A 72,089-nucleotide genomic window follows, 5' to 3' on the forward strand; every position below is an offset into this window, starting at 1 on the left:
AGGCAAGGCTCTAACATAGTTCAACTTATGGAATAAATTCAATCCAACTGCAACTAGAACAGTTTTTTATATGACATTTTTGCATCAGTTGTGCCAAATTCTCGTCCTATGCTCCCATATGAAATTTTTTGGAAGACTGTTTCAGATTTGGATATCATTTTAGCAGAAATTAGAGTATATTTGGAAAATTTTCTACTACAACCACAGCAACTCAAATTTTCTTTCCAAAATTCAACAATCTTATATGCAAATTTGGAGATTGCAGCAACAAAACGTTCAAAATTAACAGTTCAAGATGAAGAAAAATTGGAAAATGCAGGGACAAAAATTCCAGAAGGAGATGTTTGTGCAACATCCGAATACTCACAGCCAGAATCATCAATCGGCAATCCCAATCCGATGATTCAGGAAAAATCAAATAGAATTTTCACAACTCAGCAACAATTCAACAGAGCTAGCAGCAGAAAATTCAATAATCGCAAATCTCCAATTCCAGAATTCAGATTCAGAATATAAAATTGCAGAATTGGAGTATACAATAACAAAAGCTACAGAATCAACAATGAATCTAAAACTTACGGAAGAACATATCAAAGGAGAAGAAAGAGAATCATCAGATTTTAATTTTGAATTTCAATATCAACAAAAACAAGGAGAATTAACAATATTTACATATCCTTCACAATTTCACATTCCAGATTCAGTTTTAACAAAATCTTCTCCTCAAGCAGAATTTCAACGCTCATAACCAACATTTCCATAGGCACATGATTATAGTGCAGTTCCAACACTTACGAACAAGAACGATGACGGTGACGAAATTAGTGCCAAACCTGGTAGTAGAGATATGGTGTAGACCGCAGGAGGTCGACAGTGGTTCGATTCGGTGATGGCACACTCAGGAGATTTGCGTCCAGATTGCGATGCGGGAGGGGAAGACAATTGGCAGTTTCCACCACCGAAATCGTCGGATCAGTCGAAGACCGTCACAAATGACGCTACACAGCCGCTAGGGGGCGTTGCATTCGGCGCCGAGGATGGCGCCTCCGTAGCAGGGAGGGATGAGGGCGTCCGATCTTGGACGCGATTCTGTGACATTGGCACGGTAGAGGAGGAAGGGGTGCTTCGCAACGGCGTTGTTGCGCCGCGTGAAGGAGAATAGCGAGCTTTTCGCAAAGGTTGGCTCCACCGTTCTTCTTCGATAGTGGCTAAACCACCAGCTGTAAGGTCCCACATCGGTTGGGGAGGGGAACGAAGCATGCCTTATAAGGGTATGGATACCTCTTCCTAGCATGACGCGTTTTGACGAGTGAGTGTGGGGGGCTTCGGCTATCATCCCGATCGTCAAAGACAAAACCGTGAGGCCTTGTGTGCCAAAGCGGACAATATCGTGCTAGCGGGTGGTCTGGGCTGTTACACCAGCACTCATGGTGGCTGTCTTTCCTTGGGATCATAGCAGAGGACGAAACGGAGACGGCTTGCAGTGGCGAGCGGCGACTTCGGCAGGAGGTATAGCGGACGCCACAGAAAATAATGAAGAAGGGAGACGGAGAAGGGTACACAGGATCTGGACGGTGGTTCCGGGTGCAGTGGATGGGGATCAAAAGCGGCGCAAATCTCTGGTTCCTCCATGCAAGGCCGTGACGGCAGGCAGCGTGCGGGTGGGAGCTGCGGTGGCTGCTCCTTCCCTATTTTGCAACAGCTGTTGGGGAGGGTATTGCCCCCTCCTCACCTGTTAGGCCTCCAAGACGGACATGAGTATTCAGCCCAAATTCAAAGTAGTGGATCACTTATTACTTATTAGGCCAGTTTTTACATATTATCATTTTTATCAGTTAATAGATGGATTTTTTTTATTTAAATTAAAAATATATAATATTTACCGATTTAAATAAACATACAACTATTTACTAAAAACTTACTGTGAGTGGGAACATAAGATGGAAGGAGGCATTGGTGCACGATCTCATCTCGAACAAGATGATAGTCTACTTCAATATGTTTCGTGCGTTCATGAAAAATTGAATTTTTAGCAATGTGAAGAGCTGCTTGACTGTCGTAGTAGAGACAAATGGGGACATGATGAGGCACGTATAGAGATGAGAGTATATCTTTAATCCATTTTAATTCTTTTGTTGTCTGAGTCAATGAACGATATTCAACCTCAGCAGAGGAGGTAAATACTGTCTATTGTTTCTGAGTCTTCCAAGATATTGGTGAGTTACCAAGCTGGATGAACCAATGATTAACTTGCGAGTGAGTGGACAACTAGCCCAATCGGAGTCACACCATCCATAGAGCTACAAATCATTCTCTCGGAAGAAGAATTCCTTGCCCAGGGTGTCCTTTAAATAGCCTACAACACGTAAAGCGGTTTGCCAATGTTCGATGTGTGAATTTTTGCATGAACTGAGATAACATGTGAACACTGTAGGCTAGATAAGTGTAAAACACAAATAAATCAGTCTTCCAACAAACCGACGATATATGCTAGGATCGGATAAAAGAGAACCTGCAGCTGACCCCAATCGATGATTCTCTTCGCATGGTGTTGCTATAGGCTTAGCACCTAGAAGTCCTGTTTCGGTGATTATGTCTAAAGAATATTTTCTTTGGCAGATTCCAGTTGGAGATCTAGCAACTTCAACTCCCAAGAAATATTTCAGTTGGCCTAAATCTTTCATGTGAAAACATATGTGTAAATACTCTTTGAAACGTTGAATTACAGCACCATTATTTCCTGCAATTATAAGGTCATCAACATATACCAAAACTACTGATTGCACGCTATTATGGAGAAGGTTAAACAAGGAATCATCCTTTGGGAATTGCTTAAAACCATATCGAAGGAGGACAGATGAAAATTTTGCAAACCAGCAACGTGGGGCCTGCCGCAGTCGTAGAGAAATTTCTGAAGTTTACAGACCAGTCCTTGTTGAGGCACTTGAAAACCAAGGGGAAGCTTCATGTAAACATCCTCATCAAGTTCTCCATGAAGAAATGCATTATGGACATACATCTGGTGGAGTTCCTAATCCTGGGCTGCTGCCAATTGTTACCACTTTACCATCGGAGTGTTGTGCCAATTGTTACCACTTTACCATCGGAGAAAACGTTTCATTGTTACCATCTTTGCCAGTCCGTAACCTTTGCCACCATCTCTTCCTTCATTCCTTGGTCGATCGTCCCACCATTCTGGATATCCTACAATCTGAAAATATCCTTTAACATCATGCCCACTTTTGCCACAGTTAGAGCATATTGTGAATTTTTGGTTAGGATCTTTGGTTAGGATCTCCTCATCCCTTCGTCTGGTTTCCTGCCTGCATCGTGAGTCCCACAACCAACCCTTCTGATGCCTTAGCCATCGTCTTCACTCTCTCCTCTTGGACTAGCATTGCATACACACGATTCAACAATGACAAAGGATCTGTTGCCAGAATATTTGACCGCACTATTCCGTAACTCGCAGCATCTAGGCCCATCTGAAATTGGTATACCCTCTCTTCTTCCCTTCATTTCTCAAGTTGAGATCTAATTCCGCATTTACATCCACCACACGTGCATTTGGAAATTTGCTCGCACGGTGCTAATTCATCCCACAATACTTTCAATTTCCCATAATACGCCGTCATGGCTATTCCTTCTTGTTTGCATTTCGTCAAATCTGACTTCAGTTGTTGTATTCGTGGTCCATTCACATTGAAAAATCACTCTTTGATATCTTCCCACAGTGTCCGCGTGTTCTCAACATACGCAACGGTCAACCGTAGGCTTTGTTCGATCATGTTCAAGATCGTCCACCAATGCTCAAGATCAGATGCATCTTGTTCTGGTTCCGTGAGAGTTCCATCAATGAATTCCCATTTTCTCCGAGCCTGAAGTGATATTTTCATAGCTCTGACTCATTCCTCATAATTTTCTTCACGCAGCTGCACTTGCGTAATTATATTTTCTGGGTTGTCACTCACATTTAGGTCATATGGCGAGTAAGTTTTCTTAGTTCCTTTTTCTGAAGCATCTGGTTCTTTCCTGATTTTACTGCCATAGTTATGCAGTCTAGGTTCTTTTTGTGTTTGTTAAAGTAGGCTCTGATACCATGTAGAAAATAAGTTGTTTCAACCTGCTTTTCTATTAGTCATGAACACATATATATACATCTTTTGATATGAAACTATATCAAATTTTTTCTATCTTAAAAGACATAATTTTCTATCTTAATAATAAATATACACGAGAGTACTCTTTGAGTATTGTATCTATACATAATTATAGAAATATTAATAATATTTCTATGTATATCTAATATTAATGTATATATACATCTTTTAATATTAGGATTTAGGAGATAATTTAAAATTGAGTATTTTTTTACTTTATTAGGTCAATTCCAGAGTTTATTGTTTACATTATTCACAACAATTATTATCTACTTAATAAAATTCTAATTAAAAATAACTATTTATTTTAACTAATATGCGCTGAGTTTCATCATTCAATTTTTCTTTTATGTGAGCATAAGACTTTCGTAAACAAAATTATTGTAATTCAATTGGAGTATTTATTTTGAATTACGTAGGCAACCATCTCAAAATCCATGTTTACATTTTTTATATACAATGAAAATGACCTATCTTTCTGATGAATGGACATAATTTTTTCTTTCACACACTCTAACAGTCCAATTCAACTTTGTTCTTTCGTTAAATTATTGATTACATACATATTAATATTATATTTATTCATTTGTACAACTCACCAAAATTAATCTGACCATGTTAGGCATTATATTAGCCAACATAAAAATATCAGCTAATATAAGAGTGCCAATATCAGCCAGCATGAAAATAAGCTACAAATAATAAATCTACTCACATCATTTTTATTTGTTACATGATTCAATTTTTTCTTGCTCAACAAAGTTACAAAAAGTGCTACTTCGTTGATGTCTAAATATTTTACACGTCATGGAGACAAAATTTAATAATATTTATTTGATTTATGTTTTTGTAAGTTGTGTATTAATAAAAATAAAAAATAAAAATATTTTTTTATGTTTAAATTTATTTAAATACAACTATTCTATGTCGACATTTTTTATTTTATTATTGATTTATATTATATTCTTAAAATAAATTTAACAATAATATATTATTAATTATTAATTATTGCTAAAAAACTATTTAAAATACTATATATAATTAAAAAGAAAACATTAAAAATGATGCGTCTGTATGAAATATAAAATTTGATTTACGGGATAGATGCAACTCTAATTTACTATCTTACTTTAAAGATTGGCCAAGAATATATATAAAGCATATTTAATAATAATAATAATAATAATAATAATAATATATATTATTATTATTATTATTATTATTATTATTATTATTATTATTATTATTATTATTATTAATGCTTTAATTTAATAGTGATGACCGAATAAATATTAAATATATGTGTTACTTCATTTAAGAATAGTTATTAATAGGTTTATCTAACATATATCTTTAAGATATATGTTAGGTTATTCTTAGTAAAAAGTCTAAACATTTTACTTTAAAAAATTACATAACAAATATATTAAAAATTAATTTTTATAAGTTTTTAATAAAAAAATTAAATTAATAATATTAATTTATACTCTTAAATACATATTAGTTAAATTTTAATTTTATTAATTTTGACATGGATTTTATAATAGTTTTTGAATAGTCATAATTTTAATTACATGGATTAAGTAATTGAGTCAATTTAACTTAATTTACAAAATTTAATTATGTTATATGTCATCGTATCAAAAAATACATTTTAACAATTCATAATTCTTTTTATTATGCTATTATAAAACAATTTTATTATTTATTTATTACATCTTTGATTATTTTATTATGATAAATTTGATTATTTTAATAATTAATTATTTAATTAAAAATATAAAATAATATACATAGATATATACAAATATATAATAATAATTTAGTACGTAACTGATTTTTATTATATATGTAATATTTTTGAATTACCTTGGGAGATAAGTTAAGATTTATGCAATATTTATAAAAGGCTAAATTGATCTTATTTTTAATAGTCTCGTTAAATATTTAAGTGTTTTTACCAATTAAGTTGTTTTTTTTGTATTTTTTATTTTTTTTTGCAATTTTTTTCCTCATCTCATTTTTTTATTGTTGTTGTTGTGTTTTATTTTATTTCTCCCCTACTTTTTTCAGTGGTTATTGCAATATTTTTTATTTTTTTTATGTTTGATTTTTTTGCTCTTTATTCTTGTTTTTATTCATGTTAAGAGGATGAAACAAGAAGAATCATGAAAATGTGAAACAAGAAGAAGCAGGCGAAGAAGAATTTTAAATTGTACATAATTTATTAGAAAAATAGTATTGAAATTTTTTAACCGTGACACATTCTTATTTGAGGATAGAAAAAGATGAATTATAAGAATGTGAAACAAAAAGGAGAAAATAAAGAAAAAGATGATGATGATGAAAAAAAAGGAGGAGGAGGAGGGAGAGTTTTGAATTGTGCAGAATTTATCAAAAAAATATTATCAAAATTTTTTCACTGTAACACAGAAAATTTCTTAGTTGACACAAAAAAAATTTAATTTTGAAGAAAATTTTTTAATCGTGATATCATTTTCAACTAAATGAAGTGGTATTGATGTCTTTTTTTGTTCTAAACCACACTTAAATGTATTTTATTGGTTGAATGAGTTAAAATTTTGGATTTATAGTTCTTTATTTAAAGATTTATTGTGTCTTTTATAAAAAATTTCTGTTATTTTTAACTAAATGATGTATTTTTGTTATTACTGAATTAATTATATGGTATTAAACTAATATATATGAGATTTGACTATTTTTGTGTTCTTTGCAATAATTTGATATATCTTTTAAATTTAAAATATATTTAAATATATTTTGTTAGTTGAGTGAGTTAAGGTTATAATCTTATGGTCTTTTGAAGATTTTTTGTGTTATTCACCACTAAATAATGTGTTTTGTTATTGTTAAACTAATTTTGTGATATTTAACTAAAAGAAAAAGAAAATAATGATAATAAAAATGACGACAATGGTATCAAAGAAGAGGATGAGAAAAATAAAAGAGAAAAAAATCAAACAAAAAAAGGAGGAGGAGAAGATAGTGACAAAAACCATAAAAATGACGAAAATGATAATTAAAAAGAAAGAGAAAAAAAAACCGACAACAGTCTACTAATGGTGTAATTTTTTTTTTAAATTATGATTCTAATCACCAAATGTTGTTACAAATTGTGCATGCAAACAGAACCGCCTCATCTTCTTTATTATCTCACTCAAACAACCTTTAATTTTTTCAGGTTAATTGCATATTTACCAGCCTTTTCAAGAAGTATAAATACCTTTAATTGCGTACTTTATCCCCATCACTCGTATGAATTATTTATTTGAATACAATTTCCGTAAACTAAGCTTATTTTGCTGATGTTAGATCCTTCTAACACCGCCATTCCACAATCTTCATGAATATCTATATATACACAACTTTCACAAGTTGTAACAACATAATATCAATTACTCTTATCTATTTTCCACACTTCACTTGACTTCTTTTATAAAAAAAAATCATCATGGTACTTATCCAAGAAGAAATAGATCTGCCTTATGTTCAATTATCTGATACAGAAGAAGACGAGAAAACTGATGCTACCGCGACAACAGCAGAAGATGAAATTATAGACTATGAAGATCTGAAGAAGCGCATATGGAAAGACCGTGTCCTTCTCCAGAAGATGAAGGAAAAACTTAACATGGACGAATCTGACAACAAAAAAGCTAAGCAAGAAGCGTCCAGGAAAAAAAAGATGTCTAGAGCACAAGACTCCGTCCTCAAATACATGGTGAAAATCATGGAGGTTTGCAAAGCTCGTGGATTCGTTTATGGCATCGTCCCTGAAAATGGTATAGAATTACACCCTTCTTTCTTTTAAAATAAGGGTTTCTTTTTCATTTTATTTTTTTAATTAAAAATTAACTATGCATAGTAAAAAGGTTTAATTTAAAAGGAGGAATAATAAGATACGTAAAATTATTTTTATGTAAAATTAATAATAATTTAATTAAATATATTAAATTATCTAAAAAATTTTAATTATAAAATAAATTATATTTGAGCTTTTATCTAACAAATAATACAAAAACAATTTTAATATGTTTCTATGTTTTTACTAAAAAATGTTTTATTTCTGTCATACTTCAGCCTTTACTTTGATATTAAAATATTTTAATTATAATTCATAGGTAAACCAATTACTGGTAGTTCGGATAGTTTGCGAGAATGGTGGAAAGAAAATATCAGATTTGACCAAACTGCCCCTAAAGCAATTGCAAAGTATTTACCGTTACTTGAAAAGGGAGAATTAGATGAGTCGTCAAGCATACACCTTCTCCAAGATCTTCAAGATGCAACACTAGGATCTCTTCTTTCAGCACTGATGCAACACTGTGTGCCGCCACAGAGGAAGTATCCTTTGGAGAAAGGCGTGGCTCCGCCGTGGTGGCCTAATGGGTCAGAGGCATGGTGGGGCAAACAGGGCTCTTTGGCTCAAGAACACGGGCCACCACCGTATAAGAAACCCCATGATTTGAAGAAGGCATGGAAGGTTTCGGTATTGGCTTCGGTTATAAAGCACATGTCCCCTGACTTAGAGAAATTGAGAAGGCTCGTGACTCAATCAAGGACCTTGCAAGATAAGATGACTGCCAAAGATAACGTTACTTGGTCTAAAGTTGTGAGCCAAGAAGAAGCTTTGTTGAGACTTACCAACAAGTGTCTTAAGATTTCCCCTTCTTCGTCCAGCGACGAGGAGAATAATAAGGAAGACAGGGAGGGGGAAATTAAAGTCTTTGAGTCATCCCCAATAAGCTCTATTAATAATCCTCTTGATCATGTTTTGTTTGGTGGTGGCAGCAGTGGCAACAACGGAGGCAGTGAAAAAAGAAAGTGTGATTTTGATAGTAGTAATGATGGGAACAACAACAATAATAGTAATAGCTTTGTGGATAAACCAATATATACATGTCAGAACGTAGATTGTCCACAAAGCGATTTGTCTATGGGATTTAGAGACAAGAATTCAAGGATGGACCACGAGTCGATGTGTGCTTTTCGCAGTGCCACTCTCGATCATCAGGGGATTAATAGCAGCAATGAGAATTCCAAGGCTTTCCATGATTACCTGTCGAGTGAGGAGAGGATGACAAGTGTTGGAGATTGGATGAATATGGAGGTAGCTAAGGCCAATAACAACAATAATAATTTGGGTGACACTGATTTTGGTGATATTGATATTATGAATGGAACGGAAGAGATTGCAGGTGAAGCTTTTGGTGAGGACAATTTAGGGTTGTGGCTGAATGACATTGAAGATTGTGAGTTGTTTGCGGCATTGGAGATGGTTAAAGCAAATAGCGTGATGGATTCAACTCATCAGAATAATAATCCACCATTAATAAAGCATGATCATTTTTTCCCACATGACGGCCATCTTGACGATGAAGCAACTACTTCATCACTTTGGGACTATGCTAGTACTTCGTTTAAGAGCAACAACATTTGATAATTAATTTTATATGTTTAAGAATATTGCAGTTTTTATGTATTATTAATTAATTATTAGTCTTCTCTACTATCACATTATCATACACAATTTGCTCACATATGATCCTGATTAGATTGATTAATTACCAGATGTGAGCTATCTAGTCATAGCATCTAAAAAATGTTTCTCTCCTATGTAATATTGATTTTCTTAAATAAAATGATATTTTATTATGAATATGATTTGTGTGCTTGTGTTGATCATTCAAGTTATTCTCCTCATTAATTATATTTCTTGAAGATGATTAAAGTAAACAATTTTCTAAGAGAAATATTAGGAGTAAAACTTTTATAACACATTTAACCATATCTTATTTTTTATTATTAAGAATTAGAATTTAGTATTTAGAGTTTTTTAAACAATACATGCATATGGAAAAATTAAAGAAAAAAGAGTTAAAAAAAAAAAAAAGTTAAGGACTCCTCCCACTTAATATATAAAAAGATTTTATCTATTTCAATACACTGAAAACAGAACACCTCATTGAGTTCAATACACTGAAAAATTAAGCAGAAAAATAATATAATGATTGTAAATAAATATTCACGCTAAATTTCATTGTGAAATTGAAAGACATAAAAACAAGGTTGATTAACAAAGGCTAAGGGATTCAACTAAGTGGTTGGGGTGGATTAGTTACGTTGTAAACCTTTGGTAAGAGTCAAAACTCTAAGAGTAGTTCTGTGATTGGCACCACAAAAGGTGATATATTTGAAACAACACATTACACATGTATTAGATTTTCTGTGTATAATGGTAAAATGGTGATTGATCAAATAGATGAGACAACTATGGTTTTGATCTTGTGAATATCTAGCATATACTCATAAAAGTTAGATGATAAGGGTGGATGTTAGTTAGTCATACAAATTACATTAGTTTGTGCGATAGAATTGGAACTAACGTATGATTTTGTTTGTTGTGTGTGTTTGGTATACAGCCTCAGTCACATCTTCATGAATATTCTCATTTGAATCGAGTATTTTATATAATTTGAGTAAATATTTAAATTATTTTTCAAATATTATAAATTAAATATTTTGGTAATTAACAATTTTTTATTATTTTAAAGTTTTTAGACGGATTTATTTTTCTGTAAAAGGAACTAATGTATTTAGACCTAATTGTCTCGCAATAAAATTTGTTAAAAAATTATTTATTCAATATGCATATTAAAAATTTTATTAAAAATAATAATAATTTGTTTAATCAAAATAATTCTTAAATATTTTTATAATAATAAAACTTTTGAAAATTAAATTGTCTGATTTGAAGTTCTTTAGAAATTAATTTAAGTGCTTAGTTTTATAAATTTTTACTCATTAAAAGAAAAATAATTAAAACAGCAACTTCAAAAATATTTTAGTTATGTTATTTTTAATATCTTTATATTTTTATTTCTCTATCTATTAAATGTTTAATTTTTGTTTTTCTTAATATCACTTAAGTTCTGTTTATTTTCATATATTATACATGTTTATTTATTTTAGCATAGATATTTACTTTTTCATATAAAATATAAAGTAACAATGTGGATGTGTATACTTTTTTATATAAAATACTTTAGTAACAATGTGGATACAAGAGGTAAAAGAAAATTATAGAGTAAGAATAGGAGAGCATTTGAAAAAAAAAAAAAATAACCTCCAAAGCATTTCTTTGGATAGTCTATCCAGCATAGTTATTAGAATTGAACTAATAATTGACCTAATTAAAATATTAGATTATTAAATTATTAATTCAATGGTTGAGTTACTAATTGAATTAGTGATTTAATTATAATTAAATAATTATATAAAATTATATTTTATTATTTTTATAATACATATTTTTTTTAATTTTGTTTTTTGTATTAAATTAATTATTGTTAAATTTCAATAATTTATTAATTAATTTATATCTATTACATGCTTCAAGTATTTATTCAAAAAAATTACATAATCATAGAAAAAAGGTTATAATTAATAAAAGATATTTGACCTTTTTAAATTTGTAAATATTTAATAAAATTTAATATTTATTTTCATAGCTCCTTGAAGTCTTATGTCAATCAAAAGTGTTTATAATGCTTGAAGTGGAAAAGCAGATTATATGCGCTTGGTGTGTTGATTCAAGCACGTTCTGTGCGTGCCGACTGTCGAGTGGGTTTTTCTTTTATATTAGCTACTTTGACAATAATGCCTTCACGTAAAACTGTTAGAGATGATGAGAATTTATTGTTTTTGGTAATTATTTAATCGGTTCTACTAGTATCCTTTAAAAATCGTACGACATTCAGCTTTTTATTACAATAATTAAAAAAAATTAAAACAAACATAACTAAAAATTATGAATAGATTTATTGTCTTTTTAAAATTAAATACACATTCAAAATACAATCTAAAAAAACTGAAATTTAAAATTTAAATTTTAAATTTTTGTTTCAGATTTAATATATTTAATTATTAATATATTATAATTTAAATACATATCTAAAAATCAAATTATTCAAAATTCAAAATTTTGATTTTAAAAATATAAAATAAACCTTAAACTATCAAATTATTAATTAAACTCGTACAAAACACTCAAAGAAGCAGAGAAGTCACGTTTGCGCCATGTCGAAAATTCAGAGGCGCACATGGAAAATTCAGAGGTGCACATCGAAAAATCATCCTCCGCTGTCGTTCATCCTCTTCCGCGCTTATCCTCAACGCTGCCTTCCTCCTTTTCGGCGCTCATTTACAACGCTGTCTTTTTAATGTTTAAATTTAAATTTTAGATTTATGATTTTGGATGTGTTTTAAAAATATTTTCTGTATAACATCATAATTTTAGATGTGTTACAATTATTTTTTAATGTTTAAATTTAGATTTTAGATTTATGATTTTGGATGTGTTTCAAAAATATTTTCTGTATAACTTCATAATTTTAGATGTGTTACAATTATTTTTTAATGTTTAAATTTAGATTTTAGATTTATGATTTTATATTTTCTGTATAACTTCATAATTTTAGTCTTTTAGATGTGTTACAATTATTTTTTAATGTTTAAATTTAAATTTTAGATTTATGATTTTGGATGTGTTTTAAAAATATTTTTTGTATAACTTAATATTTTAGATGTGTTACAATTGAAAAAGAAACTACAATTAAAAATATTTTAGTTTATGTATATAATTATATTCGACCATTCATAATTTTTAAATTAATTGTTGATTATATACTTTATTTGCAACAACTTTATTAATAAAATTAAATAAGATCAACCTTATTCCAATTAAATCAGCAGAGTGTTTTTATGTTTAAATTAAAATATAATTAAAAATGTTGAACATGATATTTCTTAATAAATTACATAAACACATGTGTGGAAAATAATGATACCTTTCACCAATGCAAAATGAGAGAGTGCTTCAGCTGGAAGGTGGTGATGGTCTTCACCAATGAAGACGAGATGGAGAATTCAGCTGGTAGCGTCCTTTTTGGTTTGGGATTCACTAATGCGTGTGAATATCCCGTAGAATAAGGAATTTAAAAAACTGTATGTGAAGTTACGAAAGTAAAGCAAAGTCACCGTAACCACCAATAAAGTGGGTGGGTTTTAAAATTTAAATTTAAATTAAAATCTAATTATAGATATGTATCTACAAAATAGGAACATGTTATACTAAAAAAATAATTAAATATTATTTAAATTTGATTAAAGGCTGATTAAAGGCCGATTAATATTGTACAACTAGCATTTCCCTTATTTAATTATAATTCTCAATCAAGCAGTTCATTGTAGCTATGGTTCATTCATGCCTTTCTCCGGCCAAATATAAACTAACTTTCCAAAAATGAATTTGTAGCAATAGCAACTAATTAATTAGGCATAAGAAAAGAGCTAGCTTAATTACTATTTATTAATATTGATGATACTCATTTGTGTCCATACTCCATATATATATATATATATATATATATATATAGAGTCGGTATCTAGAAACTAAAAAACCCTCTAATTATATATCTACACGATAGGTTATACGTACTCAAACAAAGTAAATAATAATAATTTCTCCTACTTGAACTTTTTTAGCTTTTCTCTCACCTGCCTATCATGATTCAGAAAGCCAAATGAGCCCACTCCAGGAGAAGAGAAGATGAAGATGGACACGGTGATGAAATTTTGGGAGTTAGAATTTTATGTTAGGGGTGGGATTAAATTGAGTTCAATTACTTAATTTGTAAAATCATTTTGATCATATTCATGTAATGTCCTCGTTACTTTACAATTAGAATGTCATGTTGACTTTTAACCGTTTAAAACTTTAAATCAATACTGCACTAACAAAAATTAGGATTAGAGAAAAAAAATGAAAAATTTACGATATTTAATTTGAGTGATTTATTTGATCATTTATAAAGATTAAAAACTATTTTAATTCGCGCTTAGGAATTCGAAGTTGATTTTAGGCAAATCATAATTTAATTTACAATAATACTATATGTATAAACGTTTTTTAGCTAAATTTAATTAAATTGGCCTAAATTTAGTGAAAAAAACAACATGCGCATATGTCATCAGTTGTCCTTTTTTGCACTTTTACACACATAAATTTTTGTTGAACACATCAATTTATTGATATATATATATATATAGTACAACAATTTTTGTATATAATCCAAACTTATTAATATAGTATAAAAATATTTGCATATAACACATAAATATTGCATAAAGCACAAAAATTTGCGCATAATACGTAAACTTTTTATGTGAATGTATTTTATTACTTGAGTAAGTCAATATTCTTGGTATGTGGTCTTCTAAAAATTTTTATACTGTACACCAAAATTTTTGCTACGCACTAAGATTTTTGTGTTATATATTAAAATTTTTATATTTTGTGTATTTTATTAGTTGGATGTCAATGTTTTGGACATGTGATCTTCCAAATTTTTTTTGAAACCAAAATTTGTGTTGTATACCAAAATTTTTGTGTTGTACACGTATATAAAGTGCGTCTTTTTTTGGTTGGGTTCTAATGTTCTAGGCATGTAGTTAGGGGTGAAAATGGGCTGGGCTACTCGATGGGGCTCGGCTCGTATTATGCTCAGCTCGACCCGGTTTGTTTTATTAAATAGACTAAACTAGGAGTTTTTACCTATTAGTTAAAAAGTCAGATTATAGGCTTTAAAAAATGCCTACGAAATTCGTTGGATTGGCTCGTCAAAATATTTTTTTGTAAAAATAAATTATTTTTAGTTTAGACTTTTAACTATTCACTTATATTAAATACAAAACAAATTAAAAAGAATCAATCGTCAATACTAATTAAGATCGTAATTTTTTTTCCAAAAAAAAAATTTATGAATTGTAAGTATGGTTATGATATGTGACTAAAGATTGATATATAAATTATTTTTTTTACAAATTATGAATTATAAGTTTTAGAATCTATTTAATTTGAATTTAGATTTTGTAAGTTTATTATTTTTTGAGTTCTAATTCACGAAACAGGCTTTTCAAATAGACTGGTGAGTTTGCCAGGCTTTAAATAAATCGGGCTTAAGCCTAAAAAAAAAGCCTACGAGAGATAACAAGTCTAGGCTTAGGCCGTCTATTTACAACATAGGTCAGTTTTGTCAAAGCCAAAGTTCGGCTTGGCCTGGCCCATTTCTATCTCTACATGTAGTCTTTTAAAAAAATTTATGATATACAATGTGCATTAAAATTTATGTGTTGTATATCAAAATTTTTATGCTCTAATTTTTTGAACACATATAGGAGAAGAAAAAAATAAAGACGACAACGATGATAATAAAAAAGGATGAACAGGACAAAAAATTGAACATGTGTGAATGTAGATGCTATGGATTCTACCATATCACAAGAATTACATGATGTACAATTGTACATCACTATCCTTTGGCTTAGCTTATTTCCCTTCTCCTTCAAGTAAATTTGATTATCATGGAAAAAACGAAAGCCATTTTCCCCATTTGATTTGATGATTATAAATTTATAATGACATGAAGATTATAATGGGTTGCTGATTAATAAGCACCAGATTTTACAATAGACTTTTGAGAATTTTTAAATTTACTAGGCATTACTAATTTATACCAACTCCAAAAAAACTTACAAGGCTCAGATGCTCATTTCTTTTTGTTAGAAAGGAAAATTCAGTATGTTGTATCTTAATTAATTTATTTTTGTTACAGAAGTATTACACTTTGTAAAAATTTCAAATTATAGTAGTAGAAAAAGAATTGTACATATGTTATCATACAATATATCTAATATTATGTTCTCTAATATCAAGACCTCACTAATGAAAGCATGTTTTATATTATCTTATAAATGCATTTCCATCATCATATACAACACAACTAAAAAAATCCAAAATAAAATAGATCAGTAGATCACCATTCATCTCAAAGACTATTATTACATGATATCAATCTCTGATTTAGTTACTGTCTCATGCAAATCAATTGGATTTCTACTTATCAGTAACTTATCAGTAACTAATCATACGACAACTAGAACCGTAAACATGGTAACCTTGGCAATCACATCAAATCCAGAGCATAAGAGTTATGAAGAAACTGATATACCCTCTTTCCGATACAACAATCTACAATGAGGTCAACACATTAAAACAGAACAATACTTGTACATGGATACTCAGCGTGAAATTCAATGCTCATGGAAACACTGATAGATACAAAAAGAGTTGATTGCGCACTAAGGCTTAAGGATTTACAACAATCCTATTATATGTGAAGGACTTGGATGACTTTAAATACTTTTGAGGAATGGAAGTGACATAATCAAACCAAGGAATTGATTTGTGCCAGAAGAAATAGGACATTGCTAAGGGTTTTAGATTTTTGAACAGCAAATCAATTAGCACTCCAAACTACAAAGTTATCAAAGAAAGATAACACTCCTTAGAAGTTAGAAGACATCACAAGTTATAAGAAATTGATTGGAAGGTTACTCTATTTGACAAGTGTATATTTTTCAGACAATTATATATTCATGAGAAAAAAGAAAATGAATCCTTTTGTATTCCGTTGTTATATGGTGTGTCGCCGTGTAGTATATATCTACACGTAAAATAGAAAGAAAAGTTTGAATCTTTTTATATTTATTGTGATATCACATATTTAAGAGTGAAAACACAAGTTATTTTTTAGAATAAATGACCATTTGTATCCATGAGAGATAAAAACGCTGACATTTGTACCCATGAAAGCTCGAAACTAATCTTGTACCCATGATAGTTGCTGTCCGTGTGACAAAAGTGTCCTGGCTTGGATCTGAGCTTGGCTCGTGGGTTTCCGAACCTACGTGGCACTCCCACCCCCCCTCCCCAAAGCCATATCTGAGGCAACCATTCACCACAATCATCTTCATCTTCTTCACCATAACCTCCACTCGCCTTTGGGAACAGAAAGAACCTTCTGGAACCAATCAACCTCACCCCACAGTTCACCATTCTTCTTGCTAACTTGAATCTCAGCACACCAAATGATGTCTTTCCCATTCCCACCACCACACTCCCACACCACAACCAACTTCCCACCCAAATCAGCCATGGTAGCACCACACAGAAACCGAGGCAACCCCTTATGCAACCCCTTCAGCTCTTTCCATACCCCACTCTTCACATCGAACCCTTTAATCTTCCCCAAGTAATCGTAGCAATAAAGAATATCATCCACCACACACGCCCTCCCTCGCCACCCGAGGTCCAGCTCCGTTCCCACGCTCTCCCAAGCGCCGCATCGGGGATCCAACGCGATGCCGCCGCAATCCGCCATGGCGTACACCTTGCCGTCCACCACGGTGCTTGCGTGCATCCACTTCTCCCGAACCTTCGCGGGGCTCGCCACGCGCTCCCATTTCTCGGAGGCGGGGTCAAGAACCTCCGCCCATTTGGCCGACCAGGCCCAATTGTCGGCGACGCAGCCTCCGATGACGTAAATCTTTCCGTCGACGACTCCTGTAGTGGTGAACTCGTGGCCGACGCGCATGGAGGGTCCACGTCGCCATCGGTGGAAGCGGCAGTCGAGGAGCCAGATGTGAGAGGAGGGAACGTCGTTAATGGAGCCGCCGATGATGTAGATGATGGAACCGAGAACGGCATAGGCAGAGCCGATAGCGGGGGAGAAGGTTGGGTGTCGCGGCTGTTTGGTGGCAGACGAGAGGAGACCCAGGAATGGAGAAGGTGGCCGCTGCCGCTCTGGACTTTGGTGGAGAGGAGGAGCTAGCGTTGTGGTTTCTGGGCTCAGCGGAGGTGAGAAGAGGGGAAGAAGAAGAGAAAGGGGCGCGGCGGTGTGGGTTGTCGCCGGAGGTTGTGGTGAAGGGAGGTGGCTGTGGCGGTGCTGAGGTGATGGTGATAGAGGTTATGGTGGCTGGGAAGAGACAGTGATGGATGGGGATGATGGTGAAGAAGATGAAGATGATGATGGTGAATGGTTGGCTCAGATATGACTTTTGGGGGGTGGGGAGGGGGGGGGGATTGCCACGTAGGTTCGAAAACCCACAAACCAAGCTCAGATCCAAGCCAGGGCACTTTTGTCACACGGACAGCATCTATCATGGATACAAGATTAGTTTTGAGCTTTCATGGGTACAAATGTCAGCGTTTTCATCTCTCATGGGTACAAATGGTCATTTATTCTTATTTTTTAAAAGACATAAGTCTGATGAGAGATGAGAATTCTAATTTGAAAATTATAGATAAAATATATACATAGAAAATAACTATTTACTGTATAGAAAAATAATATATATGACTTTTGTTAAGGTCAAAACAAAAAGTACATCCTGATAGCGCAAAACCAGATATATGCAATCAATTCACTCAGATCAAGGATTTGAATCCCTTGTATAAACCTTCCCACAAATTTCATACCCAAATGCAATGTTTTCCATTGATGGTATGATATGGTAATCTAGCAGCTACAATCAAATAGAGTGAAGAACCAATGAACCATTTACATAATAGGATAAATTAAAAACCAGAGTAGGTGCAAAATATATATATGATTTTAGGTCAGTTTTATTGATTATGGTATGCAAGGGTACCATTACCAATTCATTGACAACAACTAACCTATACAAAGCTCACTGACTAAATATCAGAGGCAAAGCTTATATCACTAAATTTCATTCAGAACGTTTTCCGTTACTTGAATCAAGTTCACTGCTATCACTCAGAAAACAGAATGCAGTTGTTATTCAGGTCCGAGTATGAAAGTTAAGGAGCAGCAGGAGCAGGAAAAATGCCCAATTTTCTCCGGAGCTCTTCCAAATCTTCATCAAAATGGCGCTCATAATATACACCCATAAGATCAGTGCACTGCATGCCAGCACGAATGGCCCAGGGGAGGTAGTGTTGATAAAATAAATTTCTCTGTTTTGGGTTGAATCTTGCTGTACCCCCTATGACAGACAGCATGCACATGGGAAGGTACATCTGCTCAAACTCTATTACCTTCAGTGCTGACTCCCCAATCAAGTTAGTAGGAAGGTCAAAAAGAGTATGCCAAAAGTCATGCACTTCTCGAGCCCGCATGGCTACATAGGCCAGTTCATCTGTTTCCATAAACCGCACGGGAGGTCTATCATCAGGTGAAAAGTTCCTGGATCCCATAAATCTAGCATAGGCAGCTCCAAATGTGTTTGGTGGTAGGTCCCAAGCATGTCCTACATTTGCAGATATAACACGAGGGCGCTCTAACAGCACTGCCTATCAAACAAGATCATGAAAAAGCATGGATTAGTCCTTGCTGTTGATATATATATATAATACGTTCTTCCAAATGCAGTGGGGCCAAGGATGAATTGCCAAACATCTTATATTATTTATATATTTATTTTTGTAAAATTTTCAAAGATTTTTGGCAACTCCGAAAAAAATGTTTAACCATTCCATTCAACTTTCTAGTCCATGACTCACTTTGGTACCATAACTTCATGGCATTTAAATAACGGACAATCCACTTTCATTCAATTTGACGTTTAACCATTCCATTCAACTTTCTAGTCCATGACTCACTTTGGTACCATAACTTCATGGCATTTAAATAACGGACAATCCACTTTCATTCAATTTGACGAGGACTATGTTATGAAACCAAAGAGTACTGAGGTAAATTCAAGAGATAATGGAGCTGGAAGAAATGAGGAATTGGTTAGCAAGGCTGGACACGTGGAAGAGAGTGCAGAAATTATGAATTTGGGCAGAGAAAGTTTCATCTGAAAGAGTTTGTAATCAGCTGATATAAAAAGAGAATGACAAAGGAACGAAATCATGTTAGTTAAGGTCCAATTTTGGATTATTCTCCTTTTTCCCTTCTTAGAATGGAGAGTAATTGCTCTACCATTTGCAGGTGTGGTTCAGCAGTGGAGAGTGGTGATACTAGTACTTTTTTCTACTTTTTTCCCCCTACTACCAATTTAGAAATTACAGTACTGCTCCATTGGTTTCGGATTTTCTTTATTTCATCCTTTGAGCTAGAACACAATATCTACTATTCTCTTGGTTTCCTTGTAATTAAGACTTGGGTAGTTTCTGCTCCACTGAGATTTGACTTGTTTGGGTGTTAGTAACTTCGTTATATCTAACTTATATCATAAATACTTTTGTGGATTGTTACAGACTAGTTCCACTGAAACAAGAACATCATAAATAAGTTTTAACCAATACAATAAGCAAATACAAAAACAAACTTACTCTTCCCTCTGTACTCTGCCTCATCCTTTCAAGAACTCTCTCAAAAGCAGGCTTCCCAGTTGTCTCCCCCAAAGCTGCAATCAGATCTGCCCTTCGTGGGTCTAACAATGCACCAACAGCCGAACCGACTGCAACAGCAGTCTGCTGCCATGTGTTAAGCCTGACACGACTACCTCCTATCATTGCAAGTGCAACTACACTTTGCAACCAGCAAAGTCTGACAACAAAACAGATTTTAGCCTCATAAATCATAATCCACCTCATTGTTTCAGTTTGTACAATATTAAACAGTGAATCTGACTTGAGTGATTAGCTATATAATGCTATGCAGCCCCTCAAAACAGAGCACACCAATGTCTATCAATAAGAATTTGTACAATTCAAAAGTCTATCTGGTACAATTCATGTGCCTGTAATTAATCTACAGTGGCTGCTGTGAACAATTTCAACTCTCACATTATTCATTGTCAGAAAATTCAATTCACATTAATTCCATGTACCCTAATCCATGCTTTCATGTGCCTGTAATTGTTATAATTTTTTGGTTTGAATTCACAGTAGCAATAGGTGGTGTCAGTCATTGCAATTTAACTTTGAACAAAGACTTTTCTTTAATATCTCTGCCGAAAAGCATTATACAGGTCCTTTGAGAGTTAATGAATTGAACCACAAACAAGTAGTTGTAAGTGAATTGTATTTTACTATAAAATGAGTTATATTTTTCCGCATTAAAGTTGAATAAGGCGGCTGACAGTCAGAGTAGAGAATGTGATGCAGCGAATATAGAAGGGCAGAAATACCATTACATTCAGATGCAATAATAATCAGAAACATCAGATCACAAAACAATAGTAAACCAAGTCAGTCGTGTGCCTATATAAAGGAAGTAGAGTTGAACACTGTCATAATTCTCTCTTTCTTAATATACTAATTATTTCAAATTCTTTCATTATATGTTTCCTACTTGAAGGGAAGAAGGGTGCAAAAACAGTATAACCTTCTTTCTCAGTCATTAACATTACCAATAACAAGGATATAACATTCTTCCAAATATGTAAACCTTTTTTCCTATATAAGAAGAGTCCTTCAAGCTGAAAAAGGAGAAACATTTTACTTTCAATAGAGCAAATGGTGTGATCTTTGTTGCAAGAGTATGTGAGAAATGCAAATAGTTTTTCCTTTGTATCATCGCTAGAAAATCAAGTAAGAAATTTGCTATTGAATCAGATGCAACAATTGCAAATCAAAGTTCAAAAGCAAAAATGACAAATCAGTAGTTGAATTCATCAAAACACCAAATCACATAACAATAGCAAATCAAGGGCCAAACTGATCCATCCATATTCCCCTTATGTATTATGTTTATGTTGATTATATTGCCCAGACATGGAGAAAAATGTAATAAGACTTAACAATTTTCTTTAAATATTGACAATTCAAATGACAAGCAAAACAAGCAAATTAAAACTCCAGAATGTTTCATTCTTTCATAAAATAACAAGGTTTAATTATACACAAGCAAATTAAGGCTCTATTGCTCCCGCTGAATTTAATCAAGCTTAAGCACACACACTAATTTCACCTCATAAGAGAGGCAAAACCAAAACTAATCTAATAAAATAGAAATTTGACAATTGAACTAATCCATATTCTTAACAGAAATCAAGATATCAAGAGAGGCACACAAAAGGAGATGAGAGGAGATCGGTGAAGAGACCTGACCAACGGCGAGAGAGAGGCACATAACACCAGAGGAGAGGAGATCGGCGACGAGGTCACAGGTTGCAGCCTCGCTGGAGAGACATAGCTACAGCAACGGTGGAGAGAGAACACAAAGCAGCGACCTCAGTGAGCAGATGGGAGTGATGTTGGACAAAGAAGTCGGCTGCTGTTCGGGTGTTTGACACAGACACACACCGGGGCTGCGGGAGAAGAAGATCAGGGGGTTTGTCGTAGTGAATGGAGAATGGGGTGTGCCAGTGTGGTAGTCATAGGGGTATTTTGGGGGTTTTTTCATTCATTTATTAATTTGAGATTTTAATATTTTTGTTAATAGTTTAGTGATATATATTTAAGGTTCTAAAAATCGGACCGGCCATCGAACCACTCTAGTTACTGGTTTACTGGTCTAACCGGTCTAACCATTGTTCAACTGGAAAATTGTTTTATAATAAAATAATAAATAATCATACATAAACTACAATATTGTTCTTAACTACCTCAACAAACTGAAGAATCTCAGACTCAACCTTTTCAACTGAATTAGCTTTCAATACTGCAACATACAAAACGGAGGCAAACTTTTCAGCCACCAAACATAACCATTAGGACCTATAGACGCAATCAAAAAATAAGAAGACTAAAAAATTCTGATCCCATGAAAACAAGCACAATGGCTCAAGGACGAAACAAAAATTTTTAGAACAATTCAATGACCTAAATGAAATAATAAATCAACAATTCATTGCATTTAAATGATAAACATAAGAATTACTTAAGTGAAAATTCATTGAATTTAAATTCATATTCAATCAGTTATAAGTTCATATTTTCTTCTTCTATCAATCACAATCTAAGCACAATTTCTTCTACATCAGCCTGAAATGTATTAAAAAATTATGATTTATGGCACAAATAATATGTGCAATTTAAATTATGCATTACAGTGTCACATTACATGTTTTTTGTGCATAAAATTTGACTGTGACCATCTTAGAGTCAGAATTATTGTTCACATTACAAGACACTATTACATTATTCTGGTTTGAAGCTTTGTTGTTGTCAGCTACCCCGCATTCTACAAACAGATGCAATTGCAAGATACTATGGACTAGAGAAAGGGCAAGTAGTTAAGATAACTTACAGTGGTGATATCACTCAGATGCATGTCAATAAAAAATAAAGAACACATAAAACAGCAACACAGCTGAACCAGAGCTCATTCAATAAAAAATCACAACACACAAAAACAGCAACACAGCAGAACCAGAGCTCATCAGTAGTCAAATAATCATTCAATAAAAAATTAACACACAAAACATTCAAATAATCAGTAATCAAATAATCATTGAACAGGGCATAAATAAAAAACGCAGAAGTTAGCAGTGAACTGACCTTCGAAGTCTAGGGTTTTTTTGTTGGTTGAGCTTCTGAGCAGTCTGAGCGAGGGGCAGAAGCACGATGGAGACGGAGGCCAGGCAGGGAGCACGACTCAGAAGACGATGGTGGGTTGGAAGAACCTGCGGCTGAGCAAACGAAGAGCAGACTCAAAGACGACGAGCTCGAGGAAGAAGCTGCAATTGGTGGGTTGGGGACTTCGAGCACGACGACCAGACGAAGATGGTGGTGCCTAAGCGCGCGACGGAGCAGATGAAGACCAGGGACTGACGCGCCGAGCTCGAGGAAGAAGCTGCGATTCTTGAAGGAGGAAGAAGCACGGACGACCAGACGACGATGGTAGCGCCTGAGCGCGACGTACGGCGGCAGTCCTTGCGGCGGTGGTGAAGAAGCTAGCGTTTCCTGTTTCAACTTCCTTTTTTGATTTGGGGAGAAGCTGTTAGGTTAGGTGTTTGGAACGAAGACTGAAGGGAAGGGAAAGGAAGGTCACGCGTGCGTGAACCAAAAAGAAAAAAAAAATTGGGTAATGTTTAAAACGACGTAGTTTCATCCAAACCGGCCGGTTCCGATTTCATTCCGATCGACCGGTTTTTGGTCGGTTCAATAATTTACTAGCAGTTTTTAATTAACGGTTTTACATGATTAACTAGATAGTTAATGCTGTTGGTTCATGGTTCGACTAGTTTAACCGGCCAATTCAGTCTAATTTTTAAAACCAACGCAAATAAAATTTAAGAAGTAAAATAAAAATAATTTAAAAAATATGATAAATTATACTTTTATAAGTAGTAAGCCATAGATTTAATTACTAAAAAGGTATGAAATTATTTTTTATATTATATTATTAAGGTGTAAGTCTTTTTTTTATTCTATTTAAAGTGAATATTTTATACTAAATTACCTTGTTTTATTAAGAAGAGAAAAAGACAAATAGGTTCCTAATCTTTTGTCGCGCAGATATTTTTGTCCTCGAAGATTGAAAAATACATTTAGATTCTCGACCTCTTAAAAAATCGGACATTTAGATCCTTACATTAAATAGGGTCCGTTAAACTCAAGGAAAAAATCTTATCTGACTCCCGTTGAGCTGACCTGGCCGTTACGGTGTCCTATGTGGAGGTAGAGTTTTTAAAACGAGGACAAATTAGTCCCCCTCCTTCAAAACGACCTCGTTTAGTGAGTATTCCTTCCCTTAAAGATCCTCTGGTCCTGCGCCTGCTCCTTCTTGCCGCTGCTACTCTACTACTCGTGTGTTGCCTTGCTCGTCGGTGGAGGGGTTTTCCTCATGTTTGTTAGGGTTTTTGTTCTTGTTCTTTTTTTTCTTCTTTTTATCGAAACTTGCTTTCCCTCCTCCAATGGCGGATTTAGCACCAACATCGCTACAGGTGGTGGTCAAATTCAGTCCAATAGTATTACATAAGAAAAGTTCTCACTCTTACTTTCTATTTCCGATGCCATTGGCACAACAACAAAGTCAGAGGAACAATGGCCGCTCTTGGCAAATATTTCCTTGTCACCGATTTTTCTGAGTCATCATCATCTAATTCCTAATTTGACTTATCATTGAATTGTAGGGTGTTAGAAAAAGCACTCTCATAATCAAAGTCTTCAAATCTCTCAAAACTTTCCATCTAAACCTCAAACTCCAAGGCTTCTACACTCGTAAACTACCCAAATTCTTCTTCATTTCTATGAATTCATGCTATGGTTATCAAAATCATATATTTGTTTCTTCTTTTTTGCAGGTGAAGTTAGAAGTTCAGGTGAAAATGTTAGTTTTGAAGTTGTCACTTTTGATGGTCACATATGCCCACTTACCTCCATTACCATCTCAATGTACCACCCACCTTTCTTCTTCTAGGGGTGGTGCTTGAGGATATTCATTTTTCATTCTTCAAGCTTAGAAGACTGAAAATTTGTAACAATAAGGAGCAGCAGCATAGGTGGGGGATGATTATGGAATTTGCAGTAGTGTATGATGGCGGTGGGAAGGGACGAACCTTTGAAGTGGAGGGATACTATTCAAAACGACGTCGTTTTGAAGGAGGGGGATTAATTTGTCCCGTTTTAAAAATTCTCTCTCCACGTAAGACACCATAAGGGCTAGATTAGTCTAATGAGAGTCATGTCTGACTTTTTCGTTGAGTGTGCCAACCCTATTCAATGGAAGGATTTAAATGTCTAGTTTTTTAAAAAGTCAAAAAACTTAAATGTATTTTCTAATTTTCAAAGAAAAAAATGTTTGTGGAACAAAAAGTCAGAGACCTATTTATCCTTTTCTCTATTAAAAATTTAGTTTTTGACTAACCTTTTAATGTTTTATAGGTTAGCAATAACTTAGCATTTATGATTTACCAAAATAAATTTTTATTTATTGAAATGTCCAACGTGCAAAATATTTATTTTTTCACATTGTTCTTAATTTCTTATACATCTTAAATATAACGATAAGAGATAAATAATACAGAAATTAAGTATCATGCATCCCAGATATATTTTTTATTAAAGTGTTATACATTTCGAGTGTACGACTATATTTATTTGTCTTTTATCTTTTATATTCGAGATATATAATAACAGTGTAAAAATATAAATATTTTATACATTTTACATTTTAAAAAATAAAATATCTAAATAATTTAAAAATAAAAAATCCCTGTTGTTGTATATATCCATGGGAAAATGAAAATGGATCTTTCTGTAGTCTATTGTTATATGGTGTATAGCTGTGTAAGTATATATCTACAAGTAAAATAGAAAAAAATATAATTTTTTTATATTTTGTTGCCATATGACATACCTAAAAACACAAGTTATTTTTATAACGCATAAATCAGATTAAAAGGTAGAATCTATATAAATAAAATTGGCTCTAGGGTTATTAGGTGAAATCTTGGGCATATATATGGAGGACGATGCTACCGTGCTAATAAAAAATTTGTTAGCAAAGACCGAAAATAAGTAGTGTAGTGGAGGAATTTACGTATATGTAGGTTGTTTTAAAAGTTCCCGACAACTTTACAGTTTGCTTAGAAAGTGATGGAGGAGGATAATTGGCTGGTTCTACTATGGAAAAAGAATAATGTGGTCCTTTAAGAATTTGGGAGGTTTTATAAAATAAAAAAGTTGTAGGGGTTGATTTATAAATGAAGATGAGTTGAGAAAAATTTGAGTTGCTTAACTCAAAAAGATGAAAATGAAATTTTGTAGTGCCTTCCTGTTTTTCGTTCCTTCTTTTCGCTAGTTCTTCCATGCTTTGATATTATATTCACTTTAACTGGATTTTTTAAAATAAATAATTTATTTATTTTAATTATCAAAATAAATTTGTAGTATATTTATCAATTTAAATAGATGATTCATCTTTTTTATTATTTAAAATAGATTGTTTAACTTTTTTATTATGTTAAATCGTTCATCTTTTCTATTATTTGAAAAAAATGTTCTATTTTTAAGAATTTAGTCCAATTTTAAATTATTTTTGTGTCCACTCTGACAGGAAGACACAAAGACACTAACAAGAGACACAATTTATTGTTTATTTTTTATTATTTTTGTTAATTTATTATAATTATATTTTTTATTATTATATTTTTCTTTTCAAATTTATTAATTAAAAAATGATAATAATTTAAACTTTTATAAATTGTGCTAGTTTATCACCAAATAAAATATAACAACACTAATTTTGTGTCTTGTTTTTAAAGTCTTGTCTTATCCTATTTTTAAAACCAAATACAGCTAAGCCGTTATACCAATTTAATTAAACTTAATTACCGAAATATCTTTGTTATATAATATCACGGTTAGATTAATATAATAACGAAAAACAATTAAACTACACATATATTATTCATAATCTAATTTTAGTCATTTCAAAATTAAAAAAAATAATATATTAATCTTTTTAAAATTTGATTATTATTATTATTATTATTATTATTATTATTATTATTATTATTATTATTATTATTATTATTATTATTATTATTATTATTGTGGACACTTTTGCTTGTGAGTTTTTTTTTTCTTGTTTACAATTTGTTTTATGAGTGTTTTTTCATAAAAGAGTAAGTAGTAACCTTACCATTTTGTTAACTAATAACTATTAACTAGTGTCCAATATTAGTTTAAAATATTTGTTCTTTATACACATGTCTGTTAAAAGCTAAAGTTATAAAAAGTCCATAAACTTAATCCTTTTCTAATTGCATCTAAATAACAATGCTTTTATTAATGATTGAAGCTTCTTTATAATTATTATAAACTTTGGATAAGAATATAAATACATATACTAACCTATACGATTGATTAACAATCACACACTTAGAATCAAATTAAGTGTCCTTTAAGGACCACTTGATATTTTCACCACCATAGCCAAATCCATCTGAGCCTGAATAGTTTTTGGTGATATCTTTCTAAGCACACCACTTTCTGAACCATTTCTAATTACTTTCTCTTAATTTTATTAAAAAAATTGCCGAAAAACAATTTCTTAAATAAATATAATGTAAATAAACGAATTAATTTTATTTTATATACAAAAATTTCATATTACTGTCCTCATTTAATTTATTATAATCACTTAATTTTAAAAAACAAAAGAAAACTACCATAAAATAGTATTATTCTTATTAAAATAAGTTCATTTTTTCGTTTAAATTATATATATTTAAATTCATATTCACAAAGTTCAGAGGTTAAAAATGATTTTGATTAGTTGAATCACATCAAACTAATTAGTCGAATCATCAAATTACAAAATACTTAGTACATTTAGCTTAATTAACTAATTGAGTAAATCTAATTTTAATTACAAATTACAAAATTATAAAATTATATATCATGTTTTATACTTAATTAAAAATTGTAAATATAATTGACTCGTCATAAATCGAGAATCCTAAATCCTAAAGCCTCAATCCTACAAAACACACATAATTAAATCATTAAAAATTTTATATCATAAACACTAAAACTCCAAATCCTAAATGATAGGAAGTGGGCACACAAAATATTAAAATTTTGAGAGATGAGTTGAAAATTGTGACACTTGTAAATGATTTAGACAATTCATTATTTAAAGATATTATTCTTATAATTTTTTCTAGTAATTATATAATATTTAGTAATACAAATCGAGAATCTTAAACTCCAAACACTAATATTAAATCCTAAATTCTAAAAATGAATCATAAATCCTAAATTATAAATTATAATAAATTCTAAATTCTATACCCTAAAATTTATGTTAGATAATTTAATAATCTGATATGCAAAGATGCGGTACAAATCCTATAAATTTAATTTCTATTAGTGTAAAAATAACTTATTTTTCTTGTTTAAGGCGTTTTTCTATTACAGTGTAATGTAAGTTTTTTTATTAATTAAAACAGCAACACATAAGATAAATTAGGTTTTGTTTAAAAAATTAGGTTTTGTTTAAAAAAAAAATCTAAATGAAATTAAAGAGAATTTCAAAATCAATTTAATTTATTAGATAAATTTTTTTTTGACATTTTTAAATTATTACTAAATATTGTATAATTACTAGAAAGAATTACAAGAATAATATTTTTAAATAATGAATTGTCTAAATTATTTATAAGTGTCGTACAACCTTCAACTCGTCTCTAAAATTTTAATATTTTGTGTCTCCACTTTCTACTATTTAGAATTTGCGATTTTATTGTTTAGGATGTAAGGTTTCTGATGATTCGATTATGTGTGCTTTGTAGGATTAAGGATTAGAGTTTAGAGTTGAGACTTTAGAATTTAAGATTCTCAATTTGTGACGAGTCAATTATATGTATAATTTTTAATTAAGTGTAAAACATGATATACAATTTTGTAATTTGGAATTAAAATTAGATTTACTCAATTAGTTAATTAAAACTAAATGTACTAACTATTTTGTAATTTGATGATTCAACTAATTAGTTTGATGTGATTCAACTAATCAAAATAATTTTAAACCTCTGAACTTTGTGAATATGAATTTAATATATATATATATATATATATATATATATATATATATATATAATTTTAAAAAAAGTGAACTTATTTTAATAAGAATAATGCTATTTTATGATAGCTTTTTTTTTGTTTATTAAAATTAAGTGAAATATAATAAATCAAATGAAGAAAGTAATACGAAATTTTTGTATATAAAATAAAACTAATTCGTTTATTTACATTATATTTATTCAAGAAATTGTTTTTCGGCAATTTTTTAAAGAGAAAGTAATTAGGAATGGTTGAGAAAGTAGTGTGCTTAGGAAGATACCGCAAAAAACTATTCACTCTCAGGATAACCCTAAACCTTTAATTTGAATTCTCCTCTCTTTTTTTCAATGTCAAATAATATACTTCCTTTATCTTTGTTCAATAATGTAACAAAAAAAAAAAATAGACTTCAATGTTATACCAAATATTTGTTGGATCCTCAAAAAAGTCCAAGAACATAATCATTATCATTAACGAAAGATTAATTACTACATCTAATTACTTGTCCTCTTCCATCACTCTTTGGGCACGCTGCAGGAGTTTTCAGGGACTTTCGAGGCAACCTACACACATAAACTCTTTTATTGTGCCACCTATTTTCAGCACCTGCTGAAAAACTTTTTGTTCGGCATGGTAGCATAACCCATAAATGGAAGCGTTTCACAAGGCACAGTACGGTCTTAATATACTGGTGAAGCATGTATGATAAAGTTGCAATTTTTTTTATCATTTAGATAGATTGTGAATGACTACTCTACTCTCATTTCATAATAGGAAAAATCCATTATACATAGCTCTCAAATGAGAGAAACAAGTTTTGAGCTGCGGTCTTTTGGTTTGTGGTCAGGATAGCAAGGAGTAAAAGTAAAGGGAGGCAGGTCATCATCAAATGCATAAACGCCGTGGTGACATATGTGACCTGAGCATGCGTTGAGGAAGGGGTCTAGAACAGTGGATTCCAATTCTGAATCAAAGCTTTCCGTCGCCGAAGCTGGATATGTTGGTGTGGTTTGTCGGCATCTCGTTGAGTGAATGAGCGGCCGACGTTGATGCGGTGTGATCTTTTTGGGTACACCGCAGATGTTATCGTGGCTCGACCACATGTACTAAGATGAGTGTTGTTAATTCTTCATTTATTGTTTACGATGGAAATGCTAATTAATCCCTTCTTTTTTATTTGAATGGTTTGGATTATGTTTCGTGGTTTGAATGAAATCTTCCAAGTAAAGTTTGGTATAATAAATTCATGTGAAAAAACGGCATCAAGAACAAGTTGTATAGCTGTTGGTATAGGGTGGGTTGTTTCGATCGATGATGATGTGGTGAGTGTATTGTATTCCTAGAAGCGTTGATATTGGGGTAGAAGCTCTGGGTTGCCTATATTAACATGTTACAATATTTTGCTTTGTTAATAGGGTTGCATTAATTGGCCAGATTGTGATCAGACTGGATATTATTGTTGCCTATGCAATAGTGGAAGTTCTTTGGAACCACAAGTAGGGGGATCATTTAGACGAAGCAGCTACCACCTATTAGGAAATAGATGAACAACATTAATCATAAACCGATATCGACGTCAACCAATTATGAATCGGCAATTCCAAATCTGAAGGATGGGCTTCTGAATCAGGTATATGACAGGGGAGAACTTGTAGATTGTGATTATATTAGTTTTTTGTCATTGTGAAGATGAATGGTATAAGTTCATGAAATCTAGGGTAATTGTAGCCTTGTTAATTGTTATGTAGGAGACACTTTTTGACATGGGCATCGAAGGGGACGAAGCGCCAAAGTGGGGTTTCCAGCAATGGCGCAGACAACCATAGATCCTCAATCGGCTCAGGTACCAAGTCATGTTAGCATTGACGATGTCTTGAAGATGGAATTCTTTACCCCTGGGGAAGCAAGAGAATTCTACATGAGTTATAGTAGGCTAAAAGTTTTTGCAATAAGGAAGAGTAAGAGAGTAAAAAATGCCAAAGGAGAGATCATTATATACACTTTTGTTTGCAACAGACAAGGGTTGATGCACAAGAAGTGGTTAGAGAAGTTGGATAGAAAAAGAGAGCAGAAGCCTGTAACTCGTTGCGGGTGTGTGGTAGAGATGAGGATCAAGAGGAATCATACTAATGGAAAATGGTTTGTTTCACAGTTTGTAGATGATCATAACCACACCCTTCTCTCAGAAAGGTTGATTGGATATTTGCCTTCACACAGGAATACGTCTGATGTAGAAATTGCTCAAATGAATAGCTTGAGGCAAGTTAGAATAAGTATCCCAAAGATATACCAGTCATTTGCGATGCAAGTTGGGGGCTTTAACTTAGTAAGGTTTACTAAGCAAGATATGCACAATGAGGTTTGAAAGCAAAGTGCTTTGCAGGACGGGGATGTAAATGCCACATTGTGATTTTTCGAACGTGCTGCCAGGAATGATGAAAAACTGTTTTGGAGGTATGAGGTAGCGGATGGATCTCGTATGTGTGACCTTATATGGAGTGATGGCCAAAGTCAGGAAGATTATGAGGCATTCGGTGATGTACTCACCTTTGATGCGACCTATAGAAGGACCAAGTATAACCTTCTTGTCATTGTTTTGTCTAGGGTTAATCATCATAATCAAACATGCGGGTTTGCAACAGCAATGGTTTCATGCGAGTCACAGGATTCGTATAAATGGGTGCTGAGACGGTTTCTTGAATGCATGCGGGGAAAGGCCCCAAAGGCAGTTATAACTGATGAAGATCCTTCTATGAGGCTGGCTATTATGCATGTGTTTCCAGATGCGTATCATAGAATTTGCGCGTGACATCTACTTGGGAATGCCATTGCTCATAGCTCACAACCACGGTTCACCCAATTATTCAAATAGTGCATGCTCACTGATATAGAGGTCGATGAATTTAAAATTCAGTGGGAGGCGATGGTTGACCTCCATAGAAAGTTGTCATGGGTCACCGCGTACATAAGGGGTAAATTCTTCATAGGCATAAGGACAACCTCTCAGTGCAAGTCGTTGCATGCTAAGTTGGGTGGGTTTGTGGAGAGTAGATATGGGATATTGGACTTTGTAACAAATTTTCAAAGATGTGTCGATTTTCTTAGAGACAAGGAGGAAGAACTTGACTTTCGATCTTTTATGGTACCCTAGTGCTTCAAACATAGTTCCCAGAGATTGAGATGTCGGCGGCAACCCTATATACCCGTGACATCTTTTTATAGATTTCGAGAGTCCCTTAAGCGGGCCGTAAGATTTTACATTGTAAACTGACAGGATTGTGAACATGGATGTTGCTATGGGATACAGAAGTATCACCGCCCGGAGGCAACCTGGCAAGTCTTGCATCAGTTGCACGATGGAACATTTCAATGTAATTTCCGTAGGATGGAGTTGTATGGGATCCCTTATGTTCACATAATTGTAGTTCTGGTTGGTATTGATATCGGTTCTTTGCCGGAGACTCTGGTCTTCAAGAGGTGGTTGCAAAAGCACCAAGAACAATGTGACTGCCGACAGACAAGTCACTGATACGGGCGATGTTGCATCCCAATACCATAGCAAACTTGGTGTATTTGTAGACCAATGTAAGAGTTTTGCTAAGGTGACTTGTCTAAGGGACGAGGACTACAAGGTTTTTAGTGAAAATATAGCACGGGATACTATTATATTAGAGGTCAAACATGGGTTGCGTGTAGGCCCAGATGTGAATCCACACGTTAATGGTGAGGGGGTGGTAGGGTAAATGATCCGGCCCACGTGCATACAAAAGGCACTGACAGAGGAAACGATTCTCATGGAATAAAGGGACCAAAGAAGAGAAAATATTGCGGTTGCGAGAAACTGGGTCATTGCCATACTCGCTGCCCAAGTGCGCCTGCTTCACGCCAGGCATTTCATGGACCGCTAACAGTTCTCGAGTGTAGCCAAGCACAACCTCATGTTAGAACCATATGTTGTGTGTCAGTTATAATTCATTTGATTTTTAGAGTGGTTGTGACATTTTTTAAAATTTGAATGATCAATGATAAACAAATTAAGACATACCATATGTGAATAGATCTTGAAAAATTTGGCTGAGAAAATCAAGTTGAACTTAACAAAATTATTTTAATAGCGGGAAGTAATCAAGTAAAAGTTAGAACGATAATGCAATATAAAATCCTGATAAAAAATTTATAGTTCCGGATAAGGAAAAAACACATTAAAAAAATTGATGAATAGTGGTTAAAAAAATTGACTCTTAATTAAACTCTAAATCTGTTATTAATTGGGAACCAAATTACAATAGCTTTAATGCTGATTTGAATTTAGATAGATCTTCAGAAATCTGCAGAAAACAAGTAGCATCATTACTCCATGAGGATGAAATGTGACAAACAGAGTAGAAGCATTAGCAAAGTATGTAAGAGACGGAAAAGTACGTAAATCCAAGATGAGATATTCACAAAGTAGGACAAGCATAAATGTATAAATGTCAAAGTGCTAATTCAAGCTCTTAAGGGTAGAGCCATATATCTTGTGTGACATCAATAATTCTTATTGGAAAGATTTGTTTTTATCAGGAGCGTCTCTTTTTAGTCATATCTGAATCTACAAAGAATTCAGACCTATTGGATATAAAATAGGAAACATTTATTTATGACCCTAGTTACCTCTTGTAACTTTGTGCAGATGACACCGTCACATACAACTTGCTGTGAGGATTCAAATTTTTTTGTCTCTGAACTTGCTGTAGGTTATGTAAGTGCCAAGAATGTCACCTAACTATTTATTGCCTTATGCTGCTCGTTTCGTTTAGATTTTCATTAGTAGTTTTGTTAATTGTGGCTGAGTATCCTAATATATACAAACATGAATGTAAGTTGCAGCAGGAATTACAGATGGGGGTTGGCACGAGGAAAAGGAAACTGAGCGTTGATCTTCCAATCACATTCCCGCAATTCATGTCATAGGGGGATAGCGTAGATAGATCTTGTAACGGTTTTAATTATTCCTCGAAGTGTAGTAGATGATTTTTAAGTTTACGTAGTGAGTGCCAAGGCACTAACCATGTCTAATTGAAACTAGCACAAGGACACTTTATTTGACTATGTTTGGTTGTTATGAAATATCTACTTGTGAGAACTCCTTTGTTTTGTTATCATTGGCTTGTTAACATCATAGAAAATGTGGGTTAATATGCAGAATTTTTTTTTGAAGCACCGTCTGTGATAATTAAAAAGTTGTCTTGTTAGCTGATGTAAAGTTTGCTCCTGTTAGGGAGCACATACATTACTAAGAGAGAAACAAATATTAACTCAAAAGTAACAATGTGCACAGCTTATGTGTTGTATGCTATGCGACACAACAAAGGAAGAGTGCCAATAAAGGTTGAGCATTTTATACTCTCTTTGGGGCAAAACCTAATGAAAACACTTACAACACATGCAACTTAAAAAAAAATCATTCTGAGAAATGAACAACCGACCATGCAAGTTAACTAATAAATATGCATAAATAGCCACACCATTTGCATCCAGGGTGGGTCCATATCCAATGTCTACCACTGAGATAATACAAGTAGAGTAGATACACTAAAGTCTGGAATTAACAAAACATAACGGCAATAACTAATTTTAAAATATTTGGGCCTTGGAAATAGTTCCCAATTTCATTCTTATACAAGCATGTACATAAAGTAGTATTCAGGGAAGGGACGGGAAACTGTACTACACCTTCTCTGCCTTGAGGTCCACAAGAGCCTTAAGCTTACTGTAGTCAGATGCAACAACCATGATTGCTGTTTTCATCCTTAATGTGGCCTCATCACCCTGCGATATATATAATTAAGTGTCAATTTCACCAAGGCCAAATTAATTTCTAGACAGCTAAAATGCTAAGGTTGTTCTAACCAGGTTGCCAAAGATAGTTGGGGAGAATCAACCGTTGTGAGACATCCACCAGATGCACCATATTCCAGATTCATCTCTATCCAATGAAAATTGTCATAGCAATAAACGAATGAGTTAAAAATGATTCAGTCTTTGTATGTACATGGTGCGCGAAAATTAAACTCGCACAACTTTACCAGCAAATGCACCGGGTCATCCAAGTAATACCTCAGGTGAGTGAGGATTGATCTTACGAGGATTGTTGGATTGAGCAAGCAGTAGTTATCTTGCTGGGCTTAGTCAGGCAAACAGTAAAAGATGGTTGTTGTTGAAAACGCTTAAAATAAGATAATAAAGAAAGCAGTAAAGAATTGGTGTAAAATCAATGTTAAGGTCTCGGAGATGTTTATCTTTCCAGATTAAAATTTCTTACTAACTATTTTAACAATGAATGATTCATTCCATGACAAACTGTAAGTGATTAAACCCTAAGTCCTTAGCAACTTAATCTCCTCTGATCCTCATCAAATGCCATGGTCAGTGGTCATTCAATTCAAATTGGAAGGTGAAGTTTAGAAAACTAGTTTATACCACAAAGGCCCTAATCACCCCAGATCTCAGTTGAACAGATGTTTCCATGTCCCCAACGAGTTGTGGATTAGCCGTCTAGGAGGTGTGTTCTCAAGCTGTAGTTCAGGCGACCTTGGTCAGAGTATCACAAAAAATCATGTAGAAAAAGGGGTCATACTTCCGTTCCACCCAGTTTCATTAGATTAAAAACAAAACACACCTTAGAATTGAATCAAACATATAAAATAGAAAAGTAACAATATTAATCCATAGAAATAATCAGAGTTCCTAACCTTAACCAGGAGGTTTAGTTGCTCATAACTTTACAAAGAAAAACGTGGAAGTGAGGAGTCCCCCGCCCAGAGGAGAGATCGAATGTCCCATGAGGAGGAAGGAAGTCCCCTATTTATAGTAAAAACCTCTAAGACTAAACCTAGAATTCAAATTCAAACCAAATCAAAACAAAATCAAATCTAGATCAAATCAAATCTTTTGATTTGAAACTTGAATTCTAAACCTAAAAGATATTTATTTGTAATTAAAAATTACAAAAAGAAAATAAAATAGGCTAAGAAGTGCTAAATCAACTTGAGAGGCCCAAAGAGGAGCGATTCGGACTGCTGGGGGCTTTCAGCACCAGTCTGGGCGTTGAACGCCCAAAAGGGGAGTATAACGATGCTGATTCTGGCCCCCCTGTTGGCACTACAACAAATATGGCCTTTAGCAACGCCAAATTTTGCAACGCCTTAAAACCGTTCTCTTAGATAGTTTTAGACAACGGTTTTTTTGTAGTGTTACTGTTGAATTCAATTTGTCATTATTTTATAGCAACAAATTAAAACCGTTCTCTTTGACTATTTTAAAGAACGGTTTTATAACTGTTACCATGAATTATTTTTAAGCAACGATTTTTTTTGTTGTTTAAAGAATTGTACAAAGGAAACGCATTAAAACCGTTGCCGAAATGCTACTCTTTAAAACCGTTCTATTAGATGGTCTTAGACAACGGTTTTTACAGTGTTGCGGTTGAAGTTCATTTTTTCATTACGCTATAGTAACAAATAAAACCGTTCTCTTTGACTATTTTAAAGAACGGTTTTACAACCATTATAACAATTGTTTATGAAACAACTATTTTCTAATATTATTTAAATAATTATACAAATTAAACAATATTTTTAAAATATAATATTTTTTATAATTTATAATAATAATATATAATATCTATTATAAATTTATTTTAATTTTATTTTTTAAAATAATATTTGTTATTTATTTATAATAATAGTTTTTGAGTATTTTATAAATTCAGCATTTATAGAAAAATAGTTTAAATTTATATAATTATCTGAAATTATAATGACTGATATATCATTTGCCTTGCAAATTGAAAATAACCTTGAAAAGTATAAAGTATAAAGGTTACATGGCTTTTGATGCATCCATTTATTAATTTTTTTTAAAATTTACATTCGATTAATCGGGAAAATCACTGCAGGAACCCTTTATTTGAAGGGAATTAAGAAAAATCGTGAATCTGATTCCTGTGCGTTGCATCTATTGTTAATATATAACAAATATTAGAATAATTAAAATAAATATATAACAAATATTAATATAAAAAAATAAAACTAAAATAAGAAAGCAGATCAGAACAGACGCGCGTTCTACTTCCTCTTCTCTTCGAACGCTACTCTTCCTCCCTCCACCGCCCTAACCCACGCCTTCAGAATCAGAGACGTCATCGAACCGCCGTTCCCAGGAAGCCCCAAATCGCACCATCATCGCAAGTCACCAGGAAGCCCTAAATCGAAACTCACCATTGTCGCGCCATCATCGTCGCTGCATCCTTCCCAAAATCGTCGCTGCCTCCTCCTTCCCGGCATCGCTGAGTCTCTCCTCTCCGCGGCGTCGCTGCTTCTTCCCTCTCTACGGCTTCAGTGCTTCTCCGTTCTCCACGGCGTCCTTGCGTCTTCTGCTTCGCTGCTTCTCCCCTGTTCTGCCTCGCTGCTTCTGCTTCACTGGGTTGTGCTTCGCTGCTTCTGCTTTGCTGCTGCTGCTTCACTGCATCGGCCGTTTGTGGATTGTCATCTATGGTAAGTGTTCTTCTTCTCTGATTTTCTGTTGCTTAGTTAGGGCTTGATTGGCTGTTGGGTATTTTCTGTTGCTTAGTTAGGTCTTGATTGGTTGTTGGGTAATCTCTGAAAGTGGTGATGTTTGTGAACATGAGAAAGAAAGGTGTTGAATCTTGACTGAGTTTCTGTTCTGGTTTGAATGTTGTTCTGAGTTTCTGTGTACAGGAGGATGTTACTTTAAATTTGTTTTTAATTAATTGAAGTATTCAATAGCTTAATCGTGTTCATGAGATTGGTTCAGTTGGTTCTAACAGGTTTTTCTACTACTCTTGCATAAAAGAAGCAGAATTTTTAACGAACTCAATAGTGAGAAAATCTTATTAGAGTCATCTGAATCAATTCCATGAATACAGTTAAGTGGTTGATTACTCTAATTACTTATTGAAAACAAATCTAAACTGTTAGTAATAGTTTCCTTCTTTCTATTGTGCTTAACTGCATATCCATTTTTTAGTACATAAAATTTCTTTTGGGATAACTGAGGCAACTCTATTGCCAACCAGTGTGTGGTTGTGACCCTGTTCGGGTAGCAATACAAGCAAATTTATATAATGTTGGGCAGTTGCAATTTTTAACACATACTGTGATCTGTATTGTTTGGGTGGGAGCTAAAAAGTCTTGTTTTCTTAAAAGACTGGATTTTGATAATTCTATTGTTTATGTTTATGTTTTGCATCTTTATTTATCTCTATTCAATGGCTGTTTAGTAGGTTTGCATATAAAATCTATGGGTAATGACACCTCTGCTGTGCCACCATCTGCTATATGCATGCAATGCAGTTTAAGTATTTTCTTTTTCTTCTTTGATTCATTGTGCTATTAAATTATAGAGATATGCTTAGCAGCTTAGCTATGGTTTTTTGTTCTAATTTATTAACCCAATTTTGGCTAGTTGGGTACTGTTTGATTTTTTAGTTATATATCACTTTTGAAAATAAGATTTCTAAAAACGGGTTTTAAAAGTTAATTTTTTTGTTGAAAAATCTGGTTATGAATTACTTATATTTTTATTCTTTGTTGCTGTTGTAGTTTGTCTATTTAAAACCAGAAAAAGGGAATCAAATAGCGGGTCTCTCTGTAGCTGCGACTACCCTAGACATTGAGCTACACTACAGGTGAATCATTTGATATATTATCTTTTTAAATTTGTTTGAAAATTTAATGTTTAAGAATATTTAGTGATTAATTGATTGCTGAAGCTTCTTTGCATAATTTGTTAGATACAAATTAGTTATGCATGCTTAGTGGATTATAGGTGGTTAGGAAGTTTTATCTGAATTGTAGTGGATTTAGGTTGAACTTTTTGGTTGCTGCTGATGCCTTTTATGAATGGTTTTCTGAGCTGTTTTAATTGACAAATGATGGTTGTTGCATTACTGTTTCAAATTGTATAATTCTGCTTTATCCTTGTTAATGGCTGATTTCATGCCTTGTTTTGATTGAGCAATGATGATGATGGCCTTATTCTGAGCTGTTTTATTAGTGCTGATTTGATTTTAGTGAGTTCATATGGGTTGATTTTGCTGTTTAGCGCTGCTTTATCCTTGTTAATGGCTGATTTCATGCCTTGTTTTGATTGAGCAATGATGATGATGGCCTTATTCTGAGTTATTTTATTAGTGCTGATTTGGTTTTAGTGAGTTCATATGGGTTATTTTTGCTGTTTAGTGCTGTTTTATCCTTGTTAATGGCTGATTTCATGCCTTGTTTTGATTGAGCAATGATGATGATGGCCTTATTCTGAGCTATTTTATTAGTGCTGATTTGGTTTTAGTGAGTTCATATGGGTTGATTTTGCTATTTAGTGCTGCTTTATCCTTGTTAATGGCTGATTTCATGCCTTGTTTTGATTGAGCAATGATGCTGATGGCCTTATTTTGAGCTGTTTTATTAGTGCTGATTTGATTTTAGAGAGTTCATATGGGTTGATTTTACTGTTTAGTGCTGCTTTATCCTTGTTAATGGCTGATTTCATGCCTTGTTTTAATTGAGCAATGATGATGATGGTCTTATTCTGAGCTATTTTATTAGTGCTGATTTGGTTTTAGTGAGTTCATATGGGTTGATTTTGCTGTTTAGTGCTGCTTTATCCTTGTTAATGGTTGATTTCATGCCTTGTTTTGATTGAGCAATGATGCTGATGGCCTTATTCTGAGCTGTTTTATTAGTGCTGATTTGATTTTAGTGAGTTTATATGGGTTGATGTTGCTGTTTAGTGCTGCTTTATCCTTGTTAATGGCTGATTTCATGCCTTATTTTGATTGAGCAATGATGCTGATGGCCTTATTCTGAGCTATTTTATTAGTGCTGATTTGATTTTAGTGAGTTCATATGTGTTGATTTTGCTGTTTAGTGCTGCTTTATCCTTGTTAATGGCTGATTTCATGCCTTGTTTTGATTGAGCAATGATGCTGATGGCCTTATTCTGAGCTGTTTTATTAGTGGTGATTTGATTTTAGAGAGTTCATATGGGATGATTTTGCTGTTTAGTGCTGCTTTATCCTTGTTAATGGCTGATTTCATGCCTTGTTTTGATTGAGCAATGATGATGATGGCCTTATTCTGAGCTATTTTATTAGTGCTGATTTGGTTTTAGTGAGTTCATATGGGATGATTTTTAGTAGACTGATGAGACGCAGAAGCTGGTGAATTAAAAATTATTAAAATGGTTACGTTGCAAGTATAGTTCTTAACTCACCGAAAATCTGCCTATCAATTTAGAAGTATGTCACAGAGAGTTTGAATTAAAAATTACTGGGAGTTTTAAGTCCCAGGTCGTCTCCTAACGAGTTGCAGAAAAGTGTGCTATCTTATTAATCAAATGTTCAAAGAAGTTGAGTTAAGTAAATTGGAATTTAAATTGAGGAAATTTAATTAATATGAGTAAAAGCCTTGACTGGGAGTTGATTGGTTGGAATTTCTACTATTGATGGAGTGATTGTAAGATTAATTTATAATTAATGGTTGTTCTGTTTGGTTATCCTTTACTAGGTAAGGGAAGTCAAACAAGTTAGAATGCCAGATCTGTTCACAAGTTGCAACCCACTTAGTTCAAAGGGATTGGCGTTGGTGACAGGATAGCAATCCAACATTTAACCCAATTACAAATTTTCCCTTCAATCCTTCCAACTCAAGAGTTCCTTTTAATCAACTCCCCATCAAGTAAAGAAACTACTCACGCATTGTAAATAATAAATCCATAGCACATGAAAGGGAATTAAAAGAAGACATGATTATTGGAATTGAAATTGAATTAAAAAGAAATAATCCTTGCATTAATTAATCATAAAAGTATTCAAATAACAAAATTGAACAAAACAAAGAACATGGAAGAATGAAACCATGTTAAGAAAACGAACTAGAATGACGAAGTCTTGATGATGAAATAACTCTTCTCAATGTTCCAATGCTAAGATCAATTGAAAATTAAAAATTCTAAAACCTAGAGAGAAAAACCTAAGAGAGTAAAACTAGATCTAAAACTGTCTCTCCATGAATGTGTTGTTTGTTTCTGCATATTCTCTGACTCTAGTCTGCTGTTCCGGGCCGAGAACTGGGTCGAAATAGGGTCCAAAATTGCCCCCAGCGAATTCTGCAGATTATACAGATTGCACATGTTACGCGATCGCGTCATCCATGCGGACGCGTCACTTGCGCTTTTCCTCGCCACGCGTTCACGTCGTCCACGCTACCGCGTCGCTTGGGCTTTCCAATCCGCGCGGCCGCGTGAGCCATGCGGCCGCGTCGCTGCGATTTGCTCTCCTTCGCGCGGTCGCGTGAGCCATGCGACCGCGTCACTTCTCGCTGGTTATCTCCTCAAATTCTTGTGTTTCTTCCATTTTTGCTAGCTTCCTTCCCAATCTCTAACTCATTCATGCCCTATAAAATCTGAAACACTTAACACACAGATCACGGCATCGAATGGAATAAAGGAGAATTAAAATTAAATAATTAAAGTCTCTAGGAAGCAGTTTTCAAACATGTAATAAATTCCGGAAAGAAATCTAATATGCATGCTAATTTAATGAATAAGTGGGTAAGGATCATGATAAAACCACATAATTAAACATAATATAAACCATAAAATAGTGGTTTATCATAGACATTATTAGTATTAAAGATGTGTAGTTTTATATTTGATTTTTTTCTTTTTTTACTAGAAAACTATGTTGAAGGGGAAATCGAACTTGATTAAGGTCAAATTTTTAAGAGCAAGTGTTACAGAGTAAAAGTCATGAACTTGTGGATCAGACATGATGATAAATCTATTTGCTACTTAGCTATTTCAACTCTTCTTTGTTATATTTTTTGCAACATTAGATGATATAGTTTGAGGTTGTCATGATAGTATTGTGGTATTCTGAATGTGATTGTGGATCTTACAATAATTTTTATAAGTCAAATTTGATGAAAAATGAACAATTATTTTTCTTTAGTGACTTTATTCAAATAGTTTAGATTATTTATTGACTCTAAATAATTAAAAAAATGAAATTAATTTCATTCACGAGAAAACTACTATTGTAAATAAAGAATTATATTACGAAAAATCGTTGTCAAAAGTTACAAAGGACAAGAGTGTTAAAACCGTTGCCAAAAAATGACACCAACGGTAACGCTTTAAAACCGTTGTCTTAGATGACTATAAAATGGCAATGGTTTTAAAACCGTTGCCAAAAAAACCAATGATAATGCTTTTAAACTGTTGTCTTAGACAACTATAAATTGGCAACAGTACAAAAACCGTTACCAAAAAACGATACCAACGGTAATGCTTTAAAACCGTTGCTGTTGTGGATAACAAAACTACTACAGTTTAAAACCGTTGTCTATCCAGGTACAGTTCTAAACCATTGTATCATGAAAAAGAACGGTTTAAAACCGTTGTTTCTCGAGTAACGGTTTGAAACCGTTGTTTAAAATTTGTTTTCAAAACCGTTGCCTATACCAGTAACTTTGGCAACGGTTTTTTGGTTACCATTGCCTTAGGTAAAAAACCGTTGCCTTTGAGCATTGGCAACGGCCGCATATACCACAGGTCAAAAACCGTTGCCAAAGCGTTACCTAAAGTTTAGGAAACGGTTTTTCAATACACGGCAACGGTTTTTGACCGTTGCGAAAAGCCTTATTTGTTGTAGTGTGGCGTTCAGCGCCAAAATGGGCATTCAGCGTCGGGAGGGGGAAGTTTTTGGTCCCTCTTGGGCGCTAAACACCGAGCAGCAATGATTCCAGAAGAAAAGTATAGACTATTGTATATCGTTGGAAAGCGCTAACAGTTGGCTTTCTAATGCCATTCAGATCGCATCAATTGGACCTCTGTAGCTCAAGTTATGCTCATTGGAATGCAAGAAGGTCAGGGTTGACAACATCTAATATTCTTTCTTCGTTGTTGCACAAAACTTTGCCAAATTCTCCTGACATTTACCTGAAATCATAAAAATACTACAAAAACTCAAAGTAGCATCCAAAGAGGATTTTTGTACTAAAATATAATAAAACTTAATAAAATCTAACTAAAAACAACTAAAACATGCTAGAAAAAAGGGTATAAGATACTCACGCATCAGTACAGGCGTACAGGCCGTCATAATATTTCAAAATCGGTTCCCAATCGTTTGGATTATGTGGTATGGTTTGGATTGTATCAAGTCTAAAAATTGTGTAAAATCTAATTAAGGGAAGGAAAAAAAATGATTTATTCCTTAAATGCGCATGGTTTGAAATTGTGCTCAAAATACGCACACCCATTTCATCCCTGTTCGACCACGAAATGGATTATAACTCCATTTCACAAGAAGTGTCCATGAAATGGACCTGCTGCATGTCAGAGAGCAACTCAAGCCCGCCTTCCACGAAATGAAACATATCACAGGGTGCATCCACGAAATGGCCAAGCCGTCCCTGGCACCAACGAATTGGTGGACATCAGCTGAGCCAACAACGAAATGCTCTTATATACTATGTTTCTATAATAAGCGAGTTTAATTATTTTTAGAAGGCACTTCAATATATAGAAGAGAAAAAAATTATTTGCTAGTATTTTAGCCATTCATCAGTTAAAGCAGTAATAAAAAGTCATCTTAATTTTTGTTATATTTTTTAAGTAATATCAAAATTTCTGTAATTATAGTCATCTTAATTTTCAGTGTTTGTTACTATAAAATAATAGGAAAATTTACGTAAATAAAATGTTTGGATTCTAATTTTATGCAAATACAACTTTTGAAATATGAAGATGCAAATGCATTTTTTTATATGACAAATGTTGACTTTTTTTTTATTTTTTATAGTGCTCTAATTTTTCAAGTATTTTATTAATTTTTATGATATTTTTATTATTTTTTGTTAATATAAATTCTTTTTTTCATCTTTTACTACATTGTATTTATGTTGTGTATGAAATTTTTTTATTTGATTTTATTCATATGAATTTTATTTGCTTTTTATTGTATTTTTTTCATATGATATATGTTGTTGGTTTTATAAAATTTTTATTATTTCTTATCCGTATGATTTTTTTTATTTCTTTGATGTACTCTATAAAAAAAGACAAAATAAATAAAAAATTAATCATAAGTAACAATATAGCCATAAATAATGAAAATTTATAGTTCAAAATAATACTAAATTAAAGAGTACTGACAGTGCTAGAAAAATTATAGAATATTTTCTTTTTGTTTGAAATTATAAAATTGATAGTACTCTCTTTCATATACAAAAAATTGTAAATCTGAACCAAACCGAACCAATTATATTTTGATCGGTTCGATTCTAATTTTACCATAAATTCGAACCGAACCGACCCGTGCTCACCCCTAATCAACAGAAACCGCTGCTATCTATAGCAATTTTTGTGTTGCACCCTAACAATCTGCTGCTATCTATAGCGGATTATGTTCTTTTCGTAATTTTGATAAATATTTTTAATATATTTGATCAGTATATCTCTTATGCTTACCACCCAATTGTTACAAATTATATTAAGAGAAGATAAGAAAAATTCAAATTGACAAGTGTCATCGGATTCTACACGCAATTATTTTTGGAAGTAAAAAAAGGAAAATAAATATAATAATATATTATATGAATTTTGTTTTTGCCTAGATATAATACATGATAAAATTTAATAGTATCATTTAATATATATAATCAACTCTATTTAATAGAATAAGATTTTGTTATTATTATTGTTTATTAATGTAAAAGAATTTTATATAGATAAATAACCGTATTAAAATTTATTATTTAAAATATTATCTAAACATATAAATTTAATTGGATATTCGTGGAAAAAATTTTACATTCTCATGCATCAAAATTAATATATATATATATTCCATTGTTCCTCCAAGTTTTATGTATATCATCTGTTTGTTTTAATTCGTATTCAGTTCTAATATCTCACGCCTATATTTCGTGAATGCCCCTGTGATATGTTCCATTTCGTGGAAGGCGGACTTGAGTTGGTCTCTGACACACAGCAGGCCCATTATGTGGGCGCTTCTTGTGAAATAGAGTAAGAATCCATTTCGTGGTCGTCAAGAATGAAATGGGTCTGCGTATTTTGAGCACAATTTCAAACCATGCGCATTTAGGGAATAAATCATTTTTCCATGCGTATTTAGATAAAAAAGCCAGGAAAAATTGGGAGACAACATAGAATGAATTACACGCATAGCTTGCTGGGAATGCTCATGGGGTATTAATACGTCTCCAGGTGTTTGGATCTGGTGAGACATGTTGAAAATTAATCATATTCGGCTCAAGTTTGAAAATGTTCCCGAGGCTAGCCATCTGCAGTTCCCATCACCATAGAAAGCATTTTACTTACAAAAAAAAATAGTTGCATGGTTATTAAATTTTTCGTCAACAAAATGCCTTATGAGTTACGTACTATAAGGCGTATGTTGCGCTCGCGCCTAGGTTCGGACTCTATGGTTGTGCAAACATCAAGAGCATAAACAGAAGCTCTTTTTACATCCAATAAGAGCATGTACCAAGTATCAGGTGGTTTGCAAATGGGTACAAATACCTGTTCAAACGAGCAGCAAAATAAAATAGCAGTTAAATAGATCCATATTGTGTGTGTGAATGCCAGATCAGTTACTAGTTCATGTTACACTTGGAGCAATCATGCCCAAACATCAAGATGAATATTCCTTACATGCTCAAGTTCTTGAGTTGGTGTCATCCAGCGTCTCACATAACTCTCTATTATATGTTCCATTGGAGTTTGGAACAAGATCTCAGTGGCAAAGGTTGACAGAAAGAACCAGCATCGCAGCACAGGGTTCGCTTTGGCTTGAAGTGAGGAAAGCATCGCAACAGTGTTCACGACCTATATTGGGTAAAAAAAATTCCAAGTTTTTTAGATTTACACAGTTACATTCATAAATCATTAGCTGTTGTTATTAGGAAAGAATGTTAAGTCAAGTTCCAAGGTTATTACATCAAAGTGGAGCATGAAATCGGGCCTGAGGGATAAGAACTTTCCACGAGGCAGAGTGAGCTCATAATGCTTAAATAAGTTCTCAGTTTCTTTACAAACACAACAAACATGCATAGGGATTTATTAGAATCCCGTAGATATGTGATCAAACCCAAAACAATTATTGCATGTGTTCTAATTTTATAGATTGTTACCTCATTTCATCATTTTTGGCAAAAATATAAGTCCTAAGGTGGCACTCGTCCCTAGTCAAAACCACATGGGGAAGTTCTGTGTTGAAAATAGCTGAATTGTTAATTATAAAAACAACACAGTGTAGCTTTATAATAAAGAATGGGACACCTACAGTAAAATTCAATTGTTCAAAGGGTTAATCATAGGGTTTCTGTTATGTTACTTGCCTTAGCTATGTGGTAAACTGGGTTTTCCAGGTTCGGCGCCAGAATGCGTCCCCGACCCCCCCTTCCAGCACGACAAAACAAAGATCGTCTCTGCGGCATCGAGTTTGATTAGGTCTTGGGAGGAGATCGCATGGTCGCATCATCATGGAAGGTAGCTAGCAAGTTTTCACTTGAGACCTGCAGCATCTTCAGATGCCTCAGAGCTGGTTTGGAAGAGGCATAGAGATCACAGACCCGAGTTGTACTCTCGAACTGCCCTTCAAACCTTGTACTTTGAAAAAATACATGTTCAACCAATGTTCTGTTAGCAACCAATATCGAATGTGGATGCCAAGAAGAGGAAATGTTTTATTAAATTATATACATACATGAAAACGTTTACGCGGGAACACGCATTCAACATTCACGAGTGAAAAGGCTTTATGGTTCATCCAAATGTAATGTGGCGATGATAGTCGTGGTATATTGCCATTACAGGCACTACTATTTTAGGGTTCATGGGCATTACACACATCAACTCACTAGATGGGGCCATGAATGGGTTGGGGTATTTCTAATGGGCTCATTTGGGAAGAATTACATTTGGCCCATCACCGCACACATAAAGATATTATGTTCTTTTATGTCTAAAGGTACTCTAGGTCCAAAACAATAAAACAAAAAAGGTTCACACAAATAAAGGCCATTTTTTTTACATTTGGTTTATTACTAAAGGCCCAAAAACACTTGTCACTTATTATTGTGTATGTATGCTTGTTTTTTTACATCAAATATTATCAACATCTTTTTGGTAGACATGTTATCAACATTTAATAGTAAATAGTAATGGTAATTATTTTCTAAAATAAAAAATTAATGATAATTTTATAACACCATTAATAATAATAATTTTGTCTAAGTAAAGATTAACACTGAGTAGATATATATATTATATATATATATCAATAATTGTCTAAGTTTTGAGATTTAAAGTAACTAATTAAGTTACGAACGTTCTTTTAATGTGATTTATTTTATGGTAATTTATGTCTAATTTATATATACAAACAATAACTTATTCTTTAATTTTTTTTCCGAAAGAAAAGACCAAATAAATTTAAAAGCATAATATTAAAATCAAGGTACATCAGTATTTTAAAATTGGGTCAATGCAACTTTAGCCCACTTGTTTTGGTTTAATACGTCCCATCAAGTGAATGGTAATCAAAATTAGACCAAGTTAAAAAGCAAATCACAAACAAAAAATGTGGCGGGGGTGGGGAATAGATGTTACAGTATGGATTCATAAATTAGAAAATGGACCTTTATTGAATAAACACTCGGTTTTCCTTGCATTTTTTAAATTATAAAAGTCCCATAATACCAATGGAACTAGAGAAAGATCATAAAAAAGTCATTTTGATGAATGACTTGCGATTTTTTTCTTTTTCCTTCTTTTGAGGATTCGAACATGTGCGGCCGTGACTATAGGGTCAATGGCCTTTAAAACTGTATATATTCAAGTTGAAGAATACACGTCCGGCACACAATAGAGTCATAGTGCTCATGGGCCCCTGTTTGACTCCTCATAACACAAAGCTGTATAGACCTGACCAAGAGAATATATTTCAATCGCCGGTGACTCTGTTATTCATAATCAATGCCGCAATCTCAGTATTTTTTAACCAAGGCTTAGAGATAAACATATTCATGCTAAGCAACATATTGTTTGATAAGCTCACCTGTACAGTGACATTGCATAGTGTTAGTGGATCGTATTTAGACTCGTTCCACATTTTCGGAACCCCACGTAACCAGTAAGGGCTTGTTGGATTAGTGTTGCACCAGTGCAGATAGCGGATGTTGAAGAAAGATGGTTAAGCAACACGAGGTTATCCTCTGATCTGGGGGAATTTAGGGCAACAACGTCCAGGCTTATGTTTGTGATGAGATCATCTACGATCCCCTTACCCTTTTGTGAACTGGTGAGTTGATGGATGAACGTCTGACCAGATGCTCCAACATCACTATTGTTCACAAGAACTACCGCAATGGTGCCAACACGTCCCGAACTCAAAGGTGGTTGCGTTGATTTCTTGTCTATGGGTTCATCCTGGACTTGAACCCTAGCAATAGGTATCATTTGAGGTGTCTCCTCTGGCTTACATAAAGTGGGTAGCATCACCTTGATATATACTATGAAGGCCTCCATTCGGGTGGTCTGAACGTCAAGCATGGCTGCCGATTGCTCAATGGCCATCAGGCATGCTTTGATACTCAGAAAGTGTAACAACTTAAAAGTTCATGGCTTCCTTTTATTAATTTCTATGCAAATAAAAGCATTTTTTTTTTGGGAAACAAAGGATTTGTCTTAACAACCCACGTGGATCGGATCTTATGGAGGGGACTGATCCACACAAGGTGAAATGAACTTTTCAATGCTTATGCGGGACTGCAACACCTCAACAGGTAGGGGCTACAAATCAAAAGCCATGCATAAGCACAAGTTTTGGTTGCTTAGGGTAACTACACTATTAGTAGTGATAGAAATAATGGAAAATAAAAACCTACCACATCAATGGTTAGGTCAAGATTCATGGTGTTCATGTCATGGTCATCATGTTCCCGGTTAGCTTCATTCATGTTCCGAAGAGGTTGACGCCTGGATCCATACATAGACAATAATCAATTCCGTCTCCCAAATAAGCAAGTAAATAAAAAAGAAAACCAGCATCGGCGAAAGTCTCTATCCCTTTTATTTTAAGCACAGTTATCAAAATCACGAATGTTACTTACTCTGACGTCAGGTAGGGGTGCTCTGGATCGTTTTCGAAAGAGTCGAACGCTTCCATTTGTGTTGGTGAACATTCTGCTCCAGAAGAGTATGTACAACAGGAATAGGAAGATATTTGTAATGGATGTGACAGAGGACTTTGAATTATCATGATGAAGTGCTACCTTGGTAATCCACTGTAGTAGCATTAAATGCTTTAGGCTCAATGTGCCAAGGGTTTGAAATTAAAATCTTGACTATGTTTGAACAAATCCTTGCTTTGCCAAACAACATACATGACCAAGCATACTTTTGGAATGTCCCATGTCTCTTTATACAACCTAATGGCACTGAGACACCATTGGATCATGTACATTAATGCTAACAATTTTACCAAGAATACTAAGAAACAGTGCCAACAAAGCAAGAAGAAATATTCTGGATTAAATAATAATACAAGAATTTTGTGTCATATTCTCTTTAGTACTAATGTGGGCACTATTTTCGGACAACAAATATATGGAATATATAATTAAATTTAAACAAATATGGACTTTAATTAAATTAATTCAAAATATTTTTTTGTTCAGGTTAGTGGGTTATCTAAATTGAGAATTTACAAATACTAATTATTGAAAATTCAAAAATTTTATGCTTATAGCTTTAAATTGACCAAGTTAACTACTTGACTAGCCGCTGCTGGTGTAACATTAATCGTCACATGAATTCAGGAATGAAAATTGGTATACAGGACTGGTATTGACTCGAGTTGAATCAAGATAGACCAAACTGAAGCTCATCTCACGAAACTTAACAGTCATTGATGGAAAAGCTCGATTTACTTGTTCGTGTATCAAAATACAGGAACTCGAATTAAGTAGTTTCAATTTACCATGGGCATCAAAACCACTAAATCGAAACCAATGGAGTCGATTTACCTTGGGCGTGGTTTGACTATTATAACTTTGATTTACCTCTATGGAAGTTGCTCCCACTAAATCGAAGTTATTTGCTTCGTTTTACGTAAATCGAATCCAATAGATTCACTTTACATTGAATAGTCCAAATTGAGTTTAGTAGCTTCAATTTACATAGAAAAACTAATTTCAAGCCATGCATGTAACATAGAACCATTCAGGACATTTATAAAATATTGTGCTCTATTTGATTTCTTTGTGTCATTTACCCTAAAAAAGTGTTAGGATATATCCAATCCTCTCTTAAAAAACATGCAATGAGTTGGGCTTATAAAATATTGTTATTATTTGAAATTAGTGATTATTTGATATTACTTAGAGAGAGCTCTTGGAGACAGAGTTAGTGTACTTTAACCATTACTTTAAAGGGAAGATTATAGAAGTTTTTCTTCTCTTTGTGTTATAGAAAAAGGATTTGGAAAAATGAGAGATTTGTTTATTAATATTTTAAAAAATTATACAATGACCCATTATGAATAATAACTTAATTATAAGTTAGTCCTATTATGGGTAAGTCACTTAAGTCTAGTTAGTAATTAGATTAAAGTATCTTCTAATTAGATGTTGACACGTCATAAAGAATAAATTAAATGTTATTTTAAAGATGGTTTGATAGAATTTACCTTCAAAATTACTATAAGTTTTGTATTCATGAACATTCATACATAAAAAATTATATATTATTGTTTTATATGTGTATATATAACAATACACATATATCTTAAACGCATATAAGATAGGTGTATAATTATTTTTACACATATTATATAATTTATTAACGAGTCGAGCTTAGGCAGTCGCATGAGTTGGCTTAACTCAATTCCAAACATAAAGATTGATATACTACCATTTTTCATTATGCTTCATTAAGAATTAAAAAAACAAACCTTATTTCACTTCATACTGATTTTTATATACAAATCAATTATGTCATTTAAACAGCATCACTCTTTTTTATATCAAAATTTTGTTGCAATCTCTTGGATTACAATTAACTTTTTCAACAAAATAATACCAAAAATTACCAACTTAGTACATTAAGTTTGTGCTTAGTTTCCTGTACAATTATTTACTTTATTTAAATGATATGTATATAGATGCCTTTATGTTGATATGAAAATCGTCTTTTATATCGAGCAATATCCTTTTTCTTAGTCGTACTAATTATACGGTTAATATAATTGTACAAATTCTTTTTTTTTTTATAGGAAACTTTAATCTCAATTTTCTGAAAGATTTTTTTGATGTTGATACAAATAACATCTCCAACTAAACATATTCCTACTTCTATCCACCATTCGATTTATGCATAACTAAAAATATCATTTTTAGTAATCATTAGAACTTTAAAAATATTTTATATTTCTTAGGCTAAATGGAGAAAAAAATATGTGTATTTACTAATAACTATTATGGTCATCAGTAAATTATAATATATATAAACGTAATATGTTTACATATATCTATCTGTTTCTATATGTAGATGCAGCCCATGCAAAAGGCTTATTATGTCTTGTTCCTGGGCCTTTTAAGGTATTACCATGAAACACTTCAAATGAAATATCAAAAATGTAATTTTTTGTCAAATCCCCATTTCTCCACCTTTTTATTTTTTATATTGGATTAATAATTGTGGTTTTCTGAATTGTGAACTGTTGTGGTATTTTTCAGAAATATAGGATGATTTAATTTATAGAGTAAAAATTGGACCATTCGATTTTTGGGAGGTATAGAAATCGAACCGTTCGATTTTTGTACTCAGACTTTCCGGTTTGTAGTAAGTTCGATTTGTGTACCTCAAAAATTTTTAATATTTTTAAATAGAAATCGAAAGATCCAATTTGTGTACCTCCCAATTTTAAAAACACCTAAAATTACAATGTTGAGGTATATCACTCATCCCACTTCGATATCTAAATTTTTTAGCCTTGGGTTTCTACCGTGTTATGTTTTTAGTGAAGAATAGAAAAGACATGCTTTGCTTCCAAATTGATAAACCTTCACATGATGGGGTCAAACCTAACCATCTTTGGGGCATGTTCACACTGATATAAAAAGAACTCAATCTTTTCTTGAATTCGCACGTCTAGTTATGATCTAAGGCTCTTACGCGTAGGAATTAAGGGTCGATAAATCTCTTCCGTCAATTGTGGCACCAATCAATTTTTATTATAGGTTCCATTTATTTATTTAAGATCTTTAAAAAACCAAGGATAGTTGAGTGTCATTCCATCAGTTCAAAATCAATAGGCAGTCATATGTCTCCAAACAGTAACCTACACCCCATCCTTGGAAACACCCTTTTATCATTGTAATGTATAAACTATAGAAAATTATGCATGCTACTCAATTCAGAAGTGCATTAATTATGCACATGGTAGCTTGTTGTGTTAAGGGAGTACCGTCTCCCCCCTTTAGATATCATTGCTACATGTTTGTGGCAAACTATTTTGGCAATATTGTTCCCCTCTTAATCAAAAGCTACTTAAATGAACCCACGAAAATAATTAGATAGTAATACATCACAATAGCATAATTTAAACGGAATATAATTTGAAGAGCTGAGAATCTTGAGATTTGAATATCCTTTTAAGACTTAAGTTGTATTGTTTATTTTTTAATAGCAATATTGAATTTTAATTAAATCGACTAAAACATCCTATATGTCAATTTTAAGAAATTAACGTCACTTTTAAACCAGTAAATATAAATCTTAAAATTTCAAAGTTTATACTTAAAGCATGAATGTACGTAGAGTCTTGTGGAGACAAGTGTTCCAACAACCATTCGTAAAAAGTCTTAGAAAATATATACGTAGATATATTTATGCACCCGATATAAAATTATGTTTGTCCCCATATAAAATAAAAAATATTCTGTTAATTTTTTGTAAAAAAATTATATAATTAAATTTAAACCCATACAATAATATTTTTTTTCGTTGATTTTTATCGTAAAGTACAATATACATTAAAATAATTTCAAGATTTATTTGCCTGCTCGTATAATCATTTACAATTTATATCTCCTCCGTTAAATAAAATTCAAATTTATCAGGATGATCTTCTTCACACAACAGAACAAAAAGATTTTCTTACCACAAAACTAATATTTAATTATACCTACTTTACCAGATCCCTATCAATTCTACCACTCTACCCACAGGGATTCACATGCAAACTAATTTCAAATACAAACATACTTTTTTTTTACTTTATTCAATACCACATTGAACCACATAATTTTTGTCCCTCAAATGTTCAAAGATACCTCAACTTTACATGTGCCTCCCATGATAAAACCAAAACCTTATCAGAAATACATTTTTCTCCTCCATACACCATCATCAAAACCAAATACAATAACAATGGAGCCATACATAATACAATATAAGTTTTTTGTCGTAACGAAGGGAAGAAATACAAGATTTTTTACCTCCTTCAATGAGGTATCTCAGCAAGTCATTGACTTTCCGGATGCCGAATACTCCGCCTTCAACTGCCAGGCAACTGCCGTCAGGGCATATTCAGCAAGGCTACAATCCATGGAAGCTGAGAGAGAGGAATTACGAAAAATGGGGGCAGAGTTCCAAGATCCAGTTTATTCCTCAATGGAGAATCTGCGCACCATCTCCACCGCGAATAGACGTTGAGCCAAGCTCTACTGGAGTAATATTACATTTTCTCCCATTATACTATGTTGATTTATCTGGATTCAAAATATGAAACAAAGCTTTAACAAAAAAATTCGTCCGAATCTTACTGATTCCAAACTATCATGCAGCCGTTAATGTCATTCCCCCTTTCAAGGCAGCTTTCGGCAACTATGCAATCAATGTGAACATGGAGGAATGACTGCTAAAGGTTTGCTACGGGTCCTCCATCCCACCTTCGGCATTCTTCCACAACGAGATTGGGATCCGCAATAGTGGCGTCCACTACGCTTTCACCGTTGTCATCCCAGGCAATCCCTTAGGCCCATATATCTACGCCAAGGGTCGGTACTTGCAGTGTGAGTCAGATGCCAGGGAGGACGCCACATTCAACATGGTTGAGAAAATTCTCGAGGTCACCGGCCGAGAAATCCGAGACTACAATTACATTCAAGCAATCATGCTCGCCATGGCCAATAGCGAACTCACCCACCAGGTTAAACACCTCAAGGAGAAGTGTCACACTCATGGCTACAACAATAGTTCCGATCTAGTCTGGCCATAGTAGAGTGCCGATCCACTGCGACTGATTGGGATCTGAAAAGTTTGTTTCACTATGCTATATGACTAAATCAATTAAACTATATGTCATTACCTTCCAAATCCTAATGTTTCCTACTATTGTAATACTTCTTAATATCCTTAATCGAACTATATAATTATGATTGAAACACTTTGCATGCTGTAATCACATTTCATAGAAATTTAGGAAATTTCTCATATTTGGCTGTATTACAGTACATGGTATTCTAGCTTATAACATTTTATTTTATATTATTTGGTATTATTAATATTATTATAAAAACTACAAAAGTTGCCTAAAACGAAATTAAAAGAAAGAAAATAGTGTCTATATTATTTAATCTTAAAAACTAATATTAGAGTAAATAAGAAATAACAGACCTGGGGAGACACTAAGGTAGCGTTTGGTGGAAAGACAGAGACGGAAAAACTGAGATTGAGAGACAGAGACTAAGAGACAGAGATTAAAATAAATCTCAGTATTCTGTTTGGTACAAAGTGGGAGACAGAAATTGAAACAAGAATGAAATTCTAATTTAATTTTTATAAAAGGTAAAATTAGAATTAAATAATTAAAATGAAGGTATTTTAGATATAAAATATTATTAAAGTTTCAGTCTCCATCTTTAAAAATTTTAGTCCCCTGTGTCTCTACTTTTTGGAGGTACTGAAATACTGAAATTTTAGGGATAGAGACAGAAATTTTAGTACCAGTCTCTGAACCAACAAACATGATACTGAGTCTCAGTCTTCCAGTCTCTGTTTCAGTACCTCAAAACAAACGCTACGTAATGGAATATTTTATTGAATTTAAGATGCTGTAAGAATTTTCAGAGACGCATGGCTTCTTTACCATTGAAAAATGTAGCTAGGTAACTCAATGAAATGTTATGTGAATATAATTCAATTATGGTCCTTTAAATTTTCTTCTATTCCAATCTCACTATACATATTATTGTCGATTTTAGGAATCATATGATTAAGTATATAACATTCATTTTATATGTTATGTTACTAAAAATAACCTCACTATAATCATGAAATTTCTAAATTAACATAAATTTATTTTATTTTTATCTTTATTATTAGTTTTAGGGATTATTATTACTTTATCTTTATTTTTACTTTAATCTTTTATCATTAAATTTCTTTATTATTACTTTACATGTGTTAGAAAATCTCGATACCATTTTAAATACTATTGGTAAAAATTTATGTTATGGCTTGTTTATCACTGCTCTATGTTGTATTCCAATTTTGGATTCTATGAATAATACTCATTCTTCATTTGTATCTTTCATCTAAAAGGACTTTGATACTCAATTATATTGAGCATGCACATTCAGAAATCTTGTTCAATTGGATTGAGAAAGTGTATAACGATATATTCAACCTCGTGAGCCCGAAATATTTTATCCTGTTTTTTTTTTTTTTGGCTTGATCATGTGTTGTATTTGACAAAATACACCCAAACCATGAGGCCCAAACCCATATTTGCGACCCATTCCATTTGGACCTCCAAGCCGGTGACACAAGCCACAACACATCCACTAGCCACACCCGTTGGGGGCAAACTTGGCCTTTAATGAGTATAGCAAATGATGACTTACACATTGGATTAAAGTACAATAATGCACCTTCAGCCTATATATTCACATCATAAAGTCTTAACATGATCTTCACCGCTAAAATATTTTATTTTAAATCTCAACGGTAACAAACAATAGTGTACTGAAATGCCATGAAAGTACATTGCCTCACCTGACATGCTTCCTATATATATATAGTGGATGCTGCTTTGACTTACGGTTAGTGTTAATGAGTTGATTAGATTGGTGTCGAGCGCAGTAACTTGCAGGAGTTTACTATAGGGTAGACTGGCTTGTGAGGAGACGACAGGTGGCAATACAGTGGATGCTGCTTTGACTGATGGCTAGTGTTACCGAGTCGATTAGATTGGTGTTGAGAACAATAACTTGCGGGAGTTTACCGCAGGATAGACTTGTAATTACGTCGCCCAAAAAAATGTTGTCCGTATCTGGGCTTTGTAGGTAAGTGGATAAACTTCAATGAATTGTTTTGGTTTTATTTTTCCTAATACGTGTCCAATATAAGTGGTTATGGATTTGTGAAACAAAATATTTTGTCCATTTACTAAAGTCAGCTATCTCATGTCAAAAAAGAGAAAAGAAAAAATTAAGTTATCTGTTCAGACTTTAGAGGAAATTTTATAATTTAATTCTAGAAAGCTCATCCTAAAAATGCAAAAATTAGCGAAGTGATGTGGTTGGAAACGTCGATTACCATTTATTATTACGTGAGAAATATTGGCAAGCTATTTGTGTTATGTATGTCAAAATGTGATGAAATTAAATATTAATCAACAATTGTTTATTAGATATATAAGATGTTGTTAAGGAAAATTTTTTATTCTACAAATAATCTCAATGTGCGAAGGATTATTGTAGTAAAAAAAATTCTATTCACTGGTTAAATCGTAATCCTTAGTCATTAATTGACTATAGAATTGTGAAAGAGAAAACATTGTTCATATACTAAATATCATACTGAATTTTTTGATTCAAATATGACTTTGTCACTCCTGTCATGCTAAGATGATCACCAGCAGAGCATACACCAGCCCCTTGGCAGTGTCAGTTTTCCCTGCCTCTGCTTCTGGTGGTTCTGGTCTGCTAGAGTCCTCCTCATCCCCTAATTTCGTTGTTCCAACCATCCATTCAGTTCCACAAAAAATCAGAACTTGCTTCGGTGTTGCTTTTCATTCTAAAATAAAATACACCTAGCATAACCAAACCACGAGTACATCAGACAACACAGTTTAGCAGCACCTCAGCCTAAATAAGTAGCTTCAATTTTATTCATGTTGTAAATCCATGGTAGATTGCATAATTTTTTCACTTTGACTAAATTTGATCTTCAACCTCATTATAGGTCATAAGGAACACGGAAATTAATAACCTTAACTACTATTCACATGCGTACCACAATAGTAAAATAAAATGAACGACGTTACTCAATTCCGACAGTTACCTTGTATTGAACCACCGCTAGATCTGCCATAAATATTCGCTTCTTCACTTTTGAAGTTAGCCCATGCATGGTACAAGCAATCGCCTCTTCTCCAGACTTCCCAAGTTCGCCGCCACGACTCGCCGTTAATCCAAACCTTAGACTATCCCCTGACAATAACGTCACCCGTAGATCTTTTCTCCTTTTTCGTCATTAGCAATTACAATCAGCACAACATAAAAATTTACCGCACCACTATTAGCATATTTATGATAGTTATGCAGGGTTAAACTATCGCTTTTACAACAGTTCATTTGACACACATTATTTCTCTATTGGTTGTGGCGCCTTGGCTAGCATAGCCACCAGAAATGCGATGCCACCATAGAACTCACATATATATGGGAAATCAGCTTTCTTTCTTAGAGATTCTTACCACACTAGCATAAGAAGAAGTGAACACATGGTATTAGATTTTTTCTCTGTACATGGTAAAAATGGTGATTGATGAAATAGGTGAAGAGATTTGGTCTTATGAATATCTAGCATATACTCATAAAACTTAGTTGATAGAAGTGTGTTAGGATTAGTGTTGGGCCTATAGCTCACCTAGAGAATTATGCTATAAATAGGAGTATGATGTAATAATGTGGGTATGCATGATGAAATTGGAAACTCTAACTCCTCCCTTGGCCCTAATTCTAGGGATCTCTATCCTATTTTCACTGATTTTTATCTAATTCTTTCAATCTCTTGATGCATTATTGTATCAAATGGTGCTTTCATTGAACACCATGCCGGTAGCGATTACTGGTTCCCATGGTGGTTTGAATTCAAGTCCCATTCTTTGGCATGATGATCTTCCAATTTTCAATGGCGAGAATGGCGGCTATTGGTGGATCATTTATGCTTGGAAACTGTGGCATGCCAAAGGAACATCGGAGGCTCAATGTTTTTGGGAGTTCGCTAGGGGACTAATCGAATGCAATCTGATGTGGTTCCGACTCTGACGGCAATGCACTCTGATAAAATATTTGCTAACCTTCAATATAGCATTCCAGCATTATTACCAACCAGATTTCCAACCAGTATTACCATAAATTGCTCAAAACAACATTTTAGATTGGGATATTAATTTAGAAGAAGCAATATCCCAATTCAGATATCAACCACACAATAATTTCAAAATAGTAGGATATCGATTTAAAGCTTCAATTCTAAAGATCCCAATCACAACATATTCATCACTTCCAGAAGCAAACGATTACAGCGAATTTCCAAAAATTACGAACAAGAATGATGAAGAAGTTACAAACGAATTTAGTGGTAGTGATACTATGCGAACTGTAAGAGATCGGTAGTAGCCCGAATCTGTGATGGCGAACATAGGAGTTCCGAGGACAGATTGCAACGAATGATGGGAGGAAGAACAGCGGGTTACACCATCGGAGTTGTGATAAACCACTATTTTATGGTTTATTTTGTGTTGAATTAAGTAGATTTTATCCATTATTCTCACACTTATTCATATAATTCACATGTTTTACATTTTCCTTCCTAATTTTGTGCCATAATTGAAAACATGATTCCTTGGCCTTAAATTTGCTAATTTTAATTCTCTCTTATTACCATTCGATGTCGTGATGTTAAGTGTTTTCAGGGTTTATAGGACAGAAATGGCTTAGAGGATGGAAAAGAAGCATACAAAAGTGGAAAGAACACAAGAAATTGAAGTTTTGAGAAGCTGGCAGCGACGCATACGCATGGACGATGCGTACGCGTGCCTGGTGTAGTAGACATACGACGCTTACGCGTGGCTGACGTTTACGCGTGGCCAGTGCCGAGTTCAAGCGACGTGTACGCGTGGCCGCCACGTACGCGTGGCGAGCGTCACGTGCTACAATTAACAAAAAATACTGGGGGCGATTTCTGGGCTGCTTTTGACCCTGTTTCAGGCCCGAAAATACTGATTAGGGACTGCAAAGTGAAGCTGGAAGGGGGAATCATTCACTTTTCATTCATTGACACTTTAGGTTTTAGATGTAGGTTTCTAGAGAGAGAGGCTCTCTCCTCTCCCTAGGTTTTAGGGTTTTTAGTTTTAGTTCTTCTCAAATTCAGATTTCTACCTTGCTTTAATTTAGTTTTCTTCTACTTTTATTTGTTCTAGTACTTTGGTTTATCTACTTCTCTTGTTGATTTCCTTATATTGCCAATTTAGTTTATAAATTCTTTTTGTTTCCTTTAATCCATATTAATGCAATTTATGTTTTCATGTTTATGATTGCTTTCTTTAATTATTGTTTCCTCTTGCAATAGTTATTCTTAGATTTTGCTATGTCTTGTTAGTTTTCTATGTTTTTATTTTGTGCCTTCCAAGTGTTTGATAAAATGCTTGGTTGGATTTTAAATTAGATTTTTATGTTCTTGACTTGGATTGATTAATTAGAGACTCTTGAGTTGTCAAAGTCTCTTGTTGATTGGTAATTGAAGATTGCCGGTCAACTTGAACTTCACTAAGTCTAATATGTCACTATGAGTTGACTAGGATTTGTGACCTCAAGTTGATTGTATGCACTTGACTTTCCTTTATTGGTTAGAGGTTAACTAAGTGAAGGCAATTTACATTTACCATCACAATTGACGATGATAATTAGGATAGGACTTCTAATTCTCTTTCCTTGCTAAGAGCTTACTTAGTTATTAGTTTATTTTCTTGTCATTTACATCCCTTCTTCAACATTTAAAAACCCCAAAAAATACTTTTCCATAACCAATAATAAACACACTTCCCTGTAATTCCTTGAGAGACGACCCGAGGTTTAAATACTTTGGTTAATTTTTATTAGGTTTGCTTAAGTGACAAACAATTTAAACATTGATCGAGGATAATTTGTTGGTTTAGAACCATACTTGCAACGTGACATTTTTGTGAAGTTCTTTACCGACATTTTTTCTCCGTCAAGTTTTTGGTGCCGTTGCCGGGGACTTGCAAATGTGTGCCTTATTATTGGTTATTGTGAATATTGTGAATATGTTTGCCTTTTTGTTTCTTTGTTAGTCTTTGCTAGTTTTAGTAGTTTATTTTCATTAGTTTTTGTTAATAGTTGTTTTTATTTTCTCTCGCTATCATGAATTCTCACCCCTTTGGCTATGAGTGTGGTTACAATTATGTTATAGGAAGTGGAGATTACAATGAAGGCTTACAGCAAGGATGGGACAATCCAAAATGGGAGGAGCCACAAGAATTTGATCAACCCTCTCGGCAACAACCTCCTCCAATGTACTATGAGCAATAACCATTCCATGATGCATACCAAGACAATGGTTATGGTGGACCTCTTTGTGACAATTAACAACCACCACCATATACCTATGAACTTCCTCTTCAACATAGCTTTGAACCACCATACTCACAAGCCCCCTGCCACCAAACACTTCCATATGACCCTAGCCCATATCCACCACACCAACCGCCATATGAACCATGCATAGAGTCACCCCAATTCCAACCCACTTACTCCCAAGAACGACCATCTCAATATACACCACCCCCAATGTATGAAAATTTTCAACCACAAGATGAATTTTTCTTTCCACCACAACCCTCCATAGAGGAATGTCCATATCCATCAATCCAAGAGCAATATGATCCTAAATATGTTAGCCAAGCAGAACAAGAGCCACGGGATCACTTTAAGGAAGCAATGGATCGACTTCAAGCAACCATCCATCACATGGAGTGAGAGGAAGGTCGAAAAGCACACGAAGCTCTCATGGCTAACAAATCTCAATTTGAGAATAAGGGACTGGAGTGTGTTGTGCAACAAGTGGGAAATATGGAGAGTGTTGAACCGCCACCTCCTTATCATGATGGACCACCCTCCTATTATGAACCCCTTCTCCTAACCAATGAACCCTTCCATCCACCCCAACCTCCAATGGATGACTGACGATTGGATTTTTGATGGTTTAGAATTTCACAAATGAATTCTCGTTGCAAGTATAGTTTCTAAACCAATCACTAATCCTTTCATACAAAAAGTTGTTTGTCACTAGTACAAACCCCTAAAATTTATAAACCGAAGTATTGGACCTCGGGTCGTCCTCCCTAGGAATTACAATGAAGTGTCTTGTTATTGGTTATGAGTTATTTTGGGGTTTTGGATAAGGAGCATGAAAAGTAAATGGCAATGAAAATAAACTAAAAACTATAAAAGGCTCTTGGAAAGGTGTGAGAACTAGAAGTCCTATCCTAGTTATCCTTCTCAATTGTGATGAGAATTGTTCATTGCTACCACTTAATTAACCCTTACTAATTAAAAGAAAGTCAAGTGGATGAATTGACTTGAGCCACAAGTCCTAGCCACCTCCCAAGGAAAGACTAGCTTTAGTGCACTCCAAACCAATTAGCAATCTCTCCAATTATCAATCAACAAAGGAATTAGATAACTCAAGCGTCACTAATTACTCTACCATAGCCAAGAGGAACAAAATCTATACTCAAATCCAACCAAGCATTTCATCAAACACTTGGAAGGCATAAAAGAAAAGCTAAGTAAATTGATAACAAAAATAGAATCTAACAACAATTATGGCAAGGAATTAACAACAACAATCAAAAGGAACACAATTATTATGAATTACCTCTAATTGAATTGAAAGAAAGTAAAAGGAACAATACTAGATCTACAACAAAACATAGGAACAACATAAAGGAAATTACAACAAAAGAATAGAAGAAAATTGAATGTAGCAACAAAGAATTGAGAGATAGAAGTGGAAGTAAGTAAGGATTAAAACCTAGATCTAAGAACTAAACCTAATCCTAATCCTAATTCTAGAGAGAAGTGAGAGCTTCTCTCTCTAAAACTCTAAAACTAGAAGTGATTATTGGTTAAAAGGTGATGATTCATGCCTTCCCCTTAATCCTTCATCCTTTTATTCCTTTCCCTTAGCAATTTGGCGCCAAAAATGGGTTCAGAAACCCTCTCAAATCGCCAGGCACGTGTTGCATTAGTGAGGTCATGTGCCCTCATCGACGCGTGCGCGCACGGTACGCGTGCGCGTCCCTGGCTAATTCTTCGATGTGCGCGCGAGCGCCTTGTGCGCGTGCGCGTGCATGGCTGACTTTGCTTCTTTGACTTTTTATGCTTCTCTCCACTTGTATGCTTCCTTCCTTGCTTCCTTTGATCCATGCCTAGCCTATTTCAATCCTGGAATTACTAGCAAACACATCAAGGCATCTTTATGGAATCAAAGAAGAATTAGAATTCATCAAGATAAGGCTTAAAAAGCATGTTTTTACACTTAAGCACAAATATGGGAGAGATAACAAAATCATGCTAACTCCTAGGCTAAATGTGACAAAAGGTTATCAAAATACTCTAAATTCAATGCAAAACAAACCGTCAAATTGGGGTTTGTCAATGACACCCTTGATCTTATTTTTCAAGGACAAAGAGAGATGCAAAGAACGACACTAGAGTTCATAGCTACCTTGACCGAGGTAGTAGATAATTTAGCTTCACTGTGCTTCAGCACTCAAAGTACCCCCATGGCCGCATATGGAGAATCTAACGAAGAGTGTAGCATGAAGGAGAAACTAGGAATTTCGGTGAAAAGTGAGGAATGTGACTTTGTATTGGAACAATTGGAGGAAGCCGTAATTGTTAAAAAGGAAGAAGTGGTTGAAGACTTAGGAGATGCTAAACCTCTATGGGAATCCAGAGTTGTAGAGTATTCCTCCAATAAGCTTGAAATTAATGTTGAGGAGGATAGTGCACAACCTCCAAGGCATGTTCCCTATGAAGAATTGGACAGAATAGATCAAGAAGGAAGTTCCCTTGGTGATGATGATCATGAATCAAGTCCTCCTAGTAATAAATCTGCATCCACAAGTGAAATCCTTAAGTTAGAAGAGCCTTCTCTCGATGAAATTGAAAGCAACATTGAGGTAGATTCCTCTCAACCTCATATTTATGATTTGAGTGACGGAGAAGAGTTGGATGAATCCGGTGAGGAAGAGCTTGAAAGTGAAGAATCTTTTCAAAATGTAGAAGTCCTTCAGCAAGGTTGGACGGGAGTTGAATTTGCTTTGTCAAGATCGTTGGAGACTTCTCTACCTAGGTTGCCGTCTACTCCTTTATTTGAGTGGGTAAAACTTATATCTCTGAGATTTATTGTCCCACTTGAGTATGGTAAGCTTGAAACGGATGGCCAACTTAGGAGGCTTTGTGGAATGAAGCATAAGAGAAGGATGTTTAGTGGTTGAAGTTACAAATCAAGACTCATCAAGGTTGATATTTCAAGAACTAGATGAAAGGGTTGGACTAGTGATCAATTGGTTGGATCTAAGAGAAGAGTTTGGTACTTCATTGAGAATTCGAATTGCTTGCCACCGGTTGGAACAATGATGATCCACTTAAAGACGGGTGTAGAAACAAGATTTGGGATTCCGGCATACAAGAGGATCAACTTTGGGAGCTCAAAGCTTGTGAAGAACTTCATCAAGGCTTGGTGAATTCACTTGGAAATGTTGGAGCTTATTGGAAGTCCAAGCGTTGGTGGAAGTTTCAAGATGAGTTCAAGAACAAGTCACCATGACAAGGAGTTCGCCAACTGTCCAACTTAAGGACTTTAACTAAAAGTGCTAGGTGGGAGACACTCCACCATGGTAAATTATTCCTATTTTATCTTTTATTTATATTGGTAATAAGTTGCATTTTTATTTTTAGTTAGGTTTATTTAGTTTATGTTGTGGTTTTACTTATTTAATAAAGTCTGGCTTTACTTTGGTAGCTTGTTAGTTTATTTAAAAAAATAAAAAAAGGGAAGCTCACACGTGCGCATGGCCGACATGCACGCATCATACGGGATGTTCGCGCTCTCTGGTACAAAAACCCAATAGTTGCGCGGGAACTGTGCGCGTGTTGTGCAGGAGCACAATTCACACCCACGCATACGTGTGACAGACGCGTACGCGTCATCTTCTCTTCACTGCTTTTCACGCGTATGCGTCACCTTCTAATTTCTGCTTTTCATGTATACGCGTGAGGGACGTACGCGTCACCTCTTCATTCTGCAACCCACACGTACGCGTGGGCGACGCTTACGTGTCGCTTCCTGTTTTTCATTCTTCCTCCTTCTTCTCTCCTTTCTTATTCTTTCCTCGTTCCTTTCTTCTTCTTTCTCTTTCTTTCTTCTTCCTCTCTTACTTTCTTCTTCTTTATTTCTTTGACTTCTCATCCTTATTCTCTTTTATTCTCTTTTGTTTATTGCATTTGCATACTTTCATTCATTGCGTTTTAACTTTGCTTTTGTAACTTATTTTTATTTTCCTTCTTATGTTTCCTATTTTACCATTGGTGTTAAATTTTCTACTCAACTTTTGAAAATTTCTTGAATCATTTTGGTGCTTCGTGACTTGTTTAGCATTAATGGAAATTTTTGCCCCACACACAAGATTAGTGCTTTCATCCCTTCTGACTCATTATTCTCTGTTTTTATGCTTCATTATCATTGAGTTAGGATAGGACCAAATGCTCTCATGCTTATCAGTACTCTTGTCTGTGTCAATTCTTGTTTTAACTTGATGTTTCCGAGTATTCTTGCCATTTACTTATGCTTTGACTTTACTCTTGCATCAAGTGTTAGTTGATATGGCATTTGCTTATACTGCTTTCTCACTTGCATGTTGTAGCTACCATGTAGTTGAGAACCTTATTATTTGGCAATAGCCCACATGTATTTTAATTATTTTCATATATTCGTTTGTGGGTTATTTTTCTTCCTTTTTCTCTTCTTTCAGGATGTCCACCAAGAAGGGAAACGGACCACTTCTAAGAGGGGCAACAAATAAGTCCTCCGCACAATATTTGGAGAAAAGCGCATCAGTTGTAGCAACCCGTCCACTTGCACATCTTTACATGCACCGAGGACGGTGCAATCTTTAAGTGTGGGGAGGTCGAGACCGACTTCCATGGGTAACAATTTCTCTTTCTAACACCAATGTTTAATTTTCTTTGTTAGTTAGTGGTTACATTGCATAATAAATTGCATGTGTAGTTAGTTATTTGCATTTAAGTGCTACTTGGTTGAAGTGATGAATTCTTTTCCAAGAAACTATTTTAGAGTATTTCACTAATTTGAATTAAAAATTATTAAACTTGCTTGAATAATTTTATTTTGGAACATAGGTTTAGAGTTCGAACACACAAACCTAGTGAGCTGTTTGAACCTATTTGATTGGTTGTATTTTATCAACCAATATATTTTTCGGTGTGTATTGTTCTCTCTAAAATTGTGATCTTTGTCTTACTTGATTCTATATTTCCATCGTTTGATGTATGCATGCACTTACGTGATTAAGGCCTTTGTTTCACTATAACTTACATACCCATATGGCCTTACCCTTTCATTATCCTTTGCAAACCAATGTTGAGCCTATTTTACCCCATTTGTTCTTTACTTTAGCACATCATTAACTCTAAGCGGAAAATAATAATGTCCTTAATTTGAATCCTTGGTTAGCTTAGTGAGAGTGTTCATGATTTAAGTGTGGCAAAATTGGGTTTAGAAACATTAGGTTTGGGAATTGGGTATATTGTATATTTTTTATGAAAATGTGAAAAAAAATAGTTAAGCACATATTCCTGCATTCAATATCTTAATTATATGCATTGAGAAAAAAAAACAAAATAAAAGAAAAATAAAAAAAAGAGAAAAAGAAAAGGAAAAGAGCAAATAATAAGAGGACAAAATGCCCCGAAATAAATGGTGTTAGCAATGCATATGTACTGTACTCAAATTTGGGATGCATGAATATGTGAAAAACATAGTTAATGGGTAGTTAGATTTTATATTCTGATTACATGAATTGTCTTAAGTTAGGTGGGAAGTTTAGGTTAATCAAGGATTCAGATTTTAGTCCACTTGACCAAATACAATCCTACCTTGACCCTAACCCCATTACAACCCTTGAAAAGACCTCTTGATATGTGGATTTGTGCATTAAATTTTTGTTAATTGGTAGAAGAAGAGCAAGCCTTAGAAAGTAAGATTAGTAGAGAATTGAGAGAATCGAACCTCAAACACTTGAGTGATTAGAGTGTATATACTTCTAGTGAGAGTTCGATGCTCGATTCTTTGTTCCTGGTTTTCACAAGCTTTCTCCTTGCAAGTTTACTTGCACTTTATTGTGTGATTTGAATTAGTGGAATCCAGTTTATACTTTTCTTGAAGAATTTGTTTACTTTTAACCAAGTAGGTAGAAGCATTTTTGCATGTAGTTGCATTCATATAGATAGGTTACATTTAATAAATCCTACCATCCCTCTTCACTCTTTTGGTTCTCTTGAGCTTAGCATGAGGAAATGCTAATGTTTAAGTGTGGGGAGATTGATAAACCACTATTTTATGGTTTATTTTGTGTTGAATTGAGTGGATTTTATCCATCATTCTCACACTTATTCATATAATTCGCATGTTTTACATTTTTCTTCCTAATTTTGTGCTATGATCAGGGACGGATCCAGAAATATTATCATGGGGGGTCAATAACATATATAATATTAAAAAATTATGTAAAAAATTATATAACGTAAAATGTATTACAAAAATATACTAATAGAGAATATATTTTAAAATACAAAAAATATGTATATATTTTTTATTAACGAAGTGGTCGATTTTTCGTATCATAAAATTCATCGATAATAGAATCTGTGTCAAAATTTTCAGCAATTTTTTTTTAATATAATCTACTTAATATACTAAAATTGGGTTTTTCCCCAACTAATGAAAGTGAGGTGTCACTTTCTCGTGAACCCATTTTCCCTCCAAAATGAATGCATTTAATGAATAATGCATAATTATACTAATTTAGGAAAATATCTTTATTATAATTATATAAAATCAATATTTAATGCATTATTAAACTACTTATTAATTATTAATCAAAAATATTTTTAATTATTTTAATGAATAATACATAATTATACTAATTTAGGAAAATATCTTTATTATAATTATATAAAATCAATATTCAATGTATTATTAAACTAATTATCAATCAAAAATATTTTTAAACATTTTAATTATATTCATTTTAATTATATTAATATCCTTCTAATTCTTATTCATTATCCAATGATTTTATTAATAGCAAGTTGTTAACCCATTTATATTGATAATAATAATAATTTTATTAGGATAAATATCAAATTCTATTCCTAATATAAAAATATAAAATTTAATTCTTTTCTATTTTTATTTTACCACTATAAAAGACCATGTATGCTAGAAGAAAATATCATTCATTTACTAATTACTCTTTCATTTGATAGCTTTTACAATTCTTTTTCTTCCTATGAGGCGTCATTGCAAGAAGGCAACTATCGTAGACACAAACTACCACACTCTCCAACTTTCGTACTCATCATTCGGAGCTATATAAGATATGTTATCTATGAAGTATTTATAGACCATGGTGTTATCATGTATGCATAAATAAAAAATGTTTCGCATTTAAATTTAAGTCATTTACCTGTTTGTGGTATATTGTATTGTGAAATTACTTTCAATATGTGTTGTGTAATGATATTGTGTTCTAATTTAACCTTTTACTTTATAACTGTATTATAATTTTATCTCATCATTTTTTCTTAGATATCAAGTTGACGTATTTTTATTTTTCATTATTATTGAAACGGATGTGATATGAAATGTACCAAAAAAAACTCTCACATTCAATTTATATATATTAAGCCATATATATATAAAGTATATTTATCTAATAAAGGAAGCCAAAGGCGGCTTGCTAGTTATATATATATATATAGTCCAATCGAAAATCCCTAACTCCAATCGAAAATCTAATCTGGTAAAAGTATTCGTATCCTCCTCTTCTATACTTTAGCACCACTTTTGATCGGTAGAAGTTGACGGTGACGTAGCTTCTCTACCCCTTGAGTTTGACCAACTGGAGTTTTAGGAGGCATAGACGATTCTGGACATTTTCTTCTTCGATAGCTCAGTCAAAAAGTTTCTCCGGAGCTTCGAATATTTTGATTCCGTACGAAGGTATAGTTTTGGTTTCTCGTAGTTAATGTTTAATGTCACGTGAAAACTTAGGCTAGAAGACCTTAAGATAGGAATGAACTGAATGTATAATTGATGGATTGTGCATATGGGATAAAATGTGTGGTTTAGCTGTTGTTAATAATTTGCTGTTGAAGTTGGTCGGTTTGGAAAAGATTTAATATTGGTATTTGTTTGATTTTGAAATAATTTTTTACTGGAAATGATTTGAAGGACTGAGAAGTGTTTGATTTGATAGTTGGGACCCTTGGAGGGTGGCAGAAATTCGAGCTTTAGAGGAGATACTGCCAAAACTTCTATAAGAATTGGAGTTTTGATTTGAGGTGGTATTTTAAAAAGAAAGAGATTATTATGTGACTTGTGTATTTGAAACTATTTGTTGACCCTCTGTCGTAAGATGTGACCGGGCACTTTAACTCCCCAGATTCCTCCATGGGCATGCATATATATGAATATTGAATATTATATTTGAGCTTGGAGTTCGACTCCATGGAATACTATATTGTTGAGCTTGGAGTTCGACTCCATGGAATACTATATTATTGAATTTGGAGTTTAACTCCATGGAATACTATATTATTGAGCTTGGAGTGTGACTCCATGGAATATTATATTTGAGCTTGGAGTTTGACTCCATGGAATATTATTGAGCTTGGGGATGCGCGCACAGAGTGACTGTCCAATGGTTAACTACCAGGACATGTCGGGTTGGCTGTATAACCGACAGATGAGACTCATCAGCCATAGGACAGGCATGCATCATATGCATTTGTTTGCTTTGTTTGAGTGTGTGTCGTTTTAGTTTGCTTAACTGCTAAATTCTGCTTATCTGCTACTTGTTCTATTTGCTGTAAATGCTTCTCTATCTGTGTTTTCCTTGCTTGAATTATATGTGTATGTTTTCTGAGAAACCCCTCTTGGCGGAGGTGTGAAGAGGGTTGTCCTACGGGAGATTCAGAGGATTAGAAGCGACAGAAAGTAGAATATTAGGTTAAATTTAGATTCAGAACTTGAATACCTTAGATAACTTACCTAATTCTGGTTTAGTTGAATCCTTAAGATGAAGTCTGAGTATCGAAGTTCTAGGAATGCCTCTGGCTTTCCCGGAACCTTTTATATTAACTATGCAGGCACCTTTACCATACTGAGAACCTCCGGTTCTCATCCTACACTATGTTGTTATTTTTCAGATGCAGATCGAGAGACACCTCGTTGAGCATCTGGATATCCTCCTTTCAAGCGAAGAACTACCTTTTTGACTGTCATATCTTGATTTTGGGCTATGTATACATGTTTATAGAATCTCCACATGTACATTTTGTGTTTTGTCCCTCCTAGAGGTCGACTTGGAGATACAGAGGTTTATTTTGTGGTTTGAGTTTTATTTTGGGTTGTAAATATATATATAATCATATACTCTAGCCGGCCTTAGCTTCGCAGGTCGAGTCTGGAGCTTGCTATCTAAGTTTTGGAACTCTGATATGCATATATGTTTTCAGCTTCCTTTTGATTTTTCCTGTCCGTTTTACAAATATCCACGCGAGTGTGACACGATTTTCTGTTTATCGTTTTTGATTAGCTTATCCTTCAAGGCTCCTAGATATGATTTCATCCAACTATATCTATGTACATATCCTTTTCTTTTAGAGGACGTAATACCTTGCCACCTCTGCTTTACGACTTAAGAAAATTAAAATACATACTTATAATAGTAGAAAGAATATAATAGACTAGGAGCCTTGAAAAATGGGTAAAACAAAATTGCAAAATGAAAAGTGCCACGCTCCGGAAACGGAACAACTTGCGTGTGAGGCAAACTATAACTATAAAATGTAAAACAATAAAAGTAGGAATCGAAAGCCATAGGTATAAAATAACAAGCTCCTAACTCAGTCTGCGAACTCAAGGCTGGCTGGAGAATATTTACACATATATATATATATCCAAAACCCAAGATGTACATAAACAAAATCCTGCCTCTCCATAAACCTCTAAGAGGATCAAAAAGAATAAGTTATGTGGAGAGAAAGCTAAGTACGTGTATATACATCAATGCACAACAAAATAACACAGTAACCACTTCGCTTCAGGTGTCCAGACGCCTAATGAGATACCTTTTGACCTGCATATGAAAAACAACAACATAGTATGGAATGAGAACCGGAGGTTCTCAGTATGGTAAAGGTGCCCACATAGTTAATATAAAAGGTCTCGGGAAAGCCAGAGGCATTCCTAGAACTCCGACACTCAAAATCATTCTTAAATAAAATAAACTAAACCAAAAGTTAGGTAAGTTATCTAAGGTATTCTAGTTCTGAATCTAACTTTAACTTAATACTTCACTTTCTGTCGCCTCCAATCCTCCGAATCACTGGTGGAACAACCCTCTCCCCTCACACCTTCGTCAAGAGGGATTTCTCAGAAAACATACACATACAGTTCAAGCAAGGAAAACACAGATAGAAAAGCATTTACAGCAAGTAGAACAAGTAGCGAATAAGTAGAGTTAAACAGTTAAGCAAACCAAAACAATGCACACTCAAGCAAACAAACAAATGCATATAATGTATGCCTGTCCTATGGCTGATGAGTCTCATCTGTCGGTTATACAGCCAACCCGACATGTCCTGGTAGTTAACCATTGGACAGTCCCTCTGTGCGCGCATCCCCAAGCTCAATAATATTCCATGGAGTCAAACTCCAAGCTCAAATATAATATTCCATGGAATAAACTCCAAGCTCAATAATATAGTATTCCATGGAGTCGAACTCCAAGCTCAACAATATAGTATTCCATGGATTCGAACTCCAAGCTCAAATATAATATTCAATATTCATATATATGCATGCCCATGGGGAATCAGGGGAGTTAAAGTGCTCGGTCACATCTTGCGACAGAGGGTCAACAAATAGTCTCAAATACACAAGCCACATAATAATCTCTTTCTTTTTAAAATACCACCTCAAATCAAGACTCGAATTCTTATAGAAGTTTTGGCAGTATCTCCTCTAAAGCTCGAATTTCTACCACCCTTCAAGGGTCCCAACTATCAAATCAA

The 72,089-nt window shown here is 33.6% G+C and overlaps 4 protein-coding genes and 1 long non-coding RNA gene across 9 annotated transcripts; 2 read left to right on the forward strand and 3 right to left on the reverse strand.

Moving 5' to 3' along the window:
• The first annotated feature begins 7,632 nt into the window (after positions 1-7,632).
• Positions 7,633-9,621, forward strand: LOC112783929 (putative ETHYLENE INSENSITIVE 3-like 4 protein). The gene is made up of 2 exons (XM_025827009.3): positions 7,633-7,963; positions 8,303-9,621. Exons 1-2 carry the CDS (start codon positions 7,633-7,635, stop codon positions 9,619-9,621), a joined length of 1,650 nt encoding a protein of 549 aa, XP_025682794.1.
• A 6,343-nt stretch (positions 9,622-15,964) lies between these two features.
• LOC112782431 (F-box/kelch-repeat protein SKIP6-like) lies at positions 15,965-18,583 on the reverse strand. The gene has a single exon (XM_025824805.3). It carries the CDS (start codon positions 17,675-17,677, stop codon positions 17,063-17,065), a length of 615 nt encoding a protein of 204 aa, XP_025680590.2. The 5' UTR covers positions 17,678-18,583; the 3' UTR covers positions 15,965-17,062.
• Positions 18,584-18,656: 73 nt separating this feature from the next.
• Positions 18,657-24,011, reverse strand: LOC112782430 (ubiquinone biosynthesis protein COQ4 homolog, mitochondrial). Of its 4 annotated transcripts, XM_025824803.3 has the most exons (5): positions 23,500-24,005; positions 22,605-22,660; positions 22,103-22,307; positions 20,386-20,602; positions 18,657-19,398 (listed from the first exon to the last, which is right to left on the reverse strand). In XM_025824803.3, the coding sequence occupies exons 4-5, from the start codon at positions 20,566-20,568 to the stop codon at positions 18,907-18,909; spliced, it is 675 nt and encodes a 224-aa protein (XP_025680588.1). In that variant the 5' UTR covers positions 20,569-20,602; positions 22,103-22,307; positions 22,605-22,660; positions 23,500-24,005; the 3' UTR covers positions 18,657-18,906. The 4 variants fall into 4 exon arrangements, with proteins under 4 accessions (XP_025680588.1, XP_072085216.1, XP_025680589.1 ...); XM_072229115.1 differs by lacking the exon at positions 22,103-22,307; XM_025824804.3 differs by lacking the exon at positions 22,605-22,660 and having other exon boundaries at positions 23,500-23,950.
• Positions 24,012-45,680: 21,669 nt separating this feature from the next.
• On the reverse strand, positions 45,681-46,977 carry LOC112782341 (uncharacterized). 2 transcript variants are annotated; one of them, XM_025824697.3, is made up of 4 exons: positions 46,734-46,977; positions 46,540-46,628; positions 46,255-46,428; positions 45,681-46,122 (listed from the first exon to the last, which is right to left on the reverse strand). In XM_025824697.3, exons 2-4 carry the CDS (start codon positions 46,552-46,554, stop codon positions 45,970-45,972), a joined length of 342 nt encoding a protein of 113 aa, XP_025680482.1. In that variant the 5' UTR covers positions 46,555-46,628; positions 46,734-46,977; the 3' UTR covers positions 45,681-45,969. The 2 variants fall into 2 exon arrangements, with proteins under 2 accessions (XP_025680482.1, XP_025680481.1); XM_025824696.3 differs by having other exon boundaries at positions 46,540-46,977.
• A 6,908-nt stretch (positions 46,978-53,885) lies between these two features.
• LOC112782251 (uncharacterized) lies at positions 53,886-55,052 on the forward strand. Its single transcript, XR_003192933.3, has 2 exons — positions 53,886-54,337; positions 54,453-55,052. It is a non-coding gene; the product is annotated as an uncharacterized lncRNA (long non-coding RNA).
• Positions 55,053-72,089: the final 17,037 nt, after the last annotated feature.

This window comes from Arachis hypogaea, chromosome 20 (assembly GCF_003086295.3).
Source record: "Arachis hypogaea cultivar Tifrunner chromosome 20, arahy.Tifrunner.gnm2.J5K5, whole genome shotgun sequence".
Taxonomy (NCBI): domain Eukaryota; kingdom Viridiplantae; phylum Streptophyta; class Magnoliopsida; order Fabales; family Fabaceae; genus Arachis; species Arachis hypogaea.

What these genes read in the sequence shown, in the direction of transcription:
- LOC112783929 (XM_025827009.3), top strand. Translation starts at nt 7,633, where the DNA reads ATGGTACTTATCCAAGAAGAAATAGATCTGCCTTATGTTCAATTATCT. An exon ending in TGGCATCGTCCCTGAAAATG is followed by an intron (nt 7,964 to 8,302) that starts GTATAGAATTAC and finishes TATAATTCATAG; the next exon opens with GTAAACCAATTACTGGTAGT.
- LOC112782431 (XM_025824805.3), bottom strand. Translation starts at nt 17,677, where the DNA reads ATGCGCGTCGGCCACGAGTTCACCACTACAGGAGTCGTCGACGGAAAG.
- LOC112782430 (XM_025824802.3), bottom strand. Translation starts at nt 20,568, where the DNA reads ATGATAGGAGGTAGTCGTGTCAGGCTTAACACATGGCAGCAGACTGCT. An exon ending in GGCAGAGTACAGAGGGAAGA is followed by an intron (nt 19,399 to 20,385) that starts GTAAGTTTGTTT and finishes CTTGTTTGATAG; the next exon opens with GCAGTGCTGTTAGAGCGCCC.
- LOC112782341 (XM_025824696.3), bottom strand. Translation starts at nt 46,653, where the DNA reads ATGCATGTTTGTTGTGTTTGTAAAGAAACTGAGAACTTATTTAAGCAT. An exon ending in ATTTCATGCTCCACTTTGAT is followed by an intron (nt 46,429 to 46,539) that starts GTAATAACCTTG and finishes TACCCAATATAG; the next exon opens with GTCGTGAACACTGTTGCGAT. An exon ending in CAACTCAAGAACTTGAGCAT is followed by an intron (nt 46,123 to 46,254) that starts GTAAGGAATATT and finishes TCGTTTGAACAG; the next exon opens with GTATTTGTACCCATTTGCAA.